General features: G+C 48.9%; 6 protein-coding genes across 6 annotated transcripts; 1 reads left to right on the forward strand and 5 right to left on the reverse strand.

Annotated features, from left to right (window-relative positions):
- Positions 1-14,765: 14,765 nt before the first annotated feature.
- PV06_08847 (uncharacterized protein) lies at positions 14,766-15,975 on the reverse strand (the record flags this gene model as incomplete). Its single annotated transcript, XM_016410225.1, has 8 exons — positions 14,766-14,792; positions 14,857-14,897; positions 14,953-15,077; positions 15,139-15,214; positions 15,284-15,384; positions 15,437-15,578; positions 15,641-15,903; positions 15,956-15,975. 8 exons carry the CDS (start codon positions 15,973-15,975, stop codon positions 14,766-14,768), a joined length of 795 nt encoding a protein of 264 aa, XP_016259247.1.
- A 4,202-nt stretch (positions 15,976-20,177) lies between these two features.
- On the reverse strand, positions 20,178-24,601 carry PV06_08848 (uncharacterized protein; the record flags this gene model as incomplete). Its single annotated transcript, XM_016410226.1, has 14 exons — positions 20,178-20,699; positions 20,775-20,866; positions 20,930-21,043; positions 21,107-21,338; positions 22,375-22,498; positions 22,554-22,767; positions 22,821-23,141; positions 23,205-23,286; positions 23,338-23,365; positions 23,414-23,453; positions 23,506-23,736; positions 23,809-23,961; positions 24,030-24,360; positions 24,419-24,601. The coding sequence occupies 14 exons, from the start codon at positions 24,599-24,601 to the stop codon at positions 20,178-20,180; spliced, it is 2,667 nt and encodes an 888-aa protein (XP_016259248.1).
- A 2,808-nt stretch (positions 24,602-27,409) lies between these two features.
- PV06_08849 (uncharacterized protein) lies at positions 27,410-30,322 on the reverse strand (the record flags this gene model as incomplete). Its single annotated transcript, XM_016410227.1, has 5 exons — positions 27,410-28,499; positions 28,594-28,920; positions 28,970-29,090; positions 29,200-30,062; positions 30,252-30,322. 5 exons carry the CDS (start codon positions 30,320-30,322, stop codon positions 27,410-27,412), a joined length of 2,472 nt encoding a protein of 823 aa, XP_016259249.1.
- A 668-nt stretch (positions 30,323-30,990) lies between these two features.
- Positions 30,991-35,231, reverse strand: PV06_08850 (uncharacterized protein; the record flags this gene model as incomplete). Its single annotated transcript, XM_016410228.1, has 16 exons — positions 30,991-31,572; positions 31,637-31,822; positions 31,885-32,012; positions 32,066-32,347; positions 32,472-32,520; positions 32,590-32,740; positions 32,922-33,044; positions 33,098-33,156; positions 33,266-33,447; positions 33,518-33,813; positions 33,874-33,971; positions 34,024-34,157; positions 34,214-34,467; positions 34,531-34,730; positions 34,796-34,874; positions 34,939-35,231. The coding sequence occupies 16 exons, from the start codon at positions 35,229-35,231 to the stop codon at positions 30,991-30,993; spliced, it is 3,096 nt and encodes a 1,031-aa protein (XP_016259250.1).
- Positions 35,232-37,295: 2,064 nt separating this feature from the next.
- On the reverse strand, positions 37,296-38,073 carry PV06_08851 (uncharacterized protein; the record flags this gene model as incomplete). Its single annotated transcript, XM_016410229.1, has 2 exons — positions 37,296-37,476; positions 37,526-38,073. 2 exons carry the CDS (start codon positions 38,071-38,073, stop codon positions 37,296-37,298), a joined length of 729 nt encoding a protein of 242 aa, XP_016259251.1.
- A 12,245-nt stretch (positions 38,074-50,318) lies between these two features.
- Positions 50,319-51,279, forward strand: PV06_08852 (uncharacterized protein; the record flags this gene model as incomplete). Its single annotated transcript, XM_016410230.1, has 3 exons — positions 50,319-50,866; positions 50,931-51,093; positions 51,150-51,279. 3 exons carry the CDS (start codon positions 50,319-50,321, stop codon positions 51,177-51,179), a joined length of 741 nt encoding a protein of 246 aa, XP_016259252.1. The 3' UTR covers positions 51,180-51,279.
- Positions 51,280-61,698: the final 10,419 nt, after the last annotated feature.

A 61,698-nucleotide genomic window follows, 5' to 3' on the forward strand; every position in this document is an offset into this window, starting at 1 on the left:
CGACTTTGACCGAGTCAGTTCATTCTTTCTCACCATGTTCAGCCCTTCCTTCTTTTTCGACCTTTGATGCTACGCCAGGTCCAAAGCATTCCCACCTTCCACTGGTCAGCACCGTAGCTAACAATTTCACACCGTCCCTCGCAGAGCAAACGACTGGGGTAAAGGAAAAGAAGTTTGAACCGGCTCTGGACTAGATCGCATCGACGAAACGTAAACCCCTATGGAACCGCCGTAGACGCTGTCAATATAGTATGAATTGCTTTTCGTGTGTCAGACAGCTTTGATTTTAGGGACATACATCTATGGTGCCATATCAGAAGCCCTACTGGATTTGAACAAGTCAACTCCTTCCCCTACACTCGCAAGACTAACACGATTTTCTTCTACCATGTAGTGTCCGAACAATCTCAGCCTATACATTTCGAGAAAAGGCGTTCGCTTCAAATGCTTTGCCGTCTTTTCTATATCCGACGTCTCACACTCTACCTCTCTCTAGGAACCTGACCGGGATATCCAAGATCTTGGCTCGAATGTATTCGCAACAGTTTTTCCCCAGACAATCGTATCCACTAGTGGCTGTATATCCTCGCTCAAGGTGGTCGACGAGGTGGAAGTGGACTGCCCGAATGCCTGGCATTTCGCATCGCTCTATCCGGCCGCCCTTGTAATCTTTTGCGAGCAGCTGTTTCATCTTTTCGGTCGTCAGAATTGTGCGTAACCAATCCCATTCGTCATCACGACGGACAAAGATTCCAACATTGCAGTTGGAAGATTTGTCACCAGATCGTCCGTACGCGATATATCCTAAAGGAGCTGGTTTTGTAGGCCCAAATTGAGTCAAGTCCGCAGGAGACCTAGTGTCGCTTGATTGTTGCTGGCCTGGGGGATATTCCTTGGTCAAGAGAGGCGGTTCTATTCTGACCGACTCACCGTTTGGGAAATGGGCAAGTTCCTTGACAAGCTTTTGATTGATCAATGTGGGAAAATATTCGAAGAACGGCTTTCCAATGGCTTGTCGCATGTCGATAGCCATCGTTGAGCCGGGATAGCCTTGAAGAAGATTCTCAACGCAGTAACGGGCGAAGGAGCCTCTGTCAGATTCGACCAGTCCTCCAGCAGAAAGTATCTCTGGTGTTCTTGATTGTGCGAATATACGCATGTCAACAGTTGCTTCGTCTTGACTTTGAGGGTCTTCTGCAACCACTCCAGCCATTGTGAAACTGAGGCATGAGAACTTCTTGACGTTTCCCCCCATTGCCGCCAGCGTTTGTCTTTTGACCATCTCGAATTTTTCTTGAATATCTAAGCCGGTTAGATAGAAGTGAAACTCAGCCTGATATCCCCCTTTGGCTGTGATTCCAACCCGTGTCGTGGACGGAGGTGGAAGTCCTGCAGCAATGATCAGCCTCTCTCAATATTGTCGGTCACGCAATCCGTATAGATGCATATGACAAGCCTATGCGAACCCTTGAGCTTACCTTTGACACCCGATACCTTAACCTCATTTTTTCCAACGCTCTTGACGCGAATCGACTCAATATTGGCAGTGACATCGGAGTTGTAGTAGTTTAATCCCTGAATCTCATACAAAAGTTGGCTTGTAATTGTCTCTGGCGATACGAGACCGTCCCGCCCCCTTTCCATGGTGATGATAGCCTCCCCTTTATGGTCAATGTGTGCAATAGGGTATCCCATATCTGTGTCATCAACACCTAGCTGTTTAAAGCCAGAAAAATATCCACCAGTCGCGTATGTGCTGCATTCGATGATGTGTCCAATCATCAAAGTGCCTCCTAGCTCATCCAGGTTGTCTCTCGTCCACCCGTGCCAGTACATTGCCGGACCAACGCAGACAGAAGCATCAGCCACTCGGCCACATATCACGATATCTGCTCCAGCGCTGAACACTGCAGCGATGCCGCTCCCTCCGAGGTAGCACTGAGCACATATCGGCTCCAGACCCCAGTCATTCAAGGATTCGCCTGTGGAAAGATTCACGAATTTCTGCCCTGCTCAGTCGTGAGAATTAGGAACCAGCAGTCTGCCAAATAAGAACCGAATGACTCATCAACTCACCATTCTTAATCAGATCGAATACGGTTTCAGTTATGTCGTCGCCGTCGACATAACCTACTGAGAGATTGATACCGTGCTGTTTGATAAGATCTTGGACAGCAGAGGCCAATCCCTCAACATCGCTGCCGCCGGCATTCACACAGAGTTTGATCCCTTTCTTTGCTAAATCTGGCAGTGCTGGTTCAAGTTGCTCAAGGAAATATGGTTCGTAGCCTTTCCCCACTAGAGATCCTTCATTTTTTCCGTACCTATCTGCTCCTCGAAGCGTCATACTCGCCTCAGACATCCAGTCTCCGACAATGAAGTCCAATTCTTCGTTCTTCGCCAGGTCATGTATCGCCCGTTTCCTGTCGTAGACTCCTGTGGTTTGACGTTGGCATACATAATGCAACTTGCATACGTTGATGATAGTCCGACACCTTACCTCCGGAAGCCCCCGCTATGCGGACCGGGCGCCGCTGGACGCCATTCATTGTCGCTGTCATGGTGTTTCAAGAATGGCTTTGGACTTCTCCAAATACGTTCTGCGGTGTGGAAGAAGATATTTCTATCGATTCTCTGGGTTGGTAAATCTTTGTGTGGGTAGCGTATTTGAAGGTATGAACCAGCCAGAAGTGGTCATAAGAAGACTTACAGTTCGATTAATCCACACTTATGAATGGGATCGCTTGTACAGCAACAGAGAAACAACTCGCACAACATGACTCAGGCTGGTGGTCCTGAATCGGAAGATCATATCGACGTTGCAATAAGGGTTCTGGAGTTGCCGTGACCCGGCCTGAGCCTGCAATATATCATTGAAATACTTTGCTCTGTTAGAATATCTCACATCAATGTCCTCTATGAATGTGATTGCTATTAAATCACTCGGTCCAAAACCGCATTGGGCCTCTAAGTAGAGAACTTCTTCAATTAGTCTAATCTATCTTGATTCGATGACAGGCAGTTGTATCGTTGCAGAACGTAGTGTTAGTCATGTATATTCCTGACGACCACACAATGACTCAGGTCATTGGCAATCCGGGCGGCAATGCTTGCCATCGCATTCACGCGCTAAGACACATCTAGCACTATTCTTATACCCTGAGTCAGTGCACGAAGGCGAATCAAAATGGGACCCCATCTCATAGCAGATATTACACATCTCCTGAAATCTGATGTTCATCTCTTACTGTAACTTCCAAACATTGTCTTTCTCTATCGCTGAACAACACAGTGGATGCTTTTGACCATGAATACAGCCGTGAAAAGCTTCCAAGATAGGATAGCGATGGCCATAGGCCTCCCCGTTGTTACAGTATGAGCCATTGGCACTTTTTCTGTCTTGGAGACATTGCTGACGAAGCAAGATATTGGTCTACACGGTCTTCCTTGCAATATACAGATTGTATTTCCACCCTCTTGCGAGATTCCCGGGACCAAAGATCAATGCAATCACCTCGGTGAGTCAAAGGCCCACGGCTAAGCAAGTTCACTTGCTGAAAATTTCCAGATCCCGGGCATCCTTGCACTCCTCAAAGGCCGGCTGCCAATGGAAAACAAAGTGCTACACGATAAGTACGGTCCTGTCGTCAGAGTCTCGCCGAATGAATTGTCTTTCAACACTTCAGGGGCTTGGAATGACATCTACGGTCATAGACCAGGCCACAAGAATTTCCACAAGAGTCCTATTCATGTTGGAGCAGTGGATCCACTCCCTAACGCCAGCACGCTCACCATGGCTGATGATGACACACATGCCCGGCAGAGACGAGCTTTATCTCATGCATTTAGCCAACAAGCCCTCTTGGAACAGGAGGACATTTTGCTCGTCTATGTCAACTTGTTCATCAAAAAGCTTGGTGAGATGTGCGACCAAGACGAGCCATTCAATCTCGTAAACTGGTATAATTTCACGACATTTGACATAATAGGAGACCTTGCTTTTGGAGAATCTTTTGGTTGTCTCGATAAAGGTAATGTCACGTCCATCCCGACATCTATCATGAGGTGTCGCTAACAGTGCACGATGAAAAGGCCAGTTCCACGAATGGGTCGCCCTCATCTACGAGACTGTAAAGGCTGGTGCAATGGAGCAGGCTACTAGGCGCTTCGCCGAGCCAGGTTCGACCATTCAAAATTTCCTCGTAAACTTCATACCAAAAGAGAAGCGAGCCCGGCGCCGTGATCATCTGAAATGGAGTCAAGACAAAGTCCTCAGGTGTGTTTATCAAGTGTATCGGTGTGGATAGACGAGTTGACGGTAGCCACACGAGACAGACGTTTAGAAAACAGCAAGCTACAGCATAAGGATTTCGTATGGTATATCCTCGATCAGCAAAAGCGCGGGACAATCTCGCAAAATGAAGTAATTGTGAATGGTGCATTGTTCATGTAGGTAGCCTGGTCAACAGAGTAGCCCTTACTAACGCATCGAAGTGTTGCAGGAAGTGAAACAACTGCAAACGAACTGTCAGGCTTGACAGCCCGACTTCTCAAGAATCCTAGAGTGTACAAAAAGCTAGCCACTGAGATCCGAAGCGCATTTAAAAGCGAGGACGAAGTTACAAACGACGGGCTTTCCAAACTCCCTTATCTCGCTGCTTGCCTTTCTGAAGGCCTTCGTATCCATCCACCTCTTCCCACAGCGCTGATGCGACAGGTTCCCAAAGATGGAGATACAATTGATGGCCACTGGTAAGTGACGGGATTCTTAGGGCTCTTGTGCAATGTCGACTCTCGGCTGACCACTGGATCCATGACAGGGTTCCTGGAGGTGTTCACGTTGGTGTATGTGCATGGGCAGCGACTCATAGCCCCGATAATTTCAAAAGCCCTGACGAGTTCATTCCTGAGCGCTGGATGGATGACGAGTGGGAAGGAGACGATAAGAAAGCTAGTCAGCCGTTCTCGACAGGACCGAGAGGATGCATAGGAAGACAGTAAGACTTTCCCACTCTCCATTATATGAGCTAGCCGACGACTAAATTGATTGCTCGTCCAGCCTTTCTTACATGGAGATGCGCTTGATTCTAGGCCGTCTTCTTTGGAATTTTGATGTGGTAACGTATGATGGGCTACCACAATGGTCTCCTGAGGGTGAGATGAAACACATGAAGGCTTATAACACCTGGGAGAAGCCTGAATTAAACGTGATTTTGAGACGAGTTCAAAGATAAGTAGCGATATCTACGATAAAGGTGATGAAGTGTTGAATTTTCATAGTGACGGGCAAACTTGGAAGCAGCGCATCTGGGCCATTCTAGCGACACATACACTTACTGCTACCAAGTCTTCTGGGTCCAGCACTACCCTCGTCCTCTGATTCTTCCTCACATGCAAACTTGAGGTCCAGAGAACAACTATATAGTTTGACATCCTTCTTTAAGAAGTTCAGGTACATCCTCAACCTTTCACCTGTTTCTTGGTCGTAGACTTGATAGTTTGCTGTTTGTGCTCCGTGTCGCGACGCTAACCAGCTCAAGGTGGCAGAGATAGTAGCATCCTCATCGAAGAGGATCTTACCAACATCCCCAATGAGACGCTGCACAAGGTCCCGTAGGTTGACATTGTGTTGCACGAGACGTGGCATCGCATCTTGAATGGTCGACTGATAACCATCACACCAAGTGAAGAGAATTCCAGTTGCAGGGCTTCTGCCTGGGCCTGCTCGATGAATGACGAAAGGGCGGACGGCATCTTGGATGCGTGGCATTCCCCTATTCCCATTCGAAACATGAGAATGAACGATGGTTATGGACAAGGGATACACCTCCTCTCGCATGGGGCATGCCAGTCTGCAAAAAATAGCTCAGCCAATCTCTCGGAACTAGGCTTGATACTCATTTACCCATATATCCTATATGGACAGGTTTGAGATGTTGATGGAGTCAATCTAAATCTCCTGAGACTCAGGTACAGATCTTCCCATGAGATGAGAGCGTTACACTCCAATTCAATGTTTGGTGGAATCATGCACATAATGTAGCGCAGCATATACTAGCCAGAGTGTTTCTGAATGAGTCAAGGGCCATCAAGGCGCCTGGTAAAGCTTCGATAAGAGCGTGCTGAAAGCTGTCTGATCTCAGGCCTTCAAGATATATATCTCCTACTACAATTGTTCTACCTGACTTGGATTGTTGTGAGGCAGTAGCGCCGGGCCTCGGCTCAGTGTAGCCGTGGCCCGTGGTTCCTAACACTTCCGCTACACACTTTCCGAGGTTTACTTGCACGAGATGCTGAAGACTACACATTGCATCAACTTCAGGTTTCCACATAGTGTCCAAGACAAGCATTAGATAGCTCTGTCCCCGGAAGTGGAAAACGCAACGTGATACCCAGCCTAATGATGACGGTAGAAGCTTCAACCTTTACTACAGCCATCTGTGATGTCCTGTCTGACTGCGTCGGCAAGTTCAGAGTATCTTTGAGTAAACCTGGGCCCTGCGGTCCAGTTACGAATGTCCCTGATGTGCTCCTCAAAGGCTGGATTCAGCTTGAGCATCTTATCTCCTTGACTGATCGTATCATCATTGGCAATGATAAGAACACAGTCCGATGAATAGGGCCAGTTTACGGAGACAGAGGTGGAATGGAATGCTCCAAATTCTTCCACATGGTACAATTCTTGGTCTTTTACCAACAGCTCCCTCACTGAGGGCCTATCAAATACTGCAATCAGTAACAGAAGTGGTCGGCAAATATGTCGAAATGACTTACCAAGGAACTCTGTCTATCCATGCTTGATGAGCAACCTGTGATTGAATCGGTCGCGGACGCATCCAGAATGGCATTTTATCGAACCTTTCTCGCTTAAGAGACATCCTCCACTTGAATTATCATAAGTTATATTTTTGGTTGTGGTGGAATTGCATTCATGGATTGACCTACCGTGACTGATGTATACATGATGTAGGCAGAGGCAACCTTTTCTGGAATTCCCGAATAGCCAGTGTAAGCCTTCACAATGTCGAATACAGCTTGACAGATAGTGTGACCACAGGATGTGAGTGTTGGCGCAATTAGGCTTTTCCAGCATGGCAGCTCTGGACCTAGCAGCTCGTCCCACGGGACACCTTCAGCAGCAGCACTTCGTCGAGATGCCACTAGGCTTTGGAGAATGCGATCGCCGGGTACCACGGGCTTGAGATTATAAGGGAGCTGCTCGCAGAGATCGAACTGATTGCTGGATGTTGGGCTCTGGCCTCCTTGCCAACAGGCAGGTGAATCAGCTTGCAATTGCTGGAATTGTATCTCAGGGGAGGCATATGTACGAGGCTCCTGTGCAGAATCACCGATAGAGACATCTATTCCACCAATCAGCTACATCTAATAGTAACTCCTAGAACTTCATCGTGTTTGCAACATAGTTATATACCTTCTGTTAGCCCCGTGACGCCGCAATGGGTGCACAGTCCAGCTCCAGTGTACAGCTCCGATAGTTCCATACTCAGAGGATCTTTGCTGATAAGTTGAAGAATTTCTGCAGCCCCGTGCCGTGGAGAAGTTTGGCCAGTCGACATTGGAATGCAACCCGATTCATAGTCCGCCGAGTCCGTAGGGTAGCTTGCACAACGACTTCGGCATAGAGGCTGCGGTGATACAACAGCACAGGCTTCCCGAGCAAATCTGCTCGTTTCATATGAGCTCCCCCTTGCTTCTTTAGACAGCGATAGCACGTCTAGCGGAAGTAAAGCTGTAGTGGAATGGACTTCTACTGAAGTCCCTTGATCGTCCCTCGTTTGGCTCTGGACATTGGGATAGTCGTCGGTGGTTCTGTCCTGATTAGAATCTCCTGAGCTCGTGGAAAGTGCCATTGAGGCTCCTGTGAGCATGGGCTGTCGTGTAGAAAATGCCTCGGGATCTTGGTCTGACCCTCTTGCTCTTATTTGGTCGAGTTTATTCGCCAAATTGTGCAGCTGAGCCTGCAGCTTGGACGTCTCTCTGGCCTTTTCCTTCCATTCAATGCATTCAGTCCTAAGATTATCACGCTGCAATGTCAGTTCATGTAGCTCTTGCGTGACAGCCTCAGTGGCCCGGGATGATTTTGCAACTTCGTCCTCCAGAGCTGTTATCCTCAGCTTTGTTCTCTCTCTGAACGCCTGTTGAGATCTTCGATCTGTTGCACGCTTTCTCATAAGCTTCGCGGCATCCATTGGAGTGGTTTTGCCCTTCCTTCGACCGGAGTTGGTTCCTGTTGCCATATCCACTTCAACGGTGCTGCCAGAAACCTGAGCTGCTGGGTCTTCCATCTTTGCTCTGCTACTGAGTTACCTTCCCAGTGACGAGGAGGGGAAAATTGTCGTACCCGCTCTGGGGTTGTTCGAACAGGTCATCTGGAGTCGCTGAGGCTGTGACACGAGCATCTGTGACTTTCGAACGAAAGCCAAGAGGCGTCCAACTCATCATTTTTGGGGAGCAAGGGACATCATGCGAAGCTCCAGAGAGCGGCTCATCAGTAGTTGGGCGATGTTCAAGTTACATGTGAGTGGCTCAACACACCTGGTGGGCCTGATGGGTCCGGGGTCCGGGGTCCGGATAAACATAGGCTGATAATACCAGAATTGGCTCCTTCGATGAATTACTCTCAGCTGTGGGGCAAATTCCCAAACGGCTCGGAACTCCAGACCTCTGACACCTTTCTAAACTGATGACCCTCCACATTGTAACAAGAAGTCCTTGAGGGCCTGCACATCGACATGGTTTTGTAGATGTTTTGCCATGGATACCGAGCCTGCTTCGCGAACCCTATTTTTCGCTTGTCAGAAAGCCTTGTATGGAATACTAAATAGTACAATAGGTCGATTCTCCGTAACTCGTCCTGTATACAGATAAATGAGTCGGCTGGCCAAAGACATGACTCATTACAGAATGTAACACATTTGTTAACCCAAATAGAGAGTAAGTAGAGCCTTATCAGTCCGATGTCTATGCAAGTGGATAATTGACGCCCTTTTCTGGCCGGCTAAGTTTAGCCAACTACGCTGGTTGCGCGAGCCCTGATGGGGGCGATGGCAGGCTACCTTATGGAATGGCAAATGCCGTTCAAAGGTCGGCTAAAAACACCACTCTTTGTAGCTGCAAATAGTAATCCATCTTGCCAACCAGCAATGATTGTGTAGTTTGGAGAGGCACAAGGTAACTGGAAGCCGGGACAGACAATCCGAGTAGTCCGAGGACATCCAGTGTTATCATCGCCAGAGATCAAAGCGGTTTTGACATATCTGGTGATCCTCCACTTGAAGTGAGAGCTATTACATTCCTCACAGAACCTGCGTTCGGCTCCGAGATTCTAGAATCTACAAGCAAATTGAGTCACAACTTATAGCATAATGGCTCCCGCTCTCAAAACGACAAATGGTACGGATCATGGAGGAAAGAGACTTGGAACTTTCGATTATCCTCCATCGCCCTATCGAGTTCTGGACCAATATCATTCCAAACCCAGCAAGATCAGAGTGGCGTGCGCCGGAGCAGGAGCCACTGGGCTGTGCTGTGCCTACAAGATGGAGCGAATGTTGGAGGCCAACTCTTGGGAACTGACCCTGTTCGAAAAGAATGAGCAATTTGGAGGAACCTGGTGGGAGAATACCTATCCTGGTGTTGCCTGCGACATACCTTCACATCTTTACACATTTTCATGGGATCCTAACCCAGAATGGTCGCATTATTTTGCTCACGGGAGTGAGATCCAACAGTACTTCGAGGGGTTCGCTAAACGCCATGGTGAGCTATATATACATTTGAGAAAAGCGACTGTCTCTACCTAACATCACAACTGTAGATCTACACAAGTACATGAAGTTACGCACCAAGGTGACGGAAATTAATTGGGACAGAAATCAAGGCATCTGGAATATGTAAGTCCCGGTAAGCAACTACATCAGACGCATAGTGACAGATGGGATAGTACCCTCGAAGACATGGTTACGAATAAAATATGGTACGACTGGGCGCATGTCTTCATCAATGGGACTGGAATCCTCAATACCTGGAAATGGCCCGATATCCAGGGACTTTCCGAATTCAAAGGCTCCATCATGCATTCAGCAAGGTGGAATCACGATGTCGACTTTAAAAATAAAACAGTGGGTGTGATCGGAACCGGTAGTACTTCCGTACAAATAATCCCAGAACTTCAGAAAGTTGCGAAGCATGTCGATGTGTTCATGAGGAGTCCGACTTGGATCAGTCCGCCTTTCGGAGCCAGTAAGTGTTTATATATTATCGTTCATGTCCATGCCCATTGTCTGACATGAATGTGCTAATATTGTTCTTTACGAAGCCGCCTTAGCTGCTCTAAGAGGCGGAGATGCTCCAGATCCCGGGAAGCGTCAGTATACCTTCACCGAACAGAACAAGAAACGCTTTCGAGAAGATCCTGATTACTATCTCCGATTTCGCAAGGAGATTGAGGCAGAAATCAATGCCTTGTTCGGGATGTACATGAAAGGCTCTGATTTACAGAATACATTTCGGGATGTCATAACCAAGGAGATGATCCGCAGGATTGGGCCGGGCAACGAAAAGATAAAAGAATTCCTCATCCCAAAGTGGTCAGTTGGGTGCAGAAGAGTGTCGCCCGCTGATGGCTATCTGGAGGCGTTGGTGACTGAAAATGTCACTCCAGTGTTTGGAGATATTGACAAGGTCACCGAAAGCGGAGTCGTAGTGGCTGGGCAGGAGCACAAGGTCGAGATATTGGTCTGTGCAACAGGCTTTCAGCCTGCGTTCAAGCCTGCTTTCAAGGCGAGTGTTATTAATTAGGGCCACTTCCTCGTGACTAACGATGTTATTCTTCAGGTCTTTAATGGCAGCAAGACGATTGACGAAGATTGGGGTTCCGGGTGCAATATGTACTTAGGGGTTTCTGCACCACGATTCCCTAACTATTTCACTATCGTGGTAAGTCTTGTTGTCAACTCTACTTGGTGGTTCCTACGATCTCTAAGGATTACTAGGGTCCTGGCGCCACGTGGAGTAACGGCACTCTCATTCCTGGAATCGAAACCACGGTGGAGTACTCGATCAAGATGATCAAGAAAATGCAAACGGAGGGTATACTGTCTGCCACAGTGAAGCAGCAGGCTCTAGATGATATCTACCAGCACTTCGACGAATTCCATAAAACGACGGTTTGGCAGGAAGAGTGCCGGAGTTGGTTTAAAGATGGTAAGGTCAAGAACCGAGTATACCTATGGCCAGGACCGGTAAGGTTATCCTGTTTTCCCAGTCTAGAGCTGAGTTGACTTTGGAAGACGATTCATTTCCTCAAAACGATCAAGGATCCTCGAATGGAGGACTATGACTTTGAATACCGATATGGTAACAGGTTCGCATTCCTGGGCAATGGGCATGTTAAAGCAACCCTGGCTGATGACGTGTTTGCACTGAGCCCATATGTCCGGAATTCGGATCATCCGTGGACAATTGACTGATCTTTCTTCCAAATGGTGGAAGCAACAACTTGTCAAGTACTTCCGAATGTCTCCAATACCGGCAAATTGAAGCTATGACTTGAACATGGATCGACTCGGGGCTAAGAGGCCGAGGCTCGTAGTTATTTACTAGTTCAGATTGTGTGTCACGATCTGCAATAGATTTCCCTTAAGTTGTCGTGCTTCCTTGGACGAGAAGTGTGCGATTGTGGGCTGGAGTGCTATCAAGATCATCCCGTTCTTGCTCTCACGTCAGTCAAGTGTGCTAGCATGCTCATGGCGGGCCTATCTGGGGTGAGTTTTGCAAACTTCACGCTGCGTTGGTAAGCATTCCCCCTTGCTCATCGTTCTGATGTATATATCACGGCCTTGGATGGTTCGCTTCGCGAATCTGATAAATCCTGCCGTTATTTGATCTTTCGTCATTATTGCTTGGCTGGAGAGACAATGCGTTCGGTAAGTGCTGACTACTATGGAGTGGTTTGTTGACTTTCGGTTAACTATAGCAGGCACAAAGTGATATCATCGGAACACAGGCTGCCACCGAATGTGCCTGTGGTGGCTAAGAGGTGAGTTTACGGAACAATGACGCCGGCCCACAATTCTGGGATGTTGCATAGCCAAAAGACACCAGGCCACGCCTCACTAGCTATGCGACGAGACCCAACTGGGCCGTGTCGAAATGCGGTCCACTTTTCATCATACGAACCTCCTGTGTCTCTTGCTGTTGTTCTGGATGGCAGATTTACCGTTAAAGGTAGGCTTATAGGAACTTTCAAGAAATCAAGGACATTGTTGAGAACCTCTGTTTTGCTGTCGACATTGTTCCGGGAAGGATTCATTTATATCTTTCAAAGTATTGTTTCATACGAGCTCTTCGTGAGGTGGCTTCGTTGCTCATTCCAACATGCCCTCCCAGTCCCCCTTCCCTGCCCTAGACATCCCTAAGACCAACCTTTTATCTTATCTGTTCCCGACAGGAGCGGATGACGATGATAAGCCGTTGTGGATCACTTCCAACAATGAACTCTCTGCTCTATCGCCGAATCAGCTACTGTCGTTAGTCAAACGTGTCGCTGCAGGATTCGTAAGGTTAGGTATAGGACGTGGCGATGTCGTGGCGGTCTTCACCCCCAACCATATCTATGTCCCCGTGATCTACCTTGCCACTGTTGGGTATGGCGCGGTATTCACTGGTTTCAATCCAGCGTACACAGTTGGGGAGTTGGTTCACCTAATGAAGGATTCTAAGGCCAAAGTCATATTTGTTCACCCTCAACTGTTGGGGCCGGCGTCAGAAGCCGCGCAGGAGGCCGGACTCTCTGAATCTAGCCTCATCTTATTCTCGGACGGGAAAGATGGAATTCAATCACCAGGGATTCAGGATTGGCGGACTTATTTTGGAAGCTCTAGTGAGGCCAGTTGCTGGAAATGGGACAATTACGACTCGAAGGAGGCAGAAGCTCGAATTGCCACGATCAATTACTCCTCTGGGTAAGTAGAAGTAGTCTTTTGGTCCTCCTCGAAATCCTTGCTCCTCGCATCCAGGTCAGTCTAGCTCAGCAGATATATGTGTTCGGCTTTTCTGGCGAAGACTTTGGTGGAAAGGTCCCAGGTATTTGATTGTGCCCATAGACTCACCACTATTATAGAACGACCGGGCTTCCGAAAGGAGTCATGGTGACGCATGGCAACATCATAGCCAACATCGTACAGACAACATTCATCCGCTATCACCTGACGCTTAAAACGAGAGCGATGGAGCGCTGGCTCGGATTTCTGCCCTTATATCACGCCTATGGACAGCTCTACACCATTCTAATGGCTTGCAAATTGCGGATCCCGGTTTATGTCATGGAAAGTTTTGAGCTGAGAAAATTTTTGCGTGCCATTCAGCAGTATGAAATCACGAATCTCCAGATTGCGCCTCCAATCTTGATCATGTTAGACAAGCGACCGGAGGTCAAGGAATACGACTTGAGCAGTGTACGAGAGGTAGTCTGCGGAGCGGCCCCAGTCCCACTCGAGCTCCAGACACGAATATCTCAACGATTTGGATTCAAGTTTACTCTTGGATGGGGAATGACGGAACTCACATGCACTGGAACATCTATACCTGGGGGAATGGTAGAGAACACTGGCAGTGTGGGGTTTCTGCTCCCTAACATGGAAGCAAAATTGATCGATGAAGCTGGTTATGAGGTGTCAACCGGACACCGAGGTGAGATTCTGATCAAGGGCCCTAATGTTTGCCTTGGATACTGGGAAAATGCGTCGGCGACCAAAGGCTTGTTTGATGAGGATGGGTGGCTCAAGACTGGTGATGTTGCTATCAAGAACTCCGAGGGATTATTCTGGATTGTGGATAGAAAGAAGGCAAGACATCAATCAAGATTTTTGCTGCCACGACTGACTCGTTCTAGGAGCTGATTAAGGTGAACGGACTCCAGGTTGCCCCTGCGGAATTGGAAGCTAAGCTTCTTGAGAATGAGCATGTGGCTGATGCAGGGGTTGTTGGTATTACTCTGTACGAGCTCTCCATAATCGGCGAGAGGACTGCTAACAAATTACCATAGCGATGACAATGAATGGCCTAAGGCGTATGTTGTCCTCAAAGAACAGAGTAAACAGAAAGTGTCTCCCTCAGATATCGCTCAATGGATTGAGACACGGGTGGCGAAACATAAATATCTCAGGGGTGGAGTTTCTTTTGTCGGTCAGATCCCAAAGCTTGCAAGCGGAAAGATACAAAGAAAAGTCCTCCGGGAATGGGTTCGTGAAGAAGTCCAGCAGCGTCAGAAGGGCCAGCGCTTACTTGCCAAAATCTAAACCATCACTTTCTTCTAGAATATATCCCCCTAGATTGTCGTATCTGGTTGGCAACTCGACAGCACGTCTGTAACAGGATAGAACCTGGAGTACAATGGGCTGTTAATAGGCTCTTACGGGAACCTGATCTTTTGAGAATAAAGTTGCAAGTTTTTCTCTCGGATGTGCATCCTACATCAAAGAGGCGAAACTTGTATGTATTGTACTACAGTCGTATTTAATCAAGAGTACTGCCACAGAACCTCACGACAGGCCAAGTACCCCAATTGAGTAGGCGACTTATCTGCGAGAACCGCAACCTCCAAAACTCTCTTTACACCAGTTGCAAGTTCTATATAGCTGCCAAAAATACTGTCTGTAAGCTGTTGCTGTGTGTTCTACACTTTGCCTGGAAAAATTCCGACACAGTGCACTACATGCAGTGAAGGCCTCCGGAGAACCTCCCTACTGACCTGTGTGGCCCCCGTCCACCTAGCTAAAATTAACCTCTGTACGCACAGATGCAAAGAATTGGTTCAAGATTGTATTCACTCACCAGAATAGCAGCTCCACTGATGTACGTTGCTCTGCTCGAAACTGTATGTGAATTAGAAGGACATCGAATATCTGAGCGAAACTGTAATCAACTCACCTAGGAAGGAAGCGACATCGGCTACCTCTTGAGGAGTTCCCAGCCGCTCCATGGGGGTAAATTTCTTACAATACTCCATCGTGAAATCGCGTACTTGCGGGCTGATCAGACCAGTGTCAATGATCCTGATTCGTCGCCGATCTGTCAATCAACGCGCGACTGTGCGAAGAGACAGTTACCACTCACCCTGGGCAAAGCGCATTCACACGGATCCCTTGCCTCGCGAAGGTGGTAGAGTCAGATCTGACCAGTCCTATCACAGCTGTTGCATGCAATCAGCTACTCAGTATGCCCGGCTGGATCATGCAGGCGAGACTTGATACATCCTTACCGTGCTTTGACATGGTGTACGGCGTCGAGTTCGGAAGCCCTATTAAACCACACATCGATGATATATTGACAATGGCCCCTTTGTTACCGGTTCGACCGTCACTGGCTCTAAATCAGTGCGACCACTAGCAGTGGCAAGAAGGAACGTCTTTACTGGGTGGGAAGAGGTTCTTGCGTGAGCATTTGTGCAATCTGCGCTCGCTCACATAGCCATATTGCACGCGCATTGACACTTTCAACAAAGTCGTAATCGTCAAGGCTCAGCTGGGTGATTTCTTTCTGCTTCCCTATTATGCCTGCCCATGCATCATAACACGTGAACAGAATGTCTCAGACGGGCACTTCGTGGAATACTTACCAGCTGAGTTCACTGCATAGTCCAATCTGCCAAACTTGGTAACTGTAAGCTTTATAAGATTGTCAATTGTTTCATTGTCGGTGATGTCCCCAGACTTGCTAACGACGATTGCTTCAGGGTTGATGCCTTTGACACTTTGTACAGTTTCGGCAAGGTGATCATCTTTGAGGTCTGTGATGAGGAGCCGTGTGCACCCATCTCGTACAAATTGTTCGACACAAGCTCTACCAATACCCCCGCCAGCTCCTGTCACAAATGCCACTCTGGTGCAGCTGAAGTCAGTCCAGTTGCATTTGATAGCCTCAAGCCACCTACCCAACTAATGCTAAGCTCATGTTACCAGACCTGGAGCAAGATTCCGACCTGTGTTACAAAAATGACTCTTGCAGGAAAACCATATTGTCTAGAAGAAAATTAGCCTCAGTCATGTAGACCAGTGTGTTACGATCGAGTCCCGGGATCCTGGAGCTGCTCAGCCGAACCCAGGCTATGTGGCACCCTGTAACAGACGACCTGGGGAGTACGAGTGCTGACCAATGGCAGTAGGCTCTGGCCCTCCGATAGAACCGAGAGGCATGCCGGAGACGTTTATCCTTGGCCAAACAACGCCAAATTCTTCATTTTACTGTTTGGAACCCTGCATTAGTTGCTGACCCTATTCTCGCTTCTCAAAGACTGATTGTTGAAGCCCTGAGCATAGTAACACTTCTTCGTTCCCGCAATCAGAGCCTTTTCAAACAACCTTGGCTGATTATCAAGCTTTTGAAGATGGGAGAGTTTGCCAGCCCCGGTGAGGAGATTGGCAAGAGACTTCTGCCTCACGTAGTCGAAAGTCTGGGCATCAATTCCCCACATAAAACTTTCGCCACCTATCACGACGATGGTGATGACTATCGACAGGGATGGTCCGATCTGAATTTCCAGCAGCTCTCGCAGGCAGTTGATTGGACTTCTTGGTGGATCGAGAAGACAGCAGGAAAAAGTACTACCACGGAAGTGGTGGCGTATATGGGCAAAACGGACTTGCGATACGCCTTTTTTACCATCGCGAGCATCAAAACAGGCCATCCGGTAAGAAACAAATTGTGAGTATCGCGCGCATTTTCTGACTTGGTAGATCCTACTTCCTTCTCCGAGAAATTCTCTTGAAGGCCATCTCCATTTGATCAAAGAAACTGGTTGTAAAGACTTCTTCTACAGCTCGGAACGGCGGGGGAAGATACATGAATTAAAGGCACAAGCCAGCCACGTCCGCTTCTGGGAAGTTCCGACAGTGGCCGAGATATTGGCAGAACGATCAGAACCATATCCTTTTACAAAGACATACGATGCTGCCGAACGTGAGCCAGCCATAATCATTCACAGCTCTGGCTCCACTGGTAAATATTGCTGTCTTGAGTCAAAATCCGAAGTTTAGCTAATCTATGTCTTTCTTCATTGCAGGATTGCCGAAGCTAGTTCCTATGACCAACGGGTATATTGGTGTTCAGGACAAATTTTCACTCATCCCGGAGACAGAGGATTGTCGCAGAGCCGTCTGGACGGTCATGGCACCAGATGAGCGGTCCCTCTGTATCAACCCTCTCTATCATCTAATGGGCCTCTATATGTTTCAAGAGTCGATCTTCCACGGCATTCCTGTTGTTATTGGCCCTGATAGGCCTATCACGGCAGAAATACTTACAGATATTATCACTACCACTAGACCTACGATAGCAATTCTCCCACCGTCCCTGATCGAAGAGCTGAGTCGTTCCGATGAGGGCAAGTCGGCACTCTCATACCTACGAACAACTATCTCAGGTGGAGCGGCACTGTCACCGCTGGTAGCAAAGCGGGTTTCAGAGCTGACACGACTAGCAAGCGTCTACGGAACCAGCGAGATCGGTGTTGTCGCGTGTTTGATACCAAAGTCAAAGGACGACTATAAATATGTTGAGTGGCATCCCGCGTATGGCCTAGCTATGGAACCGATTGGCGATGGCCTTTTTGAGGCCGTCGTATGGCGTAAAGCTAAGAGCGAATTCCATGCAGTATTCCACAGTTTCCCAGAGCTCGAAGAGTATAGAACGCAAGATTTGTTCACGAAGCACCCTTTCAGGGATGGTCTCTGGCTCTATAACGGCCGGAGAGACGACGTAATTGTTCTCAGCAACGGAGAAAAGTTTAATCCTATCAACATGGAGAAGCATGTCGAAGAGCACCCAAGTGTCCACAGAGCTCTCGTCCTCGGACAGGCTAGATTTCAGTCGTCGTTGCTAATTGAACCAAAGTGGGAGATGTGGGACAACCAACAGACTAAGGAAGGTTTTATTGAAAGCATCTGGCCGTATGTTGAAGAAGGCAACAAGCACCTGCCAACCCACGGTCAAGTCATGCAGTCACACATCTGTGTTGCAACCCGAGAAAAACCTTTCAAGTTGACTCCAAAAGGATCCATTCAACGTAAGACTACTCTTTCAAAGTATACCGAGGAGATTGACGAGATTTATACGCGAGGAGAATCTCTCGACGGCCGAAAGTTACCAGAAAACCCTAGTCTAGAACAGATTACCACCTTCATCTTGGAAATTGTCAAGGAAGCGATGCCTGATTTTGCCGTATCAACTACGTCGGACCTTTTCTCAGCAGGACTCGATTCTCTTCAAACTCTTCGACTTGCAACGATGCTCCAAGGCGCGATCGGACAGCTCGATGACACCAGGCGATCTTTCGTCACCGCGGCCAAGCTCTACAATACTCCGACGATAGCCAAGATTGCCGACTTCGTATATGATGTTATCTATGATGACATGGTCAGCAAGGATATGGCTGCCGACATTGACGCAGATTTAGACAGCAAATTGGATGGCCTCATCGATAAATATACGGCAGATCTCCCTCCTTTCATCGACGACATTGTACAGCCACCCTCTAAACACACCGTCATCTTGACCGGCAGTACCGGTTTTCTGGGCACTTACATACTTGACAGACTTCTCCGAGATCCTCGTGTCGCATGCGTATATTGTCTTAATCGATCAGCGGATGCCTTGGCCAGAGCTAAAGAGAGCTTCCAACAGAAAGAACTCTCATTTCCCACCGAAATGAAATCCAGACTCATCTTCTGGCAGGCCAATTTCGGTGAAAATAGATTCGGACTCGATGAAAAGCAGTACACCGAAGTAAGACAAAATGTTGACATCATCATTCACAACGCTTGGAAAGTTGATTTTAATCACTCTCTCGAGTCGTTCGAGCAAACGCACATAGCTGGTGTGAGAAGGCTAGTGGACTTTAGCCATGACAGCCCCCGTCATCCACACTTGGCTTTCATATCTTCCGTCTCGACAATAGGCCGATTCCATAGCAAACATGGCGCGTCTTGTCCAGAGGCCTCGTTACCAAACACAGAAGTTGTTGTTCCTTCGGGCTACGGGCTGTCAAAGTTTGTAGCGGAGCGTATCCTCGACCTCTCCTCTCAGAAATGTGGTATCCCGACCACAATCATCCGGGTAGGTCAAATCGGAGGACCATCATATGGACCAGGATATTGGAACAAGCAAGATTGGGTCCCAATCGTTCTGAAGTCGTCTAAGGAGCTGGCCACAATACCCGACAGCCTCTCATACATGCCAATCGATTGGGTTCCTGTGGTGAGTTGAAGCCCTCCTGAGAGTGCTTATGTATCTTGAACTAAGTCGAAAATTTAGAACCTTGCCGCGAATGCAATTGTTGAGATGATAGAAACACGCCAAAGTACCCAGGCTGACCAGAGGTGTGAGGTTTTCCACTTGATCAACCCCACGCCAACTTCTTGGAGAACTCTCTTACCGGCCATACATCGACATCTCGCCGTCAAGGTTGTCTCTTTCGCCGAATGGGTCAACATGGTCAAAGAAATCCCTATAACCGACGAGGCGATTGTCAACACGCCCGCAGTCAAACTAGTAGATTTTTTGCAAGGTCTGGCGGCACTGTCAGATTGGAAGCAACCGCCTTGGGAGACCATACGGGCCCGGACAGCTAGCCAAACAATGCGCCAGCTACAGCCTGTGGGCGAAGAGTTGATGGATGTATACCTAAGACAATGGAAATTTTGATTGCCAAAAAGCAAGTCGACCTGAGGATGACCAAGACCGCGGGAACACAGCTCCACAGCTTGAACGTTTCAAATAAGAAAGCAGGCGCCAAAACCGTCTACGAATACTACTGAGCACTCTTTCGTTTTGTCAAGTCGGCCACCCTGACTTGAGATTCCGCTGCGGCCGTCCACTTCTCATTTGGTCAAAATACAACCCAGTAATAACTCGGCGAGTAACCCACAAGTAAACTTTTTCGCTCATCAGGTTCCATTTTGTTGTGCAGAGGATCTCCTAAATGCTTCGAGTAACCTACTTGCGATGCTCGGCCGAAGGAAAGGGGCGGCCAGGCACGTGATCTGTAACACTCTCGACAAGAATCGTACAGAGGAGTTTTTGGCTGGAAGCACGGATCTTTCAAAGCAGCAGAAAGCTCTCATGATTGTGTAGTCTCGACATTATCTTTGCGTCAAGCATTACTGTGAATAGACTTTGGCAAGCCAGTCCCAGATCTCAGTCGCCATGAGTCCATATTCTAGGCCTGATTGAGCATCCAGCATACAATCAACATGCACATGGAGAGGACATTCGACATTCGTGATTTCCACGCCAGCCTTGGATAGCTTACATCCAACCTCTTTCACGGGGTCCTGTAGCATCTCAAGTTCTCCCCAAATATTCAACACGTCTTTTGCTGGGAAGCCCGTCCACCAAGACTGGTCTGCCAGGTATGGCTCTGACCAATTATTTCGGTCCTTTGGAAGGACAAACGCGTCGACCATTTGATCCAACAGGGCCGGTGTGCAGATATCAGTCGGCGTATTTACATGAAACGACCTGAACTCGTTTGAGAAACTGACCCAAGGCGAAATCAGGAGCACACCAGCTAAGGGGGTTTCCAGTGACAAAGGCGGCGCCAGGCCTGCGAGTGGGTGCATGATCTCAGAAATTAGGCCCAGAGACATGTTACCACCAGCGGAGTCTCCTCCGATAACCACCTGTTTATGCCTCGTTCAGTACCTGAATTCACGTACGAAGGTGTTGATGAGACTTCATGTGAGAGGTGTACCTACATCAGCTGGCTCAAATCCTCCGGCAAGAACAAATCGCAAGGCTTCCGTTGCCTGTAGAAGTTGGGTTGGGTACTTTTCAACGGTTGAAAGAGCTGATCACGGCTTTTCTCAGACCTGTGGCATTCATACCTTTCCTTCAGGACTTTAATACATACCATATTCCAGGAGTGCTACAACTAGCTTCTCTTCCGTCTTTTCAAATACTTGATCAATACATGCCTTCAGGAAGATGATGTGACCATCGATCGGAGGCATGGCGTAACCGCCCCCTAGCATAGGTTTTGAGCATATCATCTTCTGGCTAGAATTGCTGGAGGTTGAAGTATTCTCACCATGGAAATAAAGTAGCACTTTTGTAGAAGTCCGGTCTCCGAGCCAATGGATTTTTGCATTTTTGCTATTTGGAATCTCCTCGACCGCATGTTTTATATTCAGATCCGTTGCACGAGCCGGGATCATCTTCCCGGTTGGTGGTAGGATGCTCGTCTTCTCGAGTGTCGAGAACAACTCTCGTGATTGATCGTTGCGTATTTTATGCGCCTCCGACCGAGCCATCATGGGCTGCTGAAAATTGATCAATACTGCCTCAGACTCTGAAAAGAATCCGGACAGCGGCAACTATATGTTGGACTGATCGTTGCTTCGATTAGACAGCTAGCTATAGCTGTCTAGGAATAGGATGAATATTAGCTATCACAACTCAAGCCTGAAAATCTTGCTTAAAAGTATGCGGTTTGAAGCACCCGATGCAGCGCTGGAAGTGCTGCATAGCCAGTATCATCGCATTGACATGAGCGAAGCAGCAATGTGCTATCCAAGTAACAGACACCACGCATCCGATTCCTGGTCAGGAGTTGGTGTCGCGCCATAAAAGTGGAGTTGACATTCCTTATTCAAGTAGCCTACCTAGTCCCGCCGCGATAATTCAACTTGATTCAAAGCCACATCCGCAGCCTATACTTTTCCAGCGGGGCTCGTATAAAGCGTTGAAATTCCGGGCTGAAAGGTACATGCCGAATAAATCGGCCCGATCAACAGGGTACATCTCCGAATCGAATGCGAGTAGTCGCAAGAGCGGCACACCGTAAGTTCATATACGTGATGATGTTTATCAAGCATAAGTTACAGGGGGAGGATCAGACTCGAGGGTAGTGATTTTTCCGAGCCAACTATCGTTTGGTCATGACGTCGTAAGATGAGGGTGGAAACAGTAAATGCGAATCTACAATCTTGACCTGTGACCACAAATCCGACTGGAAATGTAGAGCAAGAACTTGCACTCTTTCATGGCGCACATTGGCACTTACAACTTTATTTTCAGATAGTTTTCTCAGACGTAATCCATCCATTCATCCGATAGGCCATCACTTTGTCACAACCTCAACAAAAGTTTTGCGGCAATTCGTACCAGTTGGGTCACCTCAATGGACCCGAGTGTGAAACAGCTACACAAGACCTCTGAAGCTAAGCTTTACCAGCAATCTGCTGAAATCACCTTCTAGCTAAGGTGTGATCAGCAATTCAGGGTTATCAATCAGCCCTTTGAATCGTTTGGGGAGAAGACGCCATCATTCTCGCTTGTCGATTCTTCGGGGTGTACCTCCTTCGCGCTCAACATCATCTTTCTCGAAACCTCGCTAACCATAAGCTCAGAGTAGTTGTGGATGAAAAAGGCCGAGATTATGGAGCATGCGCCCAGAGCAATTCCTGCATACCAGACGTATCTGTACCTGTTGGTCAACTTTCTGATGTCATTAGTTACTTGGAGAAGTATCGTACCGAAATGAATCAGCATAACCTTGTTCCACCGCAATCCCTACGCTTTTCATTATTTCTGGAGTAATACCAGGAACAGCTGTCATGTTGGTCGAGTAGTTAACCAGCAAAGACTCCAGCGAGGACGAAGGTAGCCCCGCCTTGAGAGCAGCCGATTCGATTTTTGCTGGTAATATAGACTTCAACTTAGAAGTCAGGATTGCCACATAGATGGCCGCTATCGTGAGTTAGGACATTGTCAGTAAGGTTGATTGAGACTAGAACGCTTACTAGCCACTGCGGACGACCCGTAACCAAAGGTCCCGAGGATCCCTATGGCCGAGCCAATATCCTCGTCCGGACAGGAAAGAGGAAGAAGGGATCTGGATGCGGATTCAATGATACCGCACGACCCACTAATGAGAGCCACGAACGTCGCGGCTTTAGATGTCTGCCCAGGCTGAACTGATACCATGGCTCCCACAAAGGTAGTCAAAACCACAGCACATGCCACAATAATGTATTTGTGGTAGGGAACGAAGGTCAAAATGACCCCGGCTAACCCCAAACCAAGCAGTGTACATGCAGTTTGGACGGCATTCAATAAGTTAGCTTGCTAGTGCATCAGACTGGATTGTGGACCTACTGCCAACCAGCTTCTGTGATCGGGGCTACCCGGTAGAATACTGTTCACCTGTTGCGGCCAGAGAATTGCGCTCGAGAGAACGACGCAGGACCCAACACCTGCGCAGAGCACCTAGGTTTCGCGTTAGTAGTGATAGTGATTGCTGACAGCTTCGATCAATACCATCGAGAGGAATCCGCGAGCTTTGAATCTGCTAGATCGTTAGTGAAAAGGCTTCAAGCATGAATAGGAAACAGACAGATGCGTAGGTAGTATCTGGTCGCCGGTATACCACATTTCTGACCATATAAGTCTCAAATACCTAAAATGGGTATGAGGATAACGAAATACCGTAAAAGCCAAAAACCATAAGAGTACAAACTCCCACAACAATCATGGCGATAACACGTGCTGATTTCCAAGGATAGAGGTTGCCACCAAGGCTGAGGCCCATAAGAAACAGAAGCAGGCCAGCTGTGAACAGAACAAGTCCCCCAAAATCTGTTCGTTTCAGTTGCTCCCATCGCGATCGGCCTAAGTGCAACAGTTTAAATCCAGGAGGAAAATAGCATAACGTGAAAACTACTAGCGTAAATGCTTTCGACGCAACCATGTCAGTTCCAACTACGTCAAGAAGCGAGACAGGACTCATACCATTTAAGATGAGTGGGAAGTAGAAGACCCATCTCCAATTCCCGTTGGACGCGTTGAGAATCTGGCGCGTCAAGGCTGGGCCGAGACCGTACCCCACCATGGCAGAGATATACACCGCCGAGTTAACCAGGGGCCTCATTTTTTTGGGTATGACTAGACACATGACGGCTTAGTATGCCATGGACAGTGGGGGAAGGAAGTGTAATACGGGGTGGACTAACGTTCGGCAAGCCAGATCGTAAAGCTGCTCTGGACAGCCGCAGCAAGACCCGTGAGGACCTGACCGCCGACTATCGTTCGAGCGCTGTGTGCCGTTCCAGATACAATACAACCAAGAACTGCCAGCGCGTTGGCACCGATCACGAAATATCGACGCCCAAAGATATCAGCCAGGCGACCAAATAATAGCAAACTGACTGAGTAACACAAATTGTAGGCGAGTGGGATCCAGTTTATGGCAATGGATTCACCAAACTCGGCGACAATCTCAGGCGTGGCGTTTGCGGCATATATATATGGTATAATATAAGCATTGTTAGTAACCACTGCACCCTATAGCAGTATAGTCAGCAGAGGAACTTGTCGGTCGTAGAGAAATCAAAAGACTCACAACTAAGAGACCAATGAATCTGGGATTCCGAAAATACTTCGCTGACAGGTCGTTACCCAAGGCAGCGTCGCTAATGTCGAAAGTCTCGGTGTGCACCGCGACATGATCGGTAAGAGAAGCGAGCTGACTATGCTGGGGCTGCTCCGACTCCACGTGGAGTTCTTCTGGCTTGCCGAACACCATGTCTACGAGGCCAAATTTACTCAGAAAACGTCTTCCTGAATGTTGTGAGAGATTTTGTAGTTTACTGGAATTACTAGAAAGTGAGGGAACTAGCCTTCATATAGATGCGGGTCCAGCTTGCTCTATAGCCCCCCAGATTCCCCCCGGACACCACCCACGGGGTGATTGCTGGACAGATAGGGGTATTACACGTGGTAGCAACAACGTACGGGGTGTGCCTGGGACTGACACGCATTGACCCTCGTTCCGGCGATCATGATACTACCTTAGCCTAAGCGTCCCCATTCACGGCTATGTACAAACCAGCACCCGACATCATGAACGCGAAGCAGACGCCCATCTGGTCGCTGATGCTTGGAACCTATCGAGGCCATCGTGTTAATATCGCCAATGAGTCCAGCTTGGAAAACTGTTCATCCTTGTAGCGTCTAACGCCAATGACACAACTTAGAGCACTCTCGGTAGTCTGCTGTCCGAGGCTTATGCATACCTAGAAGTATTAGCAAGTCGCGGTGCAGGTGCCTTGTACCGGAAACTGGTATCAACCGTGGACGTACAAGCGCCACGTTAGGCCTCGGGGGCACGCGTACACGCTGCATTGTTCTATTTGTAACTTCTAGCTACTTGTCGGCAAATAGATCCCGCAGATCACAGCCAAACTGCGTTGAAGTGATTTTAGCCTCTCCCTGTGGGGTGTGGGGGATAATTCATCCCGAATCAGGGGATCTCCAGCCTGATCTGCCTAGCTTTTACCCGTCCACATAGGGTGATCCGTACAGTGTCCTTCCATATGCAAGGAGGATGGTGCCCTGCCAAGCTACTATTTTATCAGTCTGAAGCCTTCGCTTTGACCTTTGCACCTCCATCCTAAGGTTCAGAACAGAGAGGTGAACAATTAAGTATACGGGTCGTTCGGGAAAATGACGGTATTGGCACTTGTCCAATTCTCTATAGCCACGGTAAGCTGTTTTACAAAGTCCATCTATGCAGCGGCTCATAGGTCTTTCTTGCTAGCCAATCTGCCTATTTGTGGCATCCGTGATATACAACGTCTTTTTTCACCCTCTGCGGCACTATCCCGGACCTTGGCTCTCCGCCGCCACCAAGATTCCTTGGTATCGAGCTCTTCTCACAGGGGATCTCTCATTTTATACTCAGCGCATCCATGAGAAATATGGGGACATAGTTCGCATCTCGCCGAATGAGCTCTCATATATAACTGCGGGTGCCTGGAAGGATGTCTACGCGAATCGAGTCAATCATACACTGCTTCCAAAAGACGAGAAGTTTTACCACCCTCCTCCAGGAGGAGCTCACAGTATCCTCACAGCGCCCCATGAAGCTCATTCTCGCATCCGTCGCCTTCTTTCACATGCATTTTCGGAAAAGGCTCTGCGAGATCAGGAATCCTTGATCAAGGTTTACGTGGACCTGCTCGTCCAGCGTCTTCACGAGGAATCGAATTCGAAATCTGCCTCTCTCGATATGGTATCCTGGTACAATTGGACCACTTTCGACATCTTCGGCGATCTCATGTTCGCGGAACCTTTCGGATGCCTTGACTCAGCCTCGTATCATCCTTGGGTCGACCTCCTATTCAAGAGCATCAAGGCACAGACGCTCGCCAATGCTGCCGCGCACCTTGGTATACTGCCACTGCTCAGAAGATTTCCCCCAAAACGTTTGGTGGAGACCAGACTGAAACACATGTCTATGACAACAGAGAAGGTCACCAAGCGGTTGGACTTAAAGACTGACCGAGCGGACTTTATGGGTTTCATTCTGAAGCACAATGACGATGAGTTCGCCATGAGCCTCCCAGAGATCAAATCGACCTCCTTTGGCATCATAATTGCCGGATCTGAAACCACTGCCACCCTCCTTTCCGGCACGACATACTACCTCCTTAAGAATCCTGAGAAATTGGCGAAATTGACCAAAGAAGTCCGAGAGGCTTTCCACTCCGAAGATGAAATCAACCTCACCTCCGTCAATGGCCTCACGTACATGCTTGCAGTATTAGACGAGGGCCTTCGAATGTATCCACCGGTGCCTGTCGGCCTCCCGCGCCGAGTGCCCGAATCCGGCGAGACTATCGTGGGAAACTTCGTTCCCCCCAACGTATGCTCTAACTCTCTGCAACAAACGGGATATGTCTTTTCTAACAGAGTAACATCGATAGACCGTTGTATCGGTAAACCATTGGGCAGCTTACCGTTCACCACGAAACTTTTCGCAGCCAGAGTCCTTCATTCCCGAAAGATGGCTTGACGACACGGACTTCTCTGACAACAAGCGGGTATTCCAGCCGTTCAGCACAGGCCCGCGGGCTTGCATAGGCCGAAAGTAAGCTTGCCTCTCGCCCCCTCGGAAATCCAGACAAGTGACAAAGAAAATTCTAGCTTGGCCTATGTTGAGATGAAACTTATCTTGGCCCGTATCGTTTGGAACTTTGACATGGAGATTGACGCCACAAGTAACGACTGGGCTAACCAGAAGATGTTCATCCTATGGGATAAACCTCCTCTTTTGGTCCGTATGACCTCGAGGCCAGACCTGCAGACACTGAAATATCGCTCGAAGAACAGTGAAAAAGTATGAAGGAATGTGGTGTCTCTGCTACACGAAACAGGTGGCAGCTACGATGAATCTGCCAATACCAGAGCTAAGACGCTGTTTATGTATGTCCTCATTTGCTGGCGATATGTAGGTGAGTTGGCGAAGAATATTTTGATGACGTGTGGCAAGAACATTGAAAACTCTATAAACTGTTTAAAGTATATCATTTCGTCCAGTTAAACCAATTGTTCACATCCAATTCACGCTTTTGCGATAGTCCGACATTGAGGGATGTCGATTGGGTGGTGGACGAGAGGGCCAATAAGGTATTGGCGACACAGGGCCTTCCACAACCTGATCTGAAGGAGCTGCGATAATACCGTTCAACGTATCAACCCCGGAATGGCGCCCGGTTAGGTGGGGAGTGTCACTCGAGTCGAGGGAGGGTATAGGAGCGGGCACTATGTTGGCGTCATCATCTAATATGGCAACGTCCGGCCCATTATCTTGGCTGAGTATGTCGTTGGATATGTGGTCGACGTTGAGAAAATCGTCGTCGAAAAACAGTGGGTCAGTGAGATTCAAGCCGCCCATATCTGTTGGCCATTTTGTGCCCATAGTAGGAAAGGTGCCCAAGCTCCAGTTGTTGGACGTCACGACCGAATCAAGCCCAAACCCGGGATCTCGATCCATAGTGGGCGCCCTGTAATACCTCTTGGTAGTGTTGGAGGTGCTTGTGTTGATCGGCCCGTGGCGGGGGTGCCTGGGGCTTGAGCCTTGGACGCGCTGTCTATGTGCTTGCGGCGGTTGTACGTCGTCCTGCGAAAACGTGCTCTTCCGCTTCAGAGACGTGGGCGAGCCTCGAATTTGACTCATTTGGGAAGTTTGTGGTCCTGAAAAGAGCAATTTTGGCCCTTCAGCCCAGCCAGGGTCTTCGAAAATCTTGTCCAGAACATTGGCCATCCTGTCTGCGGCCTTGTAGATGGAACCCATGCTCCTCATAGCATCTCTCATGGCCTGGAGATAACGAAGTGGGACAGTACGCTCAGCGGGGTCCTGTAAGCTCGCTATACCTGCAATCAGGGCTGTTGCCGCCGTCCCAGCGTGATCCAGGCCAGTGATGAACATCTGGCTACCCTGAAATCTGGAGTAATAATACTTGAAGATCCTCGCGAGCCGGATCGAGTTGTCAAAACACACTTTGCGCGACAGAATGGAGAGCTCGTTGATCTCGGGATACGGAGGTGCATCATCTGACGAAGGCACTCTACTTGCTTCCGGGTGGCCATAATTGGCGAACGGCCGATGTAGCAGAATCAAAAGTGCATAAAACTGTTGACTGTATCATCGAAAGTATCAGCAGCTAGTGCTGTAATTTAGAATGGCGGGGGGTAAGGCCAAGGGAGAAAAGCTCAAAGGGAGTTCTGACTCACTGTAACAAAAGGAAACCCGCAGGCGCGTTCTGAATATTTACCGGTCTCCACTTGAGATGATCCGGAAGGTTTGAATACCACTCGTTGAGTTTTCGATCCAACGCAGCCATCGCGAGGTAAGCCTTCACATCTATCCGGAAAGCACCAACCTCGAAGATTTCGGTCATCCGCCTGGCGAACTCCATTAACTGGAGCAAATACCGATATATTTCCCCATCAAGCGAGTCGAGAGCTTCCGCCATGAGTTCCATACTGCGTGACAGCTGGTTGCTTCCTAGATCAGAGCCCTTGATCACCGTCGGGCGACCCAGGAATAAAGCCCAGTACCTACGCATATCAGTGACTATTTCGAACCCAGGTCCGAAACCGTGCTTACGTATCGTAGGTGACACATGCCCAGAGCACCATATGTCGCACTTGCACGGTGACCTTGGGCAGGTCGATCATCGTGCAGTCAAGGTTTAGTCCTACGTCAATCGCCAGCCGACATGCCATACCTGCAGGAAGAAAGTGTCAGATGACGGAAAGCATGGTCATGTGGTTCCCACATGCATGAATGGGATTACGCATATCAAGTTGCAATCCGAGACCTCGGGATACACTCACCAGAGTACATCCATCCACTGCTGTCCCTTCCGGTAGCATTCTCCAAATCTCCTAGAATCAGCAAGGCCTGGATACTGGGCAGGCCCCCAGGCGACGAAAGTTCGAAATCGACCAAGCGCCGGGCTTCCCTCTGGATTTTGGTCTCCTTGCCCGATCCTAGGAGATCGCTGACTAGGGGCAGACTAGTATCAGCGAAGCGCATCCCCATGGCGAGGAGGGTAAGGTGTAGGAAGGCGCTGTAATGAGTATTCTGTCTTTGCCTCATGTCGTTCAAGAATGCTTCTTTGTGGACAACGAACAGAACGCTATTGTAGTATGTCCAGTACAGGTCCAGAAGATAGTCTTGCGTCTGTTGAGGAATGTCTCTTAGCGCAAAGAGACCATATCTCTCCTGGTCCCGACACTCCAGAGAGCGAGGCCAGGTGCTCATGGCGGAGTAGATATGGAAGTTAGTAGTCGGTCCAAAGTATCGGAGCCTTCCAGTCAAGTCATCGTAGGTCCAGTGACCCTGAGTGGAAAGTATATGGGCCAGAATTCCATCACTAGATGCCGTTGAAAGTGGGCTACCGCTGGAACACACAGATTGCACGCGAGGATGCTGCATCTCGTCGGATTCAAATGTTACGCTTTCAGTAGGAACAATGTGTGCGTCAGGGGCGAACCCAGTCTCGACTGCCTCACTATTCTCGGTCGTCGAAGGCGGGGTCCTTTGTGCCGTTCCTTTCAGCTGATTCTGCTCGTTTGATCCGTTCGATTTGAGATTCCGGTCGGCAGTTGGTTGTTGTAAGCCTTGTTTGCGCAGCAGATCCTCTAGGGTCTTCATGCGATCTGCAAGTGATTCCATATGGGCTTTTATAACCGGCCTTGGAGTTGATTAGTTACACTGGCACTGGCAATTTTGAGAAGTCACAACCTTCTTCGTCGGTCATCTTGTATGATACACGCCGTGTCGTTTGCTCGACAGTGGTCGCAGGCAGTGGCTCCCTCTTGTATCACACACTAATCCAGGCATGGTTATGAGCTGACGGTGACCATATGAATGCTGGACTTACCCTGCTTCTGCGAGCACGGCATGCTGCACAAGCCACTGAAGTTCGAGACCGCTGCCTGGGTCGTCCACCATTGTTGTCGCTGGCGTTCCTGTTCTCTGAAGGTGGGGGCGCGGGCATCTTGGATATTTCATTCGGATTAAAATCATCTACAATCAGGTGCCTGAGTTGCTTCTGCGGTGATCAGAAATCATTCAGCACAGAGCGTCAGCTCAAGCAGTCGAGCTTTCGAAGATTCCGAAATCGTGAGGCGAAGATTTTGCTCCAGGTTGGGGAACCCCGCGTATGGGGTACGACTGCGCCTCGATCCTCATGAGGAACTTAGTCAGTGCTGGTGCTGTTGAAGGGACGTTTTTGATTGCGTGGAAGTAACTGACTCATGCGAATCTGGGGCCGGGTCCACTTTGTGAGATGGGAGCAACGCCAAAAAGCTCTACCACATTGGACCAGAACCGGCTAAGAGGACTGACTACTCCGTAGCCTCGGAAAGACTAAGACTGCCCAAGCCGCCAGGGCCCCAGATTGAGCTGTTACTTCGCTAAATGGAAACCTTTATCCGCCCCACGCGTACGTGAATGGCGATAACGACTGGTCAAAGTTACGACACCGAGACGAAGCTTGTTGGGACATTATTATCTGCACAAAACCTGATCATAATTTTCACAAAGCTGAGCGCTCATGCTAAGGAAAGGAGTTGGCCACGGAGGGCAGAGGGCAGAGTCATGTCCATAATGGACAAGAATCAAGGAATCGCCTTGTTTTGTCGGAGACGGTCAAACACTGTCCACCAGGTTTGTCGAAGGTCTGAAGTTTCGTGGAATCCAGCATTTCGGCTCTTGGTGAGGTCCAGCGCCCGATCAAAACAGAGCTCTGACATAATATGCTGTTGGTAGTGTCCTTTACCTTCGTTTAACTCATTGTGTATTAGATTATTTCTCAGCCTGTTCTTCCTGACGAGTTCACTCCACGCTGAGAGATTCGACTTGAGGTAGTATCGTGGCTGAAGATAGTTCTCCACCGGCGGTGTGCCCTTGAGCCCAAACCATTCGCAAATAACTGGCCAGCGCTGGGCCCAGGTCGTTGCTGTATCGCTGTCGGCGATATTGAAGGACTCGCCTCCGGTTCTTTTTGGGTGCAGTGACGCCCAAATGCTGAACTTTGCCACGATATCCTGGGAGCTGTCGTTAGATTTGGTGTTCCAAGCTTCCCATGAACCCGGAAAGGAACAGTCTTGGCCTGCTCCCTCGACTGCAGCAAAGAGGCTTAGATAAACGGCGAGTGTCTGCGCGAGGCAATATGTATTACCATTAGGTACAAACCCAGGCTACAGTTGTGGTAAGTCACTCTCATTCTTCTGGAAGATTCAAGCTCACGAGGATTCCACATACAATCACATCCGGGCGGACATCACACCATGTCCATTTGCGTCCTTGGGACAGAGACCTCAAGCGGTCAAGAAGATGGTAGTAGAACATCTGTGCTGCATAAGGCTGAGGGATGCGGGGCAACGACTCCTTCAGAGGCAATTCGCCCGAGAAAGGAAACAAATCTTTGCCCAAGTGAACTCCGTAGGCCTCTTGAGGAGTCAGAATATCATCGATGCTCAAGATATGGAACAGTCTTTATTTGGACTAACCTTGGTACCGCTAGGAAGAACAACGAACAAAAGTTTTTCCGAAAGCCTGTCAACTGCATTGATTGTCCGCTCTAGCATCCGAGTGTTGACCGTGCTTTCGATATTGGGGTCCGTAGAGTGGCGATACGCTGCAACCTGGTATTAGCCAATATGCGATGTGGGACGTGACTGTCCTACAAACCGTAGAAGTAAATGTCCGTCACATCTTCGATGTCTCTTATCTTGCTCTTCATCTGGCTCTCAAGCTCTTCCTGGCTAGCACTATTGAGGTCCACGCCACTGACCAGTCTGAGACTGTCGTTGATTGGCCACAAAGTGTCTTGGAAGATAATCGGTCTGTTTGTGACGGCGCTGACCTTAGAGAATATTCCCTTCTGAGGGTAGCCCCGGAGTAGTTGATTCACGATCGCCCATCCAGTGATGCCTGAGGCCCCTAAAACCAAGGCGTGACGGCCTTTTGACCCTGACATTCTGTCCAACACGGCCCTCGAGGAAAGTCGAGGAATGTGGTAAGCCGGTCGTTACAGAAGTTGAAGCAACTGGGGAAGGGACTGACAGTGATAATCAGGTGCTTTTGGAAGATATACCAGAACATGGCAGCGCGAAATTCAACCTGTCACCCTCGGAAAGTCTGGACTGTAGGTATTCTTGTCAGTAGCTTCGGACCCATGCCTACGACGCAATGGACCTAGTCGAACAGCCTACTCTTAGCCTATGAAGAAGGTCCAGCCAGGTGTATTTGCGTCGGGAATGAAATTTGAACATGACAAGCATTTCAAAGTAAGTGGCTTCGGATATGTCAGAGATCCCGTTCGTAGAGCCGTAGGCACCCACTGGTTCATCACGACAATGAGGACTATTTGTAGGTCAAGAGTCAGATAACATCATGGAGGCATTGAAATCATCCCGGCCTCATAATTCATTTTACCCTTCTCAACTGTGAATTGTAGATTACGTCTAGTCATGGCTCTTCCTCGCCGCCTGTTTATACCACATAATCTCTCTGTTTGTCAAGTCCGTCCACCAACCCCATATACCATGTGATGTCTTTGCCATTCACATCCCGCTGAGTGAAGCCGTTACCTAGCCAATTCCAGCGATTCGTGCTTCTGTAGGTGATATCGAAGTCTTCGGGCCGAAGAGAAGAGATGAGCTCCATGCTGTAAGGTGATTAGGACAGCTACTTTTCCCATTATACTGACAGTTCACCTACTATTGTGCTCTTGTACCACAATACAACATGACCTTGCCGTCTATCTTTCCACCTTTCATCTGTGAAGAGAATTAAGAAGTCAACACAATAGCTATGAAAAATAAATGAGGTACGAACATGATTCGTAACGAAAGTGCCAGGTATAAAGGCAACAAGGATTTAGCTTACCCAACTCCGACATGGCTCGCTCCAAACCATACGTTTGTGCCACAGGTCAGCATGCTCTCCGTACTCGTCCACCACCTTCCTCTTGGGTGTGAAACTCTTGAGTCTCTGAAGCTGCATTTTCTCGATCCACTGAATATGATATCTCGACATGAATTCAATCATAGGAAGAACGCTGCCTTGGCCTATCATCCCGCCCCTGTCAGCGCTCTGACTAGAGCCATTTCGAAACGCGTAAAATCTAGGCTGACTTACCGGTGGGACCATATGGCCCATAGAAAGTCAGGTAGTTCGGCATCTCGGGGGCCGCAACCCCAAGATATCCCAACGGCTTCTCCGCGTATATATCCTGGAGATTCTTTCCATTCGCAATGATGGGGAACCGGGGAACCCAAGTCGTGTCGAATCCTGTTGCGAAGATGATTGCATCAACTTGCTGCTCATTACCTTCAGGGTCCATGAAGCCTTTCTCTGTAAGCTCCGTCAAGGCTTCAGCCAAATAGATTTTGACGTTGTTCGAAATCAAAGCTTCGAGGTAGCCGTTGCCGGGTCTAGTAAATCTGGGTAAGTATATCGCACAAGCTGTTGTTAAGAAATGTAGTACAGCTCACGTTGGTCGACGACATCCTACTGGAAAGGTCTTCGGTATCAAGGTCTCAATTAGGTCCGGCCGCGATGATAGCTTTCGCTTCATGTCAGATAATGCGAACTGGACATTTTTGTTAACAATACACCCGTTAAGGAATTGACATAGTTCTCACTTTGTTCGCTGCCTCTAGCGCTGGAGTGTTTTTATGCACTAGCATAAAGTCGCTCATCTCATACTCGATAGCCTTGCGATATTTCAGATACCAGGCAGGGTCTCCAGAGAACTTCTTTTTCATTTCGTTAGAGTCTGGAGTGTGTTTGATTAGCGCAGAGACCAGTTCGTGTGCTCAGTTAGCTACGCACATTCAAAGTTTCCTCCATTTGGCCCTGCATGTGCCTGGGCATAGCCGGCCGTCATCCAAGTTGGAGTCCTGATCCAGGTATACAGTTTTTCAATCTCAGGTTGTAAATTAGTGATTAGTTGAATTCCACTGGACCCAGTTCCCACGACAGCAACACGCTTTCCTTTCAGATCGAGATCGCGAGGGTATGCTGCAGTGTGCGCCTTTGTGCCTTGAAAGCGATCAATACCTTTCACGTCAGGCCATTTCCAGTAGCTAGAACAAGAATTGTTAGATATCTGCGGACCATTTATATGCCGGGAACGATGTAATCCTCACTTCAATATACCCCCAGCGTTGATGAAGACGTCACAATGATCCTTAAAGGACCTTCCGTGGGTAACATCAGTTACATCGACCGTCCATTGACCGGCGTCTTCATCCCATTCAGCCTTATCTACGGTGTGCTGGAGCTTGAAATACTTTCTTAGTCCATACTTATGAGTGATGTCAACGAAGTATTGTAGGATCTCGGGCGCCTAGACTCATAGTTAGAGGAAACAAAGGGTGATATTCCCGTTCGGTATCTTGGTTTGTATCATACTTCAGAATAGTATTTCGACCAAACCTTTGGCTCCCACGTGAACTGATAGGTCACGCTTGGGATGTCACAAGCGCAGCCACTTAAGACCTCGTCAGACGGGGCTAGGCCTAGTGTCGAGGAGCAATGTCCTGACTATTACTCACGGATAGACATTTTCCACCCAAGTCCCCCCAACCTCATGATTCTTATCGTATATTGTAAGCTCAACATTTTCAAGTACATCTTGCGCAAACTTCGCAAAATTAACGCCTGCAGCTCCAGCTCCGACGACGATCACACGGAGGGGTCTCTTAACTCCTGAGGGAGTTTCATCGATTTGATAGCCGGTGTCCGATGTGTTCACCCAGCCGTAGAGATTTGGTCGCAACCGGGAGGGAGGGTCGAAGTCGTAAGGTGGCGTGGAATCTGACATAGAAGACTCTTGTATAGACCCCATGCTTGCGGTTGCTGCTAGAGATGTGTATAAACGTGAATACGGAAGAAAATTGGGAATAAGAGCGTTATGCTATTTGTATTTCGTGTTTGAGTTCCAGGAACAAATACGCGCATTTAAAGGACATGATGGAAATCAATCGCATCCCTGAGCTCAAAGTGGATCTTAGTGACCATGGCCGCACTCGCATGGTGCAAGGGCAGTAGCACGCCTTGTGGTCTATGGATACGCCGATACAGTGACCGGAGAAGGAAACCAGTTTTGCCTATGTAGCCGCCTATGTCCGGCCTATGGCGCGAGGGCTCCACAATGCCGCCCCACCACTATTCTGCGGCGAGGGGAGGACTCGGCCTCGGTCAATTCCTTGACAGGGTCCTTCCCTTGTTCAGCAGGTTGTATTCCCTCTGAGATGGTGTAGTACCGTCGTTTCAGTCGTGAATCAATGGCCTCGTACGTCGAACCAAGAATCCCTCAGTTTGCAGACCTTCCTCTGCAAAAATCACATCCTCCATATTCGGCATGGGGCGTCTGGGGAGAGGCTGACCAGCTTGGATGTCTGAATCATCTAACCCCAGATGTGGTGCTGAATGCAGCTCGTGAGATCCGCACAGGCAAGACTGTTGGCCTCAGCTGGGAGCTCAACCAAATGCGGATCCCACCCTGGTACAGGATCAAGCTGCAGCACAAGTTGATTAGCCTCGCTGACTGTATCAATGTTCGTTGGAATGCTCAAATTCAAATAGTAACTGATCTAACAAGCCTTTGTTCCACAGGACGACGAGGTGCATTTCAACACGCAGTCGAGCTCGCAGTGGGATGGCTTTCGGCACTGGTGCTTTTCAGATGGCCGCTTTTACAACGGTATCACGCAGGAGGAAGTTAGGTCGGGGAAATCATCACGCCTTGGTATTCACGGTAGGTATGAACATCACTTGCGCTGAAACGTGGTACAACTCTGACGAGCAAGCTAGAATGGACAAAGAAAGGTATCGTAGGGAGGGGAGTGCTCATAGATTATTATGCGTACGCCAAAGAGCGAGGCATTCAATATGATCCTTGGAGCTTTCACAAAATTTCGCTATCGACTATTCGATCCATTGCCGAAGAGAAAAACATTGAGTTCCAGCCAGGGGATATCCTTTTTCTTCGGACAGGTGAGTGTGATAGCCATGATGATGGTAGCTTTGATAATCTCTAACGGGCATAATGCTTTAACAGGCTACATCAAGCGGTACGAAGCCACGTCGGACGAGGATTTGGAACGAATTATGAAGAGCCCCGAGACTAGATACCCAGGCATGGAAGGCTCAGTCGAAAGTCTGGAATGGCTTTGGAACTCTCGTTTCGCGGCCGTCGCCGGGGATGGTCCTGGCTTCGAGGCTTGGTGTAGGTTTTCTAGGCCCTGCTTGTATCTCAGTCAGTGCACACTGACTCTTCTCCTAGGTGGAGGCGCAGGCGAAGTAGGAGAGTCTGCTGGAGATGAGTTCTACAGAATGCACGAAACACTTCTCTCGGGTTTCGGCATGCCCATAGGAGAGCTTTTCGACCTGGAAGAGCTAGCGCGGCTCTGCAGTGAGCATTCACGATGGACTTTCTTTGTCACAAGTCAGCCATTGAAAGTTGTTGGAGGTGTCGGGAGCCCACCAAATGCAATTGCAATTTTTTAAGGTATTGAACAGTCTGATATATCATGGCAATCGACAAGCGAATAAGCTCTGGTCCTTGCAAAAAACAAGATGACGCTCAGAATAACTACAGGGAGTCTACTTTAGACTGTGTCTCGTGAAGACCGTGCTAGTCGAAAGACAAATGTTGACCCCAAGCAAATCAAGCACCAATACTTACGACGACTTTCCGATCTATCTGAACCAAAAGTGGTTTGTAGTGGCCTGAATTCCTATCTCTGACTAGCTCCGCAATATCGATCTTGCTTGATGCGCCGAAGCACCTAGTGTGTTGGGCTTTGAGCGTTGAAACTTAACTCTCGTGATGCAGATGTATCTTCATTGGAATCCTCCATCAATACTAATGACCTGTACAATGTGTAAGTCGGATTGAGCAGAGGAGTCAGATTGTAAACAATACCGATGAGGTGATGTACCGGGCTTCATCACTTAATAAGAAAGTAATGACCCGCGCGACGTCTGAAGGCACGGCAATGCGACCTAGTGGAATTCGGGGGGCGAAAGTCTCTGTCAGGTCATCCTTCGAACCCATGCTACTTGATAGCTCTGTGTAGAGAATGCCACTGAAGAAGAATCAGCAAACCACGTATTTGTTCTCGGGGGAATACTTACGGAGCGACCGCATTTACCCTGATATTGCGTTTGCCAACTTCCTGCCCAACACTCTTCGTGAAACCGATCACTCCCCATTTGCTGGCAGAGTAGGACGAGAAGGAAGGTATCCCTTGCAGGCCAGCTACACTGGAAGCATTCACAATTGAACCAGAATCTTTCATATAACGCAGCTCGGAGATAACCGAGTTTTTCACGCCATCAAGGTTCACCCTCAATAGATCATTCCATTGTTCATCAGTCACAGTGTCAAGCGGATAGACACCCAAAAATCCGGCCATGTTAACAGCTCCATCAAGTCGACCCCATTGCTTGGCCACGTAGCATATGGCATCGTCAAGTCCCTTGCTATTCTTCACATCGCATTGGATAGAATAGCCCTTACCACCTAGGTTCTTGACTTTCTCTAGAGTCTCGTCTGGCTTCCTCAAATCGATCAAACCAACTCGAGCCCCCTGTCTGGCTAGATTCAAGGCGACTTCTCGCCCAATACCAGCAGCTGCTCCCGTTACCACAAAGCTTCTATCTTGAAGGTCTGAGTAGGACATGTCGGTACCCTGAACGAACTAGGGACTTGGTTGCTACGTTTGCAGAAGTGTTAAATCAACTCACTTTGAAAGCATTCTTCTTTCACGTAGGAGAGTTATTTAGAGTTCGAGCTACGCTATCATTTTCGGGACATGTAGCCAATATACTCTCCGAAGCGGGCATAAAGAAAATCTCGAGTGCTGTTTGTTATCCGTGCCCGCCTAGCCTATGAATAATTAACTGGTGGAGCAGGTTGGTTGCAGATTCGGAATACTGATCATTTCAATATAGTGAACTCAAGAGGTTGGAACATTCTATATCAGTTGTGCCTTTCTCAAGACTTATCTTGTGAAGTATAGCCGGAGGAGAACAGTGGCAGGATGATTGTCTCATGAACATGAACCCCGAGAGAGCGCGCTGTCTAGTCAGTTCAGGTATTTCAACATAATTCAACACACTATTGAAGCAACTTGATGAACATCTGAGATCCATATCTCCACTGGTCCACCCTTTGCTCGACGTCTAGCACCATGTCAGCAACAAGGCCTCTTAAGTGAGATTCCATTGTCTGCAGAAGTCGCTATCGGGGAGAACATCGCAAAGCTTCAATCGATGCTTGTTAAATGCCAACATACTGTGTTTATGATTCGGCACCCCTTGTCCTGCAGGCTAAGACGTGGTCAATTCTTGCAAATCAGTGTTAATTCATTCAACTCTGCGACTGTGGACCTTTCAATTCCAGGTTCTCAGAACGTTATCTCTATTGTCTAGCCGGTCCGTAATGCTTTTCGGGGAGCCGGATTCGGGAAACCTCATCTCCGACAGTTATTACCATTCGAGGTTATGGATATCGTCTTCCCTCTCGGCTCTCAGATGATTGGCAGGCTTGAACAAAGGTTCGTTGATAATCAAAGACGAAGCACAGAGCCGAAGGAAATCATATGATCAGCGGCGCTCCCCATCTTGGCCATATACATCTGCCCTTCCGCTGCTCGGTACTATACCAGCTTTCAATATCGATGAAATCGTGTTCTGCCATTCTCCCCAAACCTCGGGCTACGATCTAGAGCACAGATACAACATGACATCAGTGTTTCAGTTCATATCTGACATCCACGCCATCTCGTGGCGTTTTTGGACTGTTGGATGCTTTGGTACTGTAAGTAGGATCACACCTTTGAAGGCCCATGTCTGAATTTGGGAGATTTTGTTAGCAATAATCGCCCACATTGTGTACAACCTCTATCTGCACCCGCTGTCCGGGTATCCAGGTCCCTTACTATGGCGAGCTTCGCTGCTGCCGTATCTCTGCAGTTTGGTTCGCGGCGATATCAGCTATAATTGCAAGAGTTTCCATGAGAAGTACGGAGATGTCGTCCGGACATCCCCTAACGAGCTCTCGTACCGCAATGTCCAAGCATGGAAAGATATTTACGCAAACCGTCCTGGACACACGCTTCTTCCTAAAGAGGTTAACTTTTACACTCCGCCCAAAGTTGCGCACAATATCTTGACGGCAGATCACGCCTATCACGCGAAGATCCGGCGTAATGTGGCGAATGCATTCTCTGAGAAGGCGTTACGTGCCCAGGAGGGTTTGATCAAAAGTCATGTTGACCTGCTCATCGTTAGGCTGGGTGAGCTAGCAGATGCTAAGCAGAAACTAGATATCGTGATGTGGTACAATTATGCTACCTTCGATATCATCGGCGACTTGGCTTTTGGCAAACCGTTCGGGTGCTTAAAGAATTCTGACCTTCACCCCTGGGTTAGAATGCAATTTTTATTCAACACCGCCGCTCCGCTATTGTTGACGATGTCGATGGTGCCGTTTGGCATGAGGCTACTGCGATTGGTCGTGCCGAAGAAGACGATGCAGATTCGCAAAGACCACGTCGCTCTAACCGAGGAGGCTGTGCGAGAACGATTAGCGAGAAAGACCGAAAGGGCGGATTTCATTCACTTCATGGATCGAGATATTGGGGCAGAAGGCAATAAGCTCTCCTTTGACGAACTCGTCAGCAACGCATCAGCTTTGATCAATGCTGGTTCTGAAACAACAGCAACGCTACTTTCCGGAGCTACCTTTTATCTACTCAAGAATCCGGATGTGCTAAAGAAGATTACTGACGAGATCCGGGGTGCCTTTACGTCGGAAGTCGACATCAACTTTGCCTCAGTATCTAATCTCAAGTATACTCTAGCCTGTCTGAACGAAGCTCTTAGGGTGTATCCCCCAGTCCCAACGGGTCTTCCAAGGGTGATTCCAGCAGGAGGCGAGCTGATCATAGAAAGATTCGTGCCGGAGAAGGTATGCCGTTTCTCTATATCCATTTAAGCTCTATTGCAGCTAATACTAGGACAAGACCGTGGTATCTGTCAATAACTGGGCATGCTATCACTCGGAGGAGTACTTCCGCGACGCCGGAAAATTTGTCCCTGAGCGTTGGCTTGACGATCCCAGATATACAGACGACAATAAGAAAATTTGGCAACCTTTTTCGGTCGGGCCTAGAGTCTGTATAGGGCGCAAGTAAGTGTTTGAGCTCACTCCTGACTTTGACAAGCAATGACTGACCGGGAGTAGTCTCGCTTACGTCGAAATGAGACTTATCCTGGCCAGAGTTTTGTATCAATTTGACATGCACTTGGAGCCAGACAGTACTAACTGGGCTGATCAGAGAATGTGGGTTCTCTGGGAAAAGGGGGAACTGAATGTGACACTCACTCGAGCCCAACGGCTTACCAAATAGGTAGAGTTTTGCAAGACCTAGAGCTAGTGAGGCTTTCCAGAGCCGTTTGAGGAAATTTGGATGTTCTCCCAGTGAGTTGGCACAGTAGAACATTGGGTCTGGTCCTGGGTCTTCGAAATGTTGGCTATGGAATAGTGTCCTTCCACGTAGGCACCTAAAGTAAGCTTTCCGCGGGTTATCGGGTTTACTTATGCGAAGGTTGAAAACAGACGCTCCCGTACCCAGACAGCTACGGCGTGGAGAAACTCTTGGTTTGCCGCGGAATGTAATGTGGACCTATGTCCATCTGCAAAGGACATATAGACTTGTGCGATATGTTTGAACTTACCGATCCACGTGGCCTAGTCTCACGAGCTGTTCTTGTGACTGCGATAATGGAAAGCCAGAATGGGACAAAGCCTTCCATTGAAGAGCTTCATGACGAAACGCGCAAGGAAAATCACTTCGACGAAGTCGAGGTTACTCAGCCATCCATTCCACAGCCTGGAGACTCTCCCGAAGTGAACGTCCCTCGCAAAACCTGGGCTGCTATAATCGTAAGCTGGACACTCCTGACAATAAAGCTTGATTGACCTGACAATTTCTGTAGAGTTTGTCCGCGTACGATTTTTCAACACACCCTCTGCAGCACGCTCTTCATACTGACCATATTTGCTGTTAGAGGTTTCGGCTTCTCTTTCTGGATGATTCCAGTTGCAGCAAATATTGGGCCTCAGCTGGCGACTGAATTGGGTGATGCTTCCAATTACGCCTGGTTCGTTACTACGTATACGATGTGTAACGCCGTCACCTCGATGCTGTTTGGGTCCTACTCCGACTTGTTCGGACGGCGGTGGTTCATCATTGTCGGAAACGTCATTGTTTTTGCAGGGCTTATCATCGCGGGTGCGGCTAGCAACACTGATACATTCATAGCTGCTTGCGCCATAAGTGGCCTGGTAGGGAGACGAAGGACATGACTATTTCATCGCAGAAGTTGACCGTCAACAGGGCGCCGGACTTGCCCAACAGTCCTGTTGGGCAGTACCTGAGTTACTACCGAACAGAGTGAGACATGTTGCCCTGGTAATCACAGGTACGAATGCATGGTCATGGGAAGTTGGCCTGTCCGTCTAACTGAGAGGCTAGAGGCGAGCACTTGGACGTGTGTCACACTGGGGCCTGTAGCAGCCCGCCTAGCTTTCGATGAGGGAACCAGGGTCCTCGCCCTAACATTCAAAGTTTGCAAGCGGTTACTGATTGGAAATAGTGGCGGTGGTTGTTCTACGGACCGGCCATCGGAGCAGGTCTTAACACCTTGATCTTGTTTTGGATCTACTTTCCGCCCAAACATCCTCGCGGAATTGCCTGGGACAAAGCTATTCGAAACATTGATTATACTGGAGCACTATTGTTCGCGGCTGGTGGCGTCCTTGTTCTGTTAGGCGTGGTCTACACCAACATTTTGCCTGCCTCCAGTCCCCGTGTGGTGGTCTTGCTCTGTGTTGGCTTCACCTTCATCATTGCCTTTGCCTTGTGGGAGCGTCTCATGCCACTTGAAGCGCCACTGTGCCCCCCGAAAATATTCGCAATCCACTGGGGACGCGAGTTTACATTCCCTTTCATGGCGGCAACTATAATCAACATGTTCTATTACTCAACAAACGTGGCGTACATCAGTCAGGCAAGTGCATTGAACAACATTGGGCAACGAGGCACCCTGACATTTACTAGATGAACATATTGTACACTGACTCATATACTCCACTGTCCTACGCGCTGAAGTTGACCTTGCCACAAAATATGGGCATGATGTGCGGAGAGGCTTTGGTTGCACTGACTGGGTGAGATATCCTGTTCCAATTCCTCCTGACAAATTGACTGAGAAAGTCCGCAGGTCTCGAATCAAGTGGTGGCGAACCCAGTATTTCATCTCCACGTTATGGATGGTGCTCTTTGGCACTCTCCTTGCACTGGGACGCAAAGACAACCGAGGCATGATGATGAGCTTTGCATTTCTCTGTCAATTTGGATACGGATGGGCTCTCACTCTAAGTTTCACTTTCATCCAGCTTGGCGTCGATCAGATCGAGCTGGGGGTTGCCGGAGCTCTGGCGTATGCTGACCTTGGCGTGGTATCTTTATGGAACGGAACGTATGCTAATTTGTAAATAGGGCAACCGGACGTTGGACCGGCGGGTCAATAGCCTCCTCAGTATACACGACCATACTGACCAACTCGTTGACATCAGCTTCAGCGAAGAAAATTCCCGACGCAGCCGCCAGAGCTGGTCTCCCTGAGACCATGATCCCGATACTGTTCGAAACCCTCCCTCAGGGCTTGAAAGCTATTCAAGCTATCCCTGAGCTTAACACTATTGTAGCGGCCACTATCTGGACAGCCTGGCAAGATAGCTACATTGTTGCTATAAGGTATGGGCATACCCGATCCAGTCAAAATAACCTGGAAGATGCTACAGAGCTAAGGGTACCACAGGAATGTTTGCCTTGCATCACTCGGCTTTGGCATTGTCGGGCTCATCTTCGTCCTCCCAGGCCGAGATTTGACGCCGAAAATGACTCCGAAAAGTAAGTTTATTGCGAAGACTACAATGAATTCTGCTAAAAGGCTACCACAGTTGAAGTTTATCTGGAAAATGACGTGAATGCGGCAAAGAATCGATTCCATTGAGTTACAGAAAGACTACGGATGATCTTCTGCTAGCGGTGCTCATCTGCATTGGTACATCAGGACGTGATGGACATGACATGCCTTGAGAGAAAATTAGTCGATACTTGCTTGATCAAGATTCCTGCTGACCACCGCGATTTTTTCTCTTCTTTCATAGTTGTAGAGCGTTAGACTATTAAGAAACACACGATGGACCTAGATGTCTGAAGCAAGCCAAAGCGGATGATGACTCTTTTCCCGAGCAGACCAGCAAATTGGAGATTGCATCAGGATGATATTATGCTCTCACTGCCTCTTAATTTCAACTATGCCTGATAACCCAAATTTGGTTCTGTTTATCGTGGCGTGAATGGAAAATTGGCGTAAGTACTGCTTGCTGCTTCTCAGAGTGGCTGTCAACTTGCCTGTGAGGCAGCGAGCACGCATCCAAGCCGGCGAAGTATTCTCCGCAGAAAGCCCCATACTTGCCCTCCGAGTTGTGACTACAATTTTGCGAGGCTTACTCGTGGCTGCGGTCCCGCGTGGGTACGGATAAGCGTTAGCCTGCGATGTAGACAAGTGCCGCTGCCTAGCGAAATGTACGGCTAATCAGACCCCCTGAGCTCCACTTCTCCCCAGACCCTCATTTACTCATTCAGGCACAACTTACAAGACTCGGCAGCAGCGACAGCCATCGCCAAAAAAGTCCGAAAATAAGACTTAAAATTCTGTTCTAATTCAGAGACATAATTCAGAGACACGTATGAGATTGATCTGGTCATAAGCATTCTGTACCATGTCAAACCATCACGAAAACGATACACCCATTCACCTGGATGCGGTGGTCATAGGTGCTGGGCTAAGTGGGATTGCCTCTCTGTATCGGCTGAGAAAAGCTGGATTGAAAGTGAAGGCTTTCGAAGCCGGCTCGGGCTTCGGGGGCGTCTGGTTCTGGAATCGATACCCTGGAGCTCGGGTCGACTCCGAATATCCTCTTTATCAGCTCAATATTCCGGAGGCGCACCAAAGCTGGGACTGGGATTACAAGTTTCCCGCTCAAAAGGAGTTGAGTGACTATTTCAACCACCTCGACAAGGTTCTTGACCTCAGCAAAGATGTTTATTTCAACTCGGAGGTTACCAGCGTGCGGTACAGAGATGGACTTTGGACTGTGAGGACGGCGCAGCGGACCGCAACCTGTAAATATCTGGCTTTGGCCGCCGGTGCTCTTCATCGTACCCATCGTCCAGACTTTCCAGGACTGGATAACTTTGGAGGGGAGATCTACCACACAGCTTCCTGGCCTGATGACATCGACCTTCAGGGTAAGAGAGTGGCTGTCATTGGTGCCGGGGCTACTGGAGTGCAAGTCGTGCAGGAGCTAGCGAAGCAAGTCGACTACCTGCTGGTTTGTGTGAGGAATCCGAGCTACTGCCTTCCGATGGGCCAGAAGAAAATCAGTGACGAAGAAAAGGTGGCCACCAGAGCCCATGTCCAGGAGACGCTTTGTCAGGTTCGTAACACCTTGGCAGGCTATCCGGCCAAGCAGTCACCAGGCAGCCTTTGGGACCGATCGACCGAGGAACGAGAGGCACTCTGGGAAACACTGTTCGCCCAAGGAGGGTTCAATTTTTTGCAGGGAAACTATAATGAAATGCTCGTTGACCCCAAGGCCAACCGCGAAATATATAACTTCTGGGCCAAAAAGACTCGGGCGCGGGTGACTGACCCTGTGAAGAGAGACATCATCGCTCCCGTGGAGCCGCCTTACCCTTTCGGCACGAGAAGAACTCCCTTGGACCAGGACTATTATGAGTGTCTGAACCAGTCAAATGTCGAGCTAATCAGCCTTCGAGACACCCCTATCGCCCGATTCAACAAGAGTGGTTTCATCGCTGAGGACGGGAAGCAAAAGGACTTTGACGTATTGGTTTTGGCGACAGGATTTGACAGTTTCACTGGCTCGTGAGTCTCGAAGCTCTGCTGTTGCCTTTTGACCTTTATGTTTTTGGCATGTCTTCAGGCCAGTCCTAATATCGTGCGCAGGCTTACGACCATGGGCCTAAAGACCAAAGACGGTCTTGATATCCAGGATGTGTGGAAGGACGGAGTCAGAACATATCTGGGCATTTTTGTCAAAGGGCTTCCAAACGCCTTTTTGCTCTATTCGCCCCAAGGTCTGTAGTAATATGTGTGACCTCATATGTGTAAAGATCAATATGGCTGACTCTTGTCTGAAGCACCTACTGCACTCGCCAATGGACCGACCCTGATAGAATGTCAGGCTGATATAATGATGGAAACAATTCAAAGACTCGAATCAATCAAAGCCAAGTCTATAGAGCCGAAGGAGTCGGCCGAAGCTGAATGGGGCGAGCTCCTGGAAAAGATGATTTCACCGACATTATTCAGGTACGCTGGCTCATGGTGGAATGGCGCAAATATTCCTGGCAAAAAGGTTCAGATATTCAATTATGTTGGGGGTCTTGCAACATATGAGAAAACCTGTCAGGAAGCCGTCAGTACCTGGAAGGGATTTGACATCATTCTTGATCATCACTCCGAGCCCGTCAGCCAGAAGACCGTGAAAGGAAGCGAAGAGGCAGACTTGATAAAGCCTATAGCTGCTTGATTCAATAGACCGCATAGCAAAATACGAAATGTGTAGTATGATAAATTCACTTCTTATAAGCTTCGCTAAACACCGATATTCTTCACGCCTTCATATTATAGTAGGAGGCTCATCTAGGTGCAGCTCGTTTTTGATTACGTTCTGAAGAACTCTGGAATTCCGAGTCGAACATCATAGAGATAGGATGATCTCTCGCAAGCCCTGAGATCTGGGCCACCGAGAACATTGTACCACGGCAAAAATTCTGGTCACTGCAAAGAAATCGAGAAGAACAGACAAGCCCATTTCCCCTTCTAAAGAATATCCAAGTTGTTGCAAACTTTTAGTAGTTTTCTGAGTATGATGGAAGCAATATTCGTCGAGGGTTCATACCATAACAAAGGTTGCTTCCCAGACATGTCTGGTAGTGCCATAGGACTAAAGGCCCGTTTGAACCCAGCTCCATAACCACCACCAGGTTGAAGCCTTCTGCAGCATTTGCGTCCTATAACCCGACAGTCTATGCTAAAGCCTTCAAGTCTTCTGGCAGGAGCCCGTCAGTGCCACCAAGACCGTCTATCGCTTTTCCAAAGATAATGTTCTCATAGCCAGCCATTATAAAAACATTTGATTCAAGGAACTTCGCTGCATCCCCTACAAACGTGGCTCAGTCGGCTATGAAGGGGAGGGCCTCTGAGAGGGTGGGGAAGGAATGGTGATGCTTACCTCCCAAGGCTCGAGAAAACGCTGGACTGCTGCTGAACGTCTTCCAATCTTCAAGGCGCTTGACATATATCTCGGTGCAGCCATCATATGGAAGCACTGGATACCCGAGACCCTCCGCGGCTGCTCTGATCTCTGGCGTCTGGTGAAACTGTAACAGATATCAGTCCGGACTTAGCGTCTCGGGGGACGGATGGTTTTGGAGAAAAGACACCGACTTGGACATATCGCAAGGCTTGGATCTCTCGAAATCCCTTGGCGGCAACGGTCAAATCGGCATGCACCGTCTCCCAATGGCTGTGGAACTCCTGGTCACTGAGTCCAGATTTCTTGATCAGGAAGAATGTGATTTTGAGGTATGGCTGGCGGTTGGCAGATGCCGGACTAGCCAGCCGACCAAAGGTGACCGAATGTGGTTCTTCCATCAATGGAATATTCTCGAGGGCAAAAACTACTTGGGGCTGTCACGGCACACCCAATAGTGGTCCGTTCTTCTTGTTGAGAACAGGTCGTGGCTGATATACTTGCATCGCGCCGAGCCATTGTCCGCCCACAATTATTTCCAGTATTCGTCATTATTCTGTGCAAGATTTATGCAGCTTCCCTCTCAGCGCCCGTGCAGGCAGAGGCTGACCCCGGGCCGTCCGGAGAAGCTTCCCCGAGGCGCGAAGGTGCCCGGGGCTTCCTGGGGAAGTTGGGGAAGGGGAGTTCAAGGTTGGCGCCGCGAAGGGGCACAGATTAGCCAAATTCTTCTCCCTCCCACTTGCACCGGCATTGTTTTGTACCTAGTCTTTCTTTTTTCAAAGCAAGTATAAGGAGAGAGGCTGAGAAGCTCACTTGAATTCAAACGTATGTCGAAGCCTTGTTGACAATTTGCCCTTCACATGACGCGAAACATCAAACAAATCTTGAAAGCAAGATGGCGTCCCTAGAGGGTAAAATCATTCTTCTGATCGGTGGTGCATCCGGTGTAGGGTTGGCCACGGCCAAACTCCTGGCATCTCGCGGCGTACATCTTTCCGTGGCCGATGTAAACGACGACGTGAAAACCGTGATCTCTCAACAGGTGCCCTCGACGGACAAAGTGAAGGTTACTGCTCACCGAGTCGACATCACTGACCAGTCGGCGGTAAAGGCCTTGATAGATGCTACACTGAAAGAACATGGACGTATCGATGGGTGTGCCAACATTGCTGGGGTCATCGGAAAGCAGCACGGAATCAGCATCTGGGAGACTGAGAGGAGCGAATTTGATTTTGTAATGGGGGTGAATGCCGGTGGACTGTTCAACTGCCTGGCGGCACAGTTGAAACCAGGCATATTGTCCGACGGCGCGAGCATTGTCAACGTCGCCAGCATCCTGTCCTTGCGCGCATCGCCCAGATCGGCTTCGTACGTGGCCAGCAAACACGCAGTGCAAGGCTTGACCAAAGCTGCTGCCATTGACGCAGCGCCTAGGAACATCCGGGTCAACTGTGTGGCACCGTGAGTAATCCAATCTCTTTTTCCTTTTACTTCTTGTTTCTTTTGGTGATCAGAAGGCTAAAACATGGATCCAGGGGCTACATTGCCACACCAATGCTGGCCACATCCTTGGAGACCAAATTTGGATCCGACGCAAAAAATTGGCCAAAGCCAACGACCCCGTTTACCCGCCATGGAGAACCAGAGGAGATAGGGAAGGTGATTGCCTTTTTACTCAGCGATGATGCCAGTTACGTTACGGCCGCCACGTACAGCGTCGACGGTGGATGGGCTTCTGCCACATGAACCAAAGTCTCAGAATTCATAGTAGCTGTTTGAGCTTGAAGGCTTGAAATTTTGGTTTGGCACTTCGGGCTCAGAATAAGCAGTGCTTCGTAGAATAGCAACTTCAACATCATATATAGATGCAGTTTACTATAGAACAACTATACACATCGGTCATCTGGACGATGATTTAGTACTAGGTGTCATCAGAGCGTTCTAAGGACTGGATATTCCGTTAGCAGCCAATTACTATGTCAGTCCTCTCGTATCTAAATATTCCATCCTCCATCCACGCTATAGATTGCCCCTGTTGTGAATTTGCTCTCATCTCCAAGCAGAAATGCAATGGTTGACGCAATCTCGTCAGGTTCAGCGTTGCGTGCAATAGGGGTGAAGGCAGCTTGGGGCGTTGCATCCTTGCTGGCCAATGCCGCGGCCAGCATAGGTGTATTCACTACGCCACTGTGTATTCACCCTCCAAATTAGATAATGCCCATATATACTTCTGCTAGATGTGTCCGAACTTACGGTGCTACTCCGTTCACTCTTATGTTCCTCGGCCCGGCTTCGAGAGCCGCTGATTTGATCAATCCCGTAGCAGCGTGTTTGCTCGCGACATACGCTGAGCTGCGCGGAGTACCTCGAAGCCCACAAAAGCTTCCGACGCACGCAATGCTGGAACCGTCCTTCATTACTCCGTCCGCTAGTTGCGAAGCCAAGCAGTGAAATAAGCCTTTGGCGTTGACGTCCATGATGAAGTCGTACTCTTCGGTCGATAACTCCCAGATATGGTGTATGTTCTGATTTTTGCCAGCCACTCCAGCGACATTGGCTGCTCCGTCCAGCTGACCAAACTCAACCGTGGTCGCCTTGAGCCATTGCCGAACCTGGTCACGATCCCGGATATCGACGTTAGTTGAAGTGAATTTTTTTGAGCGGTGTGCGCTCAAAGACGCCGCGATCGCGTTGAGCCCTTCTTTGTTGACGTCTGCGATTGCCAACGTTGCACCGCGAGAGGCCGGAAGTTTCGCTGTAGCGGCACCAATTCCCGATGCAGCCCCAGTCAAGGCGATGACCTTTCCAGCGAGGGACGACATCCGAATATCGAGAAGGGAAAACAACTAGCGAATGAGAAAAGGTCGAACGCTGAATAGGTCTGAAGCAAAGCTCGAGAAACTACTGAATCGAACAGGCTGATTCTTCTGCCCCCCTTGAGTTTCAGTATTGCTGAATGACTGTCCCTCAATGGCCTGCGTTCTCGGATTATAGTAACCGACGCCTTGTGGAGCGTGCTCTCTAGAGTAGTGTTGAAGTTCGAACGGCTTTTCAAATTACCCTGTTAGAAGTCTGAAGATTCCACATGAGTATCAAGAGCTCCGGGAACGGAAACATGTCATGACCCTCGCTTGGGATGAACGGTTACGGTCGGTGGAGCGTGCATTTCCAACCTCCGGAAAGAAGCATTGTTTGGGGAGAGTTTGCGGGTGTCGTTATCAACAGTAATCTAAAGGAGGGGGAGTTACCCCTTGCCAAATGCGGATATTCCTAACTTTCTGCGGCTTTCCGGAAGAGTTCTTCCGGGGGAACAGGGACACATGAAGACAAGTCACCCTAAACCGTCGGCTACTTAATCCTAAAAGGTAGTTTTGAAATCGAATTTTTATTAGATTCTGGAGTTTAAGAAGGGCTGGTCAAGTGTAGCTACTCCCTGTTCAGTAGACCCAGTCCCGGAAGACGATCTCTGATTAAAGACGACCTCCTTCAGAGGAAGCCAACGTCATGTCGTACGCAGATTTGAAAGACAAGGTATTTGTTATTACGGGGGCTGCAGCGGGCATGGGCCAAGATGTGGCGGTAAGACTCGTCCAGCAAGGGAGCCGTGTCGGTCTTATCGACCGGGATCAACCTACACAGACTCTTGAAAAGATCAAAGAGGCTGGAGGTGAGGCTGTCAGCTTCATTTGCGACGTCAAGAATAGCAAAGCCATTGACGATGCGGTTCGAAAGATTGCTGAAAAATTTGGCCGGCTCGACGGGGCCGCCAATATGGCAGGATTTGTGGCGAGCCATGGGCTCGACAAGATTACTGACGAAGACTGGGACGGCCTGCTTGGGGTAAATCTCAACGGGGTCAAAAACTCGATTGTATCGGAACTCCGCCACATGAAGGGCCCTGGGTCGATTGTCAACGCTGCCAGCATCTCTGGCCAGATGGGAAACGCATATGCCTCCGCGTATGCTACAAGCAAATGGGCGGTAATAGGATTGACGAAAAGCGCTGCACAAGAAGTTGGTCCTCGCGGTATTAGAGTCAATGCTGTTGCCCCGTGAGTTCTCCTTTCAGAGCCCTTGCAACGCCTGCCGTGAAGATATACTGATTCGAACCTTTAGCGGATTTGTTCACACTGCACTAACCAGGAGCATTGCATCCAAGGAGGAGCTGGAGAAAATGTACTTGAAGAATATCCCCCTTGGGCGGATGGCGGACCCCGAAGACATAGCGAGAGTCATATTGTTTCTGCTAAGCGAGGAAGCAAGATACATAACATCTTCGGTACTTGGGTCCTCGGAACCTGATGCTTGAGTTCGTGGCTGATCATATCGTGTTAGGTCGTCAATATCGATGGAGGCTACCAGTGAGAACAACGGGAATGACAGTTGGAAAATGTGGGGCGGTCCCAGGAAAACATATGCCTACGTAGCCTGCGACATTTCCGAGGACTGGTAGTCTGGAATCTGGGGTCCGTAGATCCAATCCTGGAGCTTAGGCTGTGAGCCCAGAGCACCAGCTAAGGATAGTCCGGCAAATGAAAGCCAGTCGAGTTCAATAAGCAGCGGCTTCGAGATGGTTGCAGCCAGACGAAGGGCTAGCCACACCTTCATCTTAGTCCTTTCAAACTACTTCGGCTCAGATAGCAAATGGCGGTGCTGATTTCCCATGTAACCACCGACCTTGCCCGATGAATCTAGACTGTCTACTCAGTCTATGAATCTTCATTCGGAAGCCTAAGAGTGACACTGAGCTTCATTGTGCAGACACTCAGGGTAGAACAACACAACTTTTACAACGGGTAGCTCATAACTTTGTGAATAGCCCTGTCTGCAGGAAATTGCCTCCGTCCAGCGGCAACACAACTCCGTTGACAAAAGAGCCTGCATGGCTGCAAAGATAGATCATAGCCCCTGCTATATCCTCTGGCTTGCCGACTCTTCTTAGGGGGTTCGAGGCAGACATTGTGTCAACGCCACCTACGATGTCGATGAGCCCATTCGACAGCTTGGTCGGAAAGAAGCCGGGAGCCACGCAGTTACAGGTAACATTTTGAGGGCCATATTCCATAGCCAAGTTTCTCGCGAGGTGGTGGGCTGCCGCCTTCGATACTGAGTATACAATGGTGCTATTCTCGCCGGTAAACGGAACTGTGAATCCTGCTATTGCGCCGATTATGATGATTCGAGCAGGATCTTGGGGATCCCGGTTCTGATAAGGAGCGGGGCTAATCTATAATCTCTGTCAGTCTTTGAGACGAAACAGAATGTTACCATTCTATGGCTGCAATAACTCACAGACGTGCCAGGTTGATGATGCTCCTGACATTGAGGTCCAGCACCTTGCTAATGGAAGCATCGGGGGTTGTCTCGAGAGGTCCACCCCATGTGGCGCCAGCGTTGGCTACTAAAATGTGTACCTCACAGGTAATGGCCTCGATTTCTTTTGCGAGCCGCTGGACTTCCGAGAACTTGGACAGATCGCAGGCGATTGTGGAGACTCTACCACGACAGCCGGGTACGGTGGAATGGAGTGCCCCCAGCGCAGACAACAAACCTTGTGGGCCTTCCAGCTTCCTTGCAACAAGGATCACTCGTTCAGCGCCAGCTTGTAGAAATGCTGTAGCAGTGTGGAGGCCGATGCCTCGAGAACCTGGCAAATATTTGAGCACTCATTATTTCTTGCGCAACGAAAAGGCCTCGTTACCTCCTGTGATGACAGCAACTTTGCTATCAAGACGGAATAAACCCCCAAAATCGTTCAGTCGCGACATGTCGAAAGGTGGGAGAGATGATACAAGACTGTGAGAGCGAGGAGCAGGTATCATCACCCACATTCGTACTTGAGATCATATATATACAACTGGGCCGAAACCTGCGTAGGCATTAGATAGGCACCGGACTTGACCCAATCAACTTGGATCTTGTCTTTAGGCTGAATGACTTACGCAATCACGAGTCGGCAACCTAAATACTTGAGACTTTTGCTAAGGATGTCCACATATGGAGGACTGTATATCTTGTGTATTGCTTTAACAACTCAGGTCTGATCTTCTACGTGTATTCTCTTTCCACTCATCGTTTCTCCAAGCGCAAACGTCAGGAAGAAACGATGAAGAAAAGCCCAATAACATAGTCATTTCATAGTTTGGCTGCTAAGTCACTTGCCTGCTCTTTGTATCTCCGATGTTTGGACTGCAATTGGGTAGCTTGTTTCAATTCATCTCTTCCGACTTGGTGTCTATGCGCGGCGTCTGGTCCATCTGCAAGCCGAACATACCTTGCATAAGTCCAAGCGTGAGGCATAAAGGTTTCCTGAGTGAGTCCTAGTCCACCATGCATCTGCATGCATTCATCAATCACCTTGGCAGCCATTGAAGGAACGACAATCTTGGAATGTGCAATGGTGTGACGACCAGCCTTATTACCTAGGAGGTCCATTGTCTCGGCAGCATTCAACACGATCAGCCTCATGGTATCAATGTCGAGGCGCATTTGTGCAAGTCTTTCGATGTTGCTATCAAAATCACCGATACGCTTGCCCCTAGGTTTTTTTTGAGGGTCGATCGCACGAACTAGAGCCATCTCATAAGCACGTTCGCTCTGGCCGATCAAACGCATGCTGTTTCATATGTCAGCGTCAGGACCAGAATAACTGGCAAAGCCCCCACTCTTGGGCTCGTATACATACCAGTGATGAATTCGTCCCGGACCTAAACGGCCTTGTGCAATCTCGAATGCTCTCCCTTCCCCCAAGATTAGGTTCTCCACAGGAACTCGGACATTTGTATAGAGATACTCCGCGTGGCCTTGAGGTGCGTCATCATAGCCCATTATTGTCAAGTTCCTAACATGTTTTATCCCCGGAGTATTGGTCGGAACGATTACCATGGAATGTCGTTTCCATGCACTAGGGTTCTCAGGATCTGAACAAACCATAAGAATGAAGAATGTGAGATCTTTATTCATGGTTGAGCCCCCGAAGACCTTTCGGCCATTAATGACATAGTGATTGCCTTCTCGATGCAGGCTGCAGGCAATATTGGTGGCGTCTGATGCAGCAACATCGGGCTCTGTCATGGAGTAGGCAGACATTGCAGTTCCTTCCAGCAGTGGCTTTAGCCACTTCTGTTTCTGCTCGGTGTTACAGTATTTGGCCAGAAGTTCAATGTTTCCAGTTTCTGGAGCGTGACAATTCATTGTCCGTGATAGCAGTTAGGGTCTATGGGCAATAAGAGCCGGGGTTCGACTTACCTCCGCTGCCCAGTAACATCGGCCCATGATCTGAGCGCAGCAGGCATATTCCAGGTTCGTCAGGCCAGGGCTCTCCTTGAACGTTTTAGGGAGGAAGAGATTGAAGAGGTTCGCTTCACGCGCGCGCCCCCTCAATTCCTGCATCTTGGGCTGTACAGCCCAGCGATGACCTTCGAGCTGCCTTTCCATGATTGATTCTGCCGGTATGCACTCATTTTCTACCCACTCGTAAACTTTGACAATCGTCTCTTTGGCCTTGGGTGACAGTTTTGGTTTCACAGTCGCAGGTATGTGAGCGAATGCTGGATGTTGAAGTGCCATGGTTTGACGTCCAGATCAGTCCTGCTTCGTGTGGACTGACGAATTGACGACTTCCTTGTGCGAGATTGATTAAGCAGAGTCAGACCGAATGATTCATTAATGCCGATGCGATTACTTGTTTGAGGAGATCATCCACGAGTCGTTGTGGATCAAATTGATGTGCTAAATCTGAATCGGATGTGTCAGATTGGGATAGTCAGGCGCGGCTAAGCAGTCGGCTACGTTATTCCAGGCTCCGAAAGACCCGTCAGGATTAGGGTCACCACTCCGGCTCGTACCTATGTCTATGGTCGCAGCTACACCCAACAACAGGTCAGCGATAGTCAGGCATCCTGCCTTGACGAGCCGCTCCAGCAGTCCGACCCCCGCGGCACTGTTCGGCTCTTGGATCGACCAAGCCCAGTCCTGCTTTGTGGATCCCAGCAAAGAACCCAAGCACATACCATAGTACGTGTAGGGCATGAAGAGTTATAGACCCGTCACCAATGCTAAAAGCAAGCCGCCGAGACTTGTCCGTAACCTCTCCAAGAATGCCTCCGAGGCTCTTCAGACACGACATAGGCTGCATTAAGGGTCGAATAATCACAAGAAGGTGTTTCAACAGTGAAGTTTTGGACTGTACCAAGACGGCCGGAAACAGCAGCTTGTTCTGTATACAAGATGGTTGACAAGGAAGAAATGCTGGCACAGCACCACAAGACGAGTTTCCGAGCTAAAGAAGCCTGCCTCTCATGCAGATCTCGAAAAGTGAGGTGCGATGTCTACTTCCTGGGAGCACCGTGTTCAAACTGTGTGCATTCAGGCTTGAAATGTCTTCTGCATACAAAGAAACATAGGTACAGATAGCAAACGTGGTATTTAAGAGAGACGCTGATAACTGTAAAAGGCGCAAAGGTATTGTACCTGCTACGAATATCTACCCGCCGAACGAAAGGTTGTCTCGGAATGAAAGACCTTCCGTTGAGCAGGACTGCCATTCAACCAGATTGACAAACGACTTCGAAGGAAACGTTGCTGGATCCGCGCCAGGAAGTCAAGCAGTAACCCTGAAGGTTGTGAATAGCTCGCAATATGAAGAGATGATACCAGATTTCGTCTTTTGGAATTCTGATCACTTCTCCGCTGAACAAAGGAATGATCTTTCAGCCAAGGGCGCAATATCACTCCCAGAACCAAGGGTGCTGAACCTGCTTCTTCAAAGCTACATTGACTTTGTGCATCCACAATTGCCCTTTCTGGATCTCAGCAGGTTTCTCTCCGTGGTTGGTTCAAATGGTCAAAGTTCGCACCTCAGTCTGTTGCTTGTTCAAGCGGTGCTCTTCGCCGGAGCGTTGTATATTGATTTTGAAGACCGGCTCTTTACACAATATGGCAATTCGAGGGATCTACAGATCAAACTGAGAGCCCGATCCAAGGTATGTGAGATTGACATGAAGCTCCCCAAGCTTGGAAACGGCTGTGACTGACAAAACCACAGGTGTTATACGAGGCCGGCTATGAGAAAGATCGGCTGAATCTCGTGCAAGCAAGCATGCTCCTATCCTTGGAGAACTATATTGATTTCGAAGTCAGCGATGAAAGCCAATTCTGGCTCGATGTCTGTTTGATAAACTTCGAAGAATGGAAGGGTTCACAGCCTGATGAGGAAATTTGGAATTCACCATCGGTTCGACTGCGGTGGAGTCTCTATGTTGTCAACAACACAATGAATTTCCGCAGAGGGAAAAGTGGCCCTGGAACATTTCAGAGCCATGAAGTTGGATTTCCTAGCCTCTCGAGGTTCGACACACTGATCAACGCAAAACAAACTTTGCTGAATCTCAAAAGCAGCGGCCTCCTCAGGCAGCCATATTTGCAAAAGCTACTGGCAGAAATGTTTATTCACCGACTAAGGCTCCAGAGAATAATTTCTAGAATAACAGAAGAGGCAGCCGAAATAGGCCTGGGAAGAATAACGACTAGGGAGAGCATGGAGATGGAAGGCAGCCATTGCCGCCTTGACTTGGCTAAAGTATTCTCGAAATGGGATTCCGAACTTGACAAATGGTGGTGTGGACTTCCAGACTACGCCTCGGACCTGAAGTCTGCTTTCCACTTTGATGATTCTACGTCCATCCGTCTTCTCTCCTTCCACCTGGCAGTCACAGCGACTGAATTCTTCAGCATCTGCAATGCCATTTACAGTTTCCTGACGGAAGTAGAAGACTCTTCCTCGTTCTGGGTCATCTCGGTCAAACACAAGCAGAGCATGAACTCTGCAAAGCTTCTTCACATCATCAGCGGCATGGACGAACGAGATATGCACCGATACCTCCTCAACCATGGTCTCAACATTGTCGAATGGGCGTTGCAGCGGCGTCTAAGTTCCTCACACCTTTCAACTAATTCCAAAGACATTGCCAAAGTGCTCTCATTGACCAAGAAGCTCTTAGACATCCGCACTAATTTGGGACGGGATAACCATAGTCTGACTCGGTTCATGAAGAGTACGGCACAGAATTTAAGAACGGCCGAGGAGTCTCCACCTAAAGACACAGTCATTAATGCAGATCAAGAAAACAGTACTGATGCACGGATAGATTCACCCTGTTCGGCTTTGCTATCTTCAACAGAAGCATCGATACCCAGCGAAACACCATCATGTTACGCAAATATGACAGAAGACCTTGATCCACTTTTCGCGAGCTGTGACGGGTATACTCTTGTCGAAGACCTTATGTCTCCTTCTATTGACGTCGAATGGCTAAAGACCTGAAAGATGAAATCAAGATGATTTCCCTAAAGTTATACGTCGAGGTTGATCGCCAAAGGCATGATTGGGCCACTCAGCTAGCATCTCAGCCGCCATATGTACCAGTATTCAGCTCCAGACCAAGAGGATCAAGTGTGAGCACCCAGCAGTAACCAGCAGTAATGTCTTTCCCCTATTTAGTATTTGATGGCCTGCGCGCTGCCTGCTGGTACGTGATGTTTTGCAGCAGGGAAACAATGGCCAACAATGCATCTCTTACTGCCACCTTAATGTATTGAATCGCTCTATATCGAAGTCATCTCGCAAACACCCCCTGATACTTTTCTATTTTGGGAGACTCATACATTATATGTCTATTTGGGTCCGTGGTGGAGTGAGAATGTCTGATACTAATGTAGGTTCCAATGTAGAACTATAAGTATCGCTTACAGGGCCTCTCTCGCCGCAATTGATGGAGAACTAAATCGACACTCTCCTAGGCTGCCAAAGCGTCTGGCCATCAGGCATTGTTGCTAAATCCTCAACCAGGCTAGAGAGCTCCGGAGCGGCAATAAGAGCAGACAAGGATATTTCCAGTTGCATACTAAGTCACCTTCTGGGAGCCCCGCAAACCCAATCGCTGTCTGGCTGGCAGGGTATATATTGCCTATCTGTGGAAGGTATCTCCGTCCCTCGGCTGAAGACAAGTGGTAGCTAGATGCCAAGCAGTCGAGAAACTCACAGCCTGATACAAATCGAGAAAGTTGAAGCTCCCTTATAGAAAAATCTGGATTTTGGACCTTGAACTCCTCATCACGGGCGAGGCTTTTCAAAGGGGTTTTGGGATCATTTTGCTAATCCTTATGAGCGAATTCGCAGCCGTTGCGCCCTGGCTCAAGGACACCATTCAGATGCAGACGAACGGCAGAGTCCGTGCTGATCAAGAGATCTTGCACAAGTATGAGGAAGAGCGGTTGAAACGCCTGCGTAATGATGGCAACGCACAGTATATTGACCCGTCACTTCATCCCAAGCTCCACCAGTTCCAACAAGATGTTTGGGCACAGAACCTCCCGAACCCAGGTCTCGAGAAAGCACAAAATAGAGACAAATACAAGGTTGTGCTATTCGGTGCTGGATTTGGTGGCCTGTCAACGGCTGCTCGTTTGAAGCAGGCTGGAATCGAGGATGTTGCCATACTTGACATTGCTGGTGGATTCGGCGGTACCTGGTACGTAAGTAATATGGTTCACCGCTGAGCGGCTACGGCCAGAGGTATTAACACGTTCGATCACTACAGTGGAATCGTTATCCAGGACTGATGTGCGATGTCGAAAGCTACATATACATGCCCTTACTGGAGGAGACAGGCTATATTCCCAAGCACAAGTATTCTAGTGGCCACGAGCTGAGGCACTATGCTGAGCTCCTTGCCGACACTTTTCAGCTTCGAGACAGGGCCATCTTTCGTGTCAAGGTTGAGACAGTCAAGTGGGATGACCAAAATAATCATTATGTTGTCGACTTGACACGACTAGATGGCAAAGGAAGCCTTCAAATCCTGGCCGATTTCATCGTCAGCAATTGTGGTGCGATCAATCTACCCAAGATGCCCGATCTCCCAGGCATGCTTGACTTTGCTGGCCACAGTTTCCACACTTCACGATGGGACTATAGCTATACGGGAGGGACACCGGAGAATCCAGACTTGACCAATCTACAGAATAAACGCGTGGGGATTATTGGAACAGGTACAAGCTCTATTGATGTTCTTGTGATGAAAAATCGATGCTAACTTCGTTGATCTTTCGGAAGGCGCGACCGCGATCCAGGCAGTACCACATTTGGGTAAATGGGCAAAAGAACTCTATGTCTTCCAGCGCACGCCGTCAGCCGTGGACGTGCGGAACAATCATGCTACTGACCCCGAATGGTTCAAGAAAGAAGTTGCCGGCAGTGGGCCTGGTTGGCAACTTCGTAGGCAAGAAAACTTCAATCTCCACGTGGCCGATGTCGACCTGGACGTCGACTTGGTGGCCGATGCGTGGACCAAGATGCGGACTTTCAGCTATGTGGTCGGGACTCCCAAGATTGATCGTAGGAAAGACTTTCTCAGCTTTCTTGCAGAAGCCCAGGCCCAAGATCTTCCTCGCCAGGAAAGGATCCGGCAACGGGTTGAAGACATCGTCAAGGATAAGTCAACTGCAGAGAAGCTAAAGCCTTGGTACTCAGGCTGGTGTAAGCGTCCTTGCTTCCACGATGAGTATTTACAAACGTTCAATCGACAAAATGTACTCCTCGTCGACACAGATGGAAAAGGTGTCGACAAGATCACAGCAAAGGGAGTCGTGGTGGCTGGAAAGGAGTACCCCTTGGACGTGCTGATCTTTGGTACGGGATATTGGATCAAAGCCGGTGAGAGTCCTTGTGGGAAGGCAAACTTCAAAGCCTACGGCAGAGGCGGTGTTTCGATGGACGACAAATGGGCCGAGAAGATCACCACTCTCCATGGGTTGATTACGGACGGGTTCCCCAACTACTTCTTCCCCGGCCCAAACCAGTCCGGCGCTGCGGCGAACATGGTGTACGGAATGGCCACCTTCGCCGATCATCTGTCCTATATTCTCAACGAAGCATATAGGAAGTCCTCGGGCCGGCGAGTCCTGATCGAGGGAGAGCCTGACGCCATGGAAGACTGGTCCCAGCAAGTTGTGTCCAAGGCTGCCGCGTTTGCGGCACTAGGCGCATGTACGCCTGGTTATCTGAACGGCGAAGGCGCTGTGGGAAAGCCCCTGTCTCCTGAAGTCATGACAAAGGCAGCCAGGGCCTCTCTTTGGGGTGAAGGCGTTCAGAGCTATATTGACATTGTGACCAAATGGAGAGCCAATGGCGACCTGAAGGGACTAAAGATCACGCCTTTAGCCACAACCTGAATGGATGTATTGAACGCACGTCGAGGAGCCTCCGTTTGATGACGTGGGTGCAAAGACGTTTAGACCACTCTATAGAGCCAGGAAGTATGAAGTGTTAGTGTTCACCATCAATCAATAGTATGGCGGGATGCATTTTCTCTCAACAATCAGGGGGTGTGTCCTTGTATAGAGCTCTCGGATCCTCTGCTCGGCGGAAGCCGATTCCTCTGTCACATCCTGACTCATCGACGTATGATCGCCACCCAGCTTCGCCAAAACCTGGCGTTCACTCCTGTTGAGAAGCAATTCCGTGACGACGGGGATCACCGCTTCCAGTCTGCAATACTGGCTGCTCATTGGATCAATCTGCAGGCTTAACCCCGTGTCCTATCATGGACACGGTCAAATCGAAGCTGGCAAAACTTCAACGTTCTCTTCTGGCCGCAAGGCAAAAGGCTCCGTTTTCTCTAGTCATATTGTTTGTTACAGTACAGGAGACTCATGAAGCGGCACTCTTACCAGGTATGGACCATCGCGCTCGCAGTCTGGTTACCGATCGATCTCGGCTCTGTGCTATCAATCATCTATCTGAACACTGAAGGCATTACAAGTGGCCGACCTGCGGTGGGCACTGCTCTTACTTTCATTCAGATACCCTGCAGCACCTAGTCTGAGGCCTTATTCGTTGGCCAAAAGTGCAAAAGTCTCAAAGTAGTATATTACCAACTGCCTCCTTATCGTGTGTTCTTATTGGCACACCATATATCTGATGGTTTAGCGGATGCCAGGAACTGCGGCCTTTGATGGTGCCGAAATCGCCTCCCTGTTTCAGTTCGACCTTCTGCACAATCGAGACCTCGTGCATTTGTTATTGGGCCGGCAACTGGAGTGTGATGGTCTATGTCGATAACAACGAGGGCGCTCGGCCGCTGCTGGACGTCGCGCATCTGTTTTACGCACAGAGCTTAGTGGAAGGCTACATTTCACACCCATTCCTTCCCAAGAGCCGCGAGTGTCGACATGGAGCCCAGCCGGGAGCTCTTTGAATACACCTCTGGTAGATGGCTGTAGGTATTTCAATTCTTCAACGAATCACAAGTTGACGTTGTCACAGGTACAATGAGTCCCTTCGACTCTCAGAACGACGACTAATTTTCAATGTCAGTGAGCTCAAAAGGGCCGCTGCCAGGTGCGTACACAAGCCAGAGTCCGAAGTTAGCCAATTCTTCAAGCTTGCCGAAGGTGGCTTCAACCAGGTGTTCCAGATTACGATGGAAGATGGCACTGATGTTGTGGCCCGCCTTCCGTACGCCTCAACACAACCCCATCGACTTGCTCTAGCCAGCGAAGTTGCAACTCTGGACCTGGTTCGTGCTGCTGGCATACCCGTTCCAAAGGTTCTGGAATACTCTATAGATGCTGGAAATCCCGTGGGAGCCGAGTACATGATCATGGAGAAACTTCCCGGTCGTCCTATTGGAGATATGTGGTTCGATTTGACTGAAGATCAGCGGCTTAAGATTGTCTCAGAAATTGTGCAAGCAGAACTCAAACTTTCCAGGATCGATCTACCAGCATATGGTAGTATTTACTACGAATGTGATCTGCCCCCTGATACATCCCGCGCCAGCGGCATGATGCCCGTGCCATTCGACGGAAGAAAATTGTGCAT

The sequence above is a fragment of the Exophiala oligosperma genome (assembly GCF_000835515.1).
Source record: "Exophiala oligosperma strain CBS 72588 unplaced genomic scaffold supercont1.9, whole genome shotgun sequence".
Classification (NCBI taxonomy): domain Eukaryota; kingdom Fungi; phylum Ascomycota; class Eurotiomycetes; order Chaetothyriales; family Herpotrichiellaceae; genus Exophiala; species Exophiala oligosperma.